This window comes from Acomys russatus, chromosome 16 (genome assembly GCF_903995435.1).
Source record: "Acomys russatus chromosome 16, mAcoRus1.1, whole genome shotgun sequence".
Lineage (NCBI taxonomy): Eukaryota > Metazoa > Chordata > Mammalia > Rodentia > Muridae > Acomys > Acomys russatus.
Window position 1 is genome coordinate 29041401 of NC_067152.1, and position 65037 is coordinate 29106437.

The 65037-nt window shown below is 51.8% G+C and overlaps 1 protein-coding gene across 1 annotated transcript; it reads left to right on the plus strand.

Annotated features, from left to right (window-relative positions):
- The first annotated feature begins 36379 nt into the window (after positions 1 to 36379).
- Positions 36380 to 52836, plus strand: Adam11 (ADAM metallopeptidase domain 11). The gene is made up of 26 exons (XM_051158805.1): positions 36380 to 36501; positions 36973 to 37157; positions 44506 to 44582; positions 44748 to 44814; positions 45986 to 46071; positions 46157 to 46232; positions 46639 to 46705; positions 46773 to 46840; positions 47193 to 47267; positions 47354 to 47425; positions 47646 to 47812; positions 48151 to 48235; positions 48341 to 48431; positions 48556 to 48607; positions 49006 to 49105; positions 49182 to 49253; positions 49354 to 49446; positions 49758 to 49838; positions 50547 to 50597; positions 50679 to 50742; positions 50974 to 51073; positions 51214 to 51333; positions 51427 to 51595; positions 51699 to 51813; positions 51899 to 51989; positions 52516 to 52836. The coding sequence occupies exons 1-26, from the start codon at positions 36438 to 36440 to the stop codon at positions 52562 to 52564; spliced, it is 2337 nt and encodes a 778-aa protein (XP_051014762.1). The 5' UTR covers positions 36380 to 36437; the 3' UTR covers positions 52565 to 52836.
- Positions 52837 to 65037: the final 12201 nt, after the last annotated feature.

Here is a 65037-nt window from a genome sequence, read left to right on the forward strand (position 1 = left end):
TTCCCTGTGGAGCCCGGCCGGAAAGCTTGAAGCTTTAAGTCTGGCCTATCTAGATGGCCAATTGAGCTCGGTCTATTATGTTGGACTCCCTGTCTCAGCAGGATTCTCTCTTCAGCTGATCTCGGAACCCAGATCTTGTAAGGGGAGTTACATGGACCTCAGAGAAGATTACAGCCCGGACCCTTTCTGTCTTTCTTTCTTTCTTTTTTTTTGGTTTTTCAAGACAGGGTTTCTCTGTGTAGCCTTGGCCGTCCTGGACTCACTTTGTAGCCAGGCTGGCCTTGAACTCACAGCGATCCGCCTGCCTCTGCCTCCCGAGTGCTGGGATTAAAGGCGTGCGCCACCACGCCCGGACCCTTTCTTGATGGAACATGTTCAGCAAACACCTGGGAAGTCCTGTAAATACCCACCCGGCACGCCCAGCACACCTAGGTCTCCACATGTGCCCTGGCACCTGGAATTCCACTCCGTGAAAATAGAGCATTGAGCTAGGTGTGGTGGCGTACACCTGTAATCCCAGCACTCGGGAGGCAGAGGCAGGCGGATCTCTGTGAGTTCGAGGCCAGCCTGGTCTACAAAGTTAGTCCAAGACGGCCCAGGCTACACAGAGAGACCCTGTCTCAAAAAAAAAAAAAAAAAAAACCCAAAAATAAATAAATAAAATAAAATAATAGGGCATCACCAGCCCCAACCAATGATATGTGCCCACCCTGGAATCCCTTTCCATTCCCCAAGGTTTAATACCCTTTATCTGTGGGAACCCATGCCAAATTCTGCCATGTCAGAAATCCTGTGCTTAGGCTGTATGCTGTGACCTTCGAGTTGCTGACATTTACCTCACGAGGTCTTGTGTTCTAGGCTATCCTTGGACTATTTACCTTTGAAAGAAGTAGGGAAGTTCCAACTTGGAACCACCCAGAGGATCAAGGAAGTTCTTACAAGGAACTACTCAGAGACCTAGGAAGTTCTACAGGGAGCGATTCAGGCTATTGTAGTCTTGCCTGGGGGCTAGGGTGAGTGGGATTAGAACAGATCCTATTGGCCTTGCTCTCTATATATTCTTACTAGTCGGGCATTACAGTGAGTCTTGATCAGAAATGTCCTGACTTGATTCGTTATTCCTCGCGTCTCTGTATCCGACCTTCAATCTCCACTCCCTCTTTCAGGTGAACCCTGATTCGATTTTTTCCCGCGGGCTGGGACCAGACACTTTATCCACTCCGAATAAACAGGCACAGCTGTTTTCACTGACTATTGTCTGAGAGTTGCTGAATCTGAGCTAAAAGGCCGTAATACCTTGGACTCGCTCTCCTGGCTAGGCTTCCTCCAGCGCCTGGACACTCACTCGGTGCCTGGATGTTCTGGTGCTTGGATTCTCCAAAGGAGGACGCAAACAGGCCTACTATCACCCATTAGAGCTGTAACACTGAAAACTTCCGGAAAGGACTACTTCCTCCCCTCTGGGGAGAGCTGTAACACTGAAAACCTTGGAGCAGGGCTTCTCCCCCTCCAGAAGTCATCCTTCAGACTTGCTTGGTCCGGCTCTGCCTTATCTTTCCCAGCCAAGAGGAGTGGAGTGTGGAACCACAGGGCTTCTCTGTGTTGCCCTGGCTGTCCTAAGCTTGCTTTGTAGACCAGGATGACCTCGAACTCACAGAGATCTGCCTGCCTTTGTCTCCCTGAGTGCTGGCATTAAAGGTGTGCACCACCGCGCCCGGCTACAAATGTAATTCTTCTGAACATTTCATGTTAATGCAATCATGTGATACAGAGACTTTTGTATATGAATTTCCATGTTTTGTGTATCACTGTTCATTTACAAGTTGTGTGTGTGTGTGTTTAACATTTGTTATTACATTTATTTAGTGTGTTTGTCCATTTGCCTTGGTGCACATGTGGCGGTCAGAGCACATCTTGCAGAAGTTGGTTGTCACTTTATACCATGTAGGTCCCAGGGCTTGAACTCAGGGTTCAGGTTTGTCCAGTCATTTACCTCTAAGCCATCTCACTTGTATGTCCTCACACCTTGAATATTTTTATAAACATTTAAAATTTTTTACTTATTTATGAATGAGTGCTCTGTCTATATACCTGCAGGCCAAAAGAAGGCATTGATTCCATTATAGACAGTTGTGAGCTGCCATGTGGTTATTGGGAATTGAACTCAGGTCCTCTGGAAGAGCAGCTAGTGCTTTTTAATTTTTTTTTATTTTATTTTGTTTGTTTGTTTGTTTTTCGAGACAGGGTTTCTCTGTGTAGCCTTGGCCATCCTGGACTCACTTTGTAGACCAGGCTGGCCTTGAACTCACAGCGATCTGCCTGCCTCTGCCTCTCGAGTGCTGGGATTAAAGGCGTGCGCCACCACGCCTGGTTAATTTTTTTTTTTTTTTAAGATTTATTGATGGGCGTGGTGGTGCACAACTTTAATCCCAGCACTCGAGAGGCAGAGGCAGGCAGATCGCTGTGAGTTCGAGGCCAGCCTGGTCTACAAACCAAGTCCAGGACAGCCAAGGCTAACACAGAGAGACCCTGTCTCAAAACACACACACACACACACACACACACACACACACACACACACATGATTTATTTATTACTATGTATACATGCTATGCCTGCATGAACACCTGCAGGCCAGAAGAGAGCATCAGTTCACATTATAGATGGTTGTGAGCCACTATGTGGTTGCTGGGAATTGAACTCAGGACCTCTGGAAGAGCAGTCAGTGCCGTTAAGCTCTGAGTCATCTCTCCAGCCCCCTAAATTTTTAATCTTTATCTTTAAACTACACACTATGCATGATTTAGAAAGGAGACTGTACCAACAATGATCAGAGAAGAATCATCCATTGTATGCCTTTTTTCCCTGGTCACTCAGAAATTGTTGTTGCTTTATTACCTCCCATTGTTTTTACACATGTATTTACCGTAGTCAACTTTTCCTTCCCCATACATACGAGCCCCCACTTCCACATACTGATCGGCCTCATCTCTGAGGCCTGGCCGGAACACTGATATTCTGTGCCACATTGTCTTTTGACTGATGTCACCCATTTGGTATTCTTCCCTGTTCCCAGTTGACACATCTTATTTGTTGTTGGAGAAAATATCATGACTGGGTTTTCCTTCCGTCTGTCTCGTGACAGAGTCCTGACCCATTTGCCCAAGTAACTGAACACAATTAGTTCAGAGCTCATTCTAGAACCAAAGTGGCTGGGCCTGGTCATGCTCCCCTTTAATCCCAGCACTGAGGAGGCAGAGGCAGGCAGATCTCTGGGAGTTTGAGGCCAGCCTGGTCTACAAAGTGAGTCCAGGACAGTCAAGGCTACACAGAGAAACCCTGTCTCGAAAAACAAAAACAACAACAAGAAACAATAAACTGATGATTTTTGAATTCCTATAACATAGGTCTCCGAAGCACGGCTTCGTTTTTTCTTACCATCTAGTCTTTAGGCTTTCCTGACCTGAGACAACTCTTGAGTTTTTGTTTTTTGTTTTATTATGTATACAGTGCTCTGCCTGCACGTATGAACACGTGCAGGCCAGAAGAGGGCATTGGATGGTATTATAGATGGTTGTGAGCCACCATGTGGTTGCTGGGAATTGAATTCAGGACCTTTGGAAGAGCAGCCAGTGCTCTTAACCTCTAAGCCATCTCTCCAGTCCTGACAACTTGAGTTTTTGAGACAGGGTCTCATGTAGCATAGATTGGTCTCAAACTTGCCATGTAGCTGAGGGTAGTCTTGAACTTCTGATCCTCCTGCCTCTGCATCTCGAGCAGTGGGGAAAAGTGTGATTACCTCAGTTTCATTTTTTTTTAAAAGATGTATTTATGTATTAAGTATACAGTGTTTTGCCTGCACACCAGAAGAGGGCACCAAATCTCATACTAGATGGTTGTGAGCCACCACGTGGTTGCTGGGAATTGAACTCAGGACCTTGGGAAGAGCAGGCAGTGCTCTTAACCTCTGAGCCATCTCTCCATCCCTCAGTTTCATTTTTTTTTTAATATTTTTTTAGATTTATTTATTATGTATACAGTATGCATCAGATCACATTATAGATGGTTGTGAGCCACCATGTGGTTGCTGGGAATTGAGCACAGTCAGTGCTCTTAACCGCTGAGCCATCTCTCCAGCCCCAGTTTCATTTCTTAAGTGTGTACCTACAACTGCCGAGTCTTAGGATAGCTCTGTGTTTCGCATGTACAGTCACCGGCTGGTCCTCACCATGGCTGCTCCATTTCCCATTCCGTCCAGGAGTGCCTGAGTTCTCAAGACCTCCACACGCCCATCAGTTCCCTTTAGCACCAAGTGTTTGTTTTTTCTTTTTCCTTCTTTCTTTTCTTTTTTTTTTCAAGACAGGCTTTCTCTGTGTAGCCTTGCCCATCCTGGACTCACTTTGTAGACCAGGCTGGCCTCGAACTCACAAATATACACCTGCCTCTGCCTCCCGAGTGCTGGGATGAAGGATGTGTGCTGCTTTGCCCTGCTATTATTCATTATTATTTGTGTGTGAGAGAGAATATGTGTATGTGTGTGAGTGCAGGTATGCCTGTATACTCAGAGGACAACTTTTAGAGTCAGTTCTCTCCTTCCAGTGTGAGGATCCTATGGTCAAACTGGGGCTTCTTCAACAAGCACTTTTACCCAGGGAGCCATCTGGTGGACTAGTATTAATTATCTGGATGGTAACCATCCTATGAAGTGATTATCTCTTATGTCCCCTGGCCCCAGAAATAAAACAACTTTATTTCACTGTCATCTTTAAAACAAAGATAACCGGGGGCTGGAAAGATAGTTGAGAAATTTAAAGCACTCGTTGCTCTTGCTGAGGCCCTGGGTTCAAGTCCCAGTGCCCACATGATGGCTCACAACCATCTGTAACCATGCTCTCATCTGTTACTCCTGTAACACCCTGTTCTAATCTCAGTGCACCAGGCACGCACATGGTACACATATATGTGTGTGGGCAAAGCACTCATACACATAAAAAAATTTAATGTGGTGGTATATACCTGTGAGTTCAAGGCCAGCCTAGACTACATAACAAGATTATAGCAATCAATTAATAAATAAACAAACCAACTGGGGAGATGGCTCAGTGTATCTAGCACTTGTCACACAAGCAAGAAGACATGAGCTCAGATGCCCAAGACCCGTGTAAAGCTGGACACAACAGTACATGCCTATGACCCTATGCTTCTGCGCACCTGTGAGGAGACAGGAGGCGGAGGCTGGAGAGTCCGGAGAAGCTCTCAGGCTGGCTAATCTTGGCGGTGAACAACGCCCTGAAACAAGATGGAAAGCAGGGAGCAACACCTGGCATTGTCCTCTGGCCTTCCTGCACACACACACACACAAACACACACACACATACCTGCATACACACATACACACCACATACACATATACACACACATACACACATATACACACATACACACATATACACACATACACACACATATACACACATACACACATACACACACATATACACACATACATACACATACACACACATACACACATGCATACACACACACACATGCATACACACACACATGCATACACACACACACACACACACACACACACAACTTTTGACAAAAAGATGGTGGGTGGTAGTGGCACACACCTTTAATCCCAGCACTTGAGAGGTAGAGGCAGGCAAATCCCCATGAGTTCAACGACAGCCTGGTCTACAGAGGGAGTTCCAGAGCCTACATAGAGAAACCCTGTCTTGAAAACCAAAAGAGCAAACAAACACACAAAAAAAAGCACTAAAAGTAGGATGCGCCCCTCCCTGTGTAGTACTGAGGCCTCGTAGGTTAGAAAAGGAGGACAGTGAGCTTTCATGCGTTACAAGCACGTAATTGTGCTAGCAAGAGAAAAATAGGCTCGGGACAAGTTAACGATCACAGGAAACAGCATTCACTCTAGGTTGGTTCCTGGATCTCGTGATCTTGGGCTGTGGTGACAGGTTTTGGTGAGCACTATGAAAAGGCAGGGTTTTGAACAAACAGTAAATGATTCTATTATAATACTATGAGAATAGAGAACAGAGCTGGGTGGTGGTGGCGCACGCCTTTAATCCCAGCACTCAGGAGGCAGAGGCAGGTGGATCGTTGTAAGATCGAGACCAGCCTGGTCTACAAAGCGAGTCCAGGATAGCCAAGCCTACACAGAGAAACCCTGTGTGGGAGGGGGAAGGCTAAGAGAAAAAATAAAATTGTCAGAGCTTTGCTTCGTTCACCAAGTGTGTGTGTGTGTGTGTGCGCGCGCTTCCCCCACTTTCACTGACCCCAGAGAATTAAGCTTTGCTCCCTCAGAGAAAAGTCTGCCGAGTGATTAACCGCCAACTCCACACACACCCTCCTCAGCTCCCCTGACCTGTTGACTCCGGTTGAAAATGAGCTCCAGTGAACGTAATGTCAGTTGAAACAGCAGATGGGCAGGCAGGTTTGGAAAACGTGCAGGCTCACATCAGCCTAACCAGCAGGAGCCCCCACACCATATGGTCTCTGGCCATACTTTTGTGTTGGTGCCTGGGTCTCGCTTCCAATTCGAGATCCGAGCAAAACGTGATATAGGAAGTGGTCTGTCAAGCGTGGATCTGAAATCCAAACACTTACGGGTGTGTAAGATTACATAACAGTCTAGTGTCAACAGTAAGGCTTACAGTTGAGACACCAATATGCTTGTCAACATGGGGATTTATTTTTTTTTTCCTGCGGAACTGCAAGCTCTGGCTGCCTTCTCCAGTGAAAAATGATGGCATGGGTTTTGTTTTGTTTTTTTTTTCCCTTTGGGTTTTTGTTTTTGTTTCTTTTCCCCTGCATGGGGTTTTGGTTTCAGGTCGACTGTGGCTAAACCTTGCTCTACAGTAGTGTCCACTGCATATTGAGTTTGGTAAGTTACATGCACATGAGGCACTCTAAACTTTTTTTTTTTTAATTAATTTACGTGCGTTGGTGCGAGGGTGTCAGATCTTGGAGTTACAGACAGTTGTGAGCTGCCACGTGGGTGCTGGGAATTGAACCCAGGTCCTTTCAAAGAGCAGGCAATGCTCTTAACCACTGAGCCATCTCTCTGGGCCCCAAGAGACACTCTAATAGTGCTGTTTCCTGATGCTTTGGGTAGTTGTGAGGATGTCTCCTCCATCAAATCCCTCCTTCCCTGGAAGAAGAAATTACCGAACTTTTGCTATGTAATCACAGCAATATTTCGCAGTCTCGCCCTCAGCGTGTGAGAACGCCAGTTCCTCTCCAGTCAAGCTTTGTAAAGGTTAAAGCCTGAGCTTCACGGTTGCTCTGAGTGCCAGGGCCTAGCACGGAAGGGTTGCCTGGCTCCCGGGAGCACTCTCCTCACGCGGCTTTTCTTTCCTTTTCTTTCCAATTTCCAGAAGACCTCACCAAGTGCTGGGAGAGAGCCCTTGTCTTGAAAAGCCTCTTATCCAGGCCTGCCTGCTCGTGAGAATCTGTAGGACTTTTGTTTGTTTTTGTTTTTCGAGACAGGGTTTCTCTGGGTAGCTTTGCCTGTCCTGGACTCACTTTGTAGACCAGGCTGGCCTCGAACTCACAGGGATCCATCTGCCTCTGCCTCCCTGAGTTTTTAACAGGGGCCATCCAACACCTAGGTGGGGCATATAGGCTGGCTGCTTCTTCCTGCAATTGCACACACCTCTGAAGATTGTCAAGCAGGACTGAGAGGGTTAGACCAGGGTTTCCAGATATTTCCAGTGAGATATAAGATTATTTCCTATTTAGGAAAATAATTAGCTTATTCTAAGAATTTAAAGAGTACAGAGATGAGCCGGGGGTGGTGGCACATGCCTTTAATCCCAGCACTTGGGAGGCAGAGGCAGGCAGATCACTGTGAGTTCGAGGCCAGCCTGGTCTACAAAGTGAGTCAAAGACAGCCAAGGCTACACAGAGAAACCTTGTCTCGAAAAGCAAAAATAAATAAATAAATAAATAAAGTAGTGCAGAGCTACTCCAAATGACCACTTGCCTTTTAAGCAGTTTTTCTTCCTTTCTCTCTTTCCTCTTCTAATGGCATTATCAAAATATAAGTCACAGGCCATACAATTCTTAAAATGCTATACACAGTGTTAATATATAAGCCAGCAAGTTTACTTGTGGGCATCTATTCAGGAGAAATGGAACCAGATTCACACAAAAACATGTTCACAGATGTTCATAGCAGTGTTACTCATAACAGTGAGAAAAAACAACTTAAATATAAGCAGATAAACAGAATTTGGTATGTACGTACAGTAGGGTGCTGTTTGACAACACAAGGGATGAAGTACTAGGCACGTGACTAGGCCGCATGCACATACTCTGTGAGGAAAGACAGACACCAAACACCACAGAGTCTCATGGCTCTAGTGTGAAGTGTTCAGAAAAGGCACTATCTAGAGACAGGAAGTGGATTAGAGGCTGATCACGGGTAGGGGGTAGGATCATGCAGTGGCTGCAGATGGCATGAGGTTCTTTCTAGTAAAATAATCTAAAATTACATTCTAGTTCCACGGCTCTGTAAAGGAACTAAGAAGCCACAGAGAGTGGCCCCTTCACATGCACGATCTTACACATGTGTGTGTTCCTTATATGTTGCCATGTGACTCCCTGAGTCATCTTAATGGCCCTGCCAGGAAAAAGGCTGTCATCGCATGTCGCTCCTTGACTTTGGACCAAAGCCATGAGGCAAAATGAGGTGGGTTTTTTTTTGTGTGGTTCTGAAGATTGAACCCAGGGCTATTGCATGCCTAGCGAGTGTTCTACAGACTGAGCCATGTCCCCAGACATCTTCAAAACTTAGAGAGGGGGAGAGAGACAGACAGACAGACAGACAGACAGACAGACAGAGACAGAGTGTGTGTGAGAGAAAGAGAGAGAGAGAGAGAGAGAGAGAGAGAGAGAGGAAGAGGAAGGAAGGAAGAAGCTATACACTTAAATGAAGTCAGTAGACTGTGCCATCTTGTTAGGAACTGAAAGCCGAAAGGGCTAGTCCTGGGAGAGCCTTTCTGGAGCAGTTACTCTGCGGAAAGGAGCCAAGTGGCTCTAACCAGCCAGGTCTGGTGCAGCACACCTTCAGCCCCAGCACTCTGGAGGCAGAGGCAACGAATCTCTATGAGTTCACGGTCAGCCTGGTTTACATAGTGAGTTGCAGACCATTTATAGTGAGACCCTGTCCCAAAAAAACAAAGGAAAAAAACAAAACAAAACAAACAAACAAAAAACAGAAACAAAAGAAGGAAAAGGAAACAAAGCTATAACTGTATATAAAAGCTATATACAGGGCCAGCGTTCAATCTGCTCGGGTCGTCACCATAACAGGTGCTTTAAAAAATTTTTTTTCATTACATTTATTTTATTTTATTTTATTTATTTCTTTATTTTTGGTTTTTCGAGACAGGGTTTCTCTGTGTAGCCTTGGCCATCCTGGACTCACTTTGTAGACCAGGCTGGCCTCGAACTCACAGCAATCTGCCTGCCTCTGCCTCCCGAGTGCTGGGATTAAAGGCGTGCACCACCACGCCCGGCCTCATTACATTTATGTTACCTGTGTGTATGCATCACAGAGTGTGGTTTTTTGTGGGGTTTTTTGTTTGTTTGTTTGTTTGTTTGTTTGTTTCGTGGTTTTGGTTTTTGGTTTGTTTTTTTTTTTTTTTTCTAGCGTTGGCTGTCCTGGACTCACTTTGTATATTAGGCTGGCCTCAAACTCACAGTGATCCACCTGCTTCTGCCTCCTGAGTGCTGGGTTTAAAGGCCTGCCCAACATTCCCCAGCCAAGCTGACTTTATCCCTGACTTACAGAGAGGCTTATGGGACCAGAAGGCAAGTAACTTACTGATCAGGAGCCAGCCACGGGTAGGAGAGCGAGGGCTGTTTTGAGTATTAATGGGAATAACGTAAATCTGATAATGTGTAACTTTCTGTACGTTAAATGAGAAACTTGTAACATATATGTTACAGTGTGTCTGCGGTAAGCCAGACCAGCTGATTATGCAGCAGTCAAAGGCATCCTTCTCAAAAAGGAAGGCTGGAGGCCTGGGCTCTAGAGTAAACACACAGCTTCCTCCCAGGGTGCTCTGTTGATGGAAGCATGTTACATTTAAGAAATTGGGGGGCAGGGAGTGGGGTTGGAGAGATGGATCAGAGGTTAAGAGCACTGGCTGCTCTTCCAGAGGTCCTGAGTTCAATTCCCAGCAACCACATGGTGGCTCACAACCATCTACAATGGGATCTGATGTCCTCTTCTGGAGTGCAGGTGTACATGCAGGCTGAACACTGTATATGTGATAAATAAATAAATCTTTTTTAAATAAAGAAATAAATGGGAATGCGGGCCTTGTCTCCTGACAGAGGAATAGCAGCGGGCATAGATGGAGACGCAGTGGGTACACTGGTATAGGAGGGTTGTGTGGCCATTAACCAATCTGCCACATTCATGTAAGATGATTGTTGCCCCGTTTCTGCCTTCTAGCTCTTATTTTTGAAGAAGGTAGATTTTCCCTGTGAGCTATAATTTCAGGGAGATGGCTCAGTGGCTAAGAACATGTACTGTTCTTGCATAGAACCCAGGCTCAGTTTCCAGAGCCTGTGTTAAGTGGCTCATAGCTCTAGTTTGGGAGGATTTGGCATCCTTTTCTGGCCTCTACTGGTACCTGTGCTTATATCACATACACACACACACATATGTATGAAACTCACAGAGATCCACCTGCCTCTGCCTCCCAAGTGGCTGGGATTAAAGGCATGCGCCACCACGCCCAGCTATAAATAAAAATTTAAAGAAAATAAATAAATCTTAAGTTATGACATTGACGGTTTTATGTTTTTATTTATTTTTAGAGACGGGGTGCAGGGGAGGGAACGAGAGAATAAGCACGCACATTTAGAGGTCAGAGGGCAATCTTGGGTGTCCCTGCCTTTACCTTGTTTGAGGCAGGACCTTTTTTGGTCTCTGCCATGTTTTGTCACACCAGCTGACCCACAGGCTTCCAAGGACTCTCCTAACTCCACCTCCCTCTCCTGCAGGAGCACTGGTTTACAGGTGCTGCCTCTGTGGGTTTGAGGACTCTGAACCCAGGCCCTCCAGTCTGTGGTGCAAGCACTTTCCCTGCTGAGCCATCCCCATATCTCCTAAAGAGTCTTGAAATGTAACAAGCATACCAATTTAGCCCTTTTTGTTGTTGTTTGTTGGTTTTTGAGACAGGGTTTCCGGCCGGGCGTGGTGTCACACGCCTTTAATCCCAGAATTTGGGAGGCAGAGGGCAGGCGGATCGTTGTGAGTTTGAGGCCAGCCTGGTCTACAAAATGAGTTCAGGACAGCCAAGGATACACAGAGAAACCCTGTCTTGAAAAATAAATAAATAAATAAATGAGAGAGAGAGAGAGAGAGAGAGAGAGAGAGAGAGAGTGTGTGTTTCTTTGTGTAGCCCTGTCCTGTCCTGGAACTCAGGACCAGCCTGTAGACCAGGCTGTAGACCAGGATGGCTCCAACTCACAGAGATCTGACTGCCTTTGCCTCCCAAATGCTGGGATTAATCCTGTGTGCCACCACTACCTGGCCAAGATTTACTTTTTAATTATGTGTACGCATCTGCACGTGGGCACACGCATCGTAGGTGCCAGAGGCTTCAGACCCCCTGGTACTGAGACCCAAGCTCAGGGCTGCTACAAGGGCAAGAGCTGCTCTTGACCACAGAGGCACCTCTCACCTCTTATGGTACGTTTTGTTTATTCAGTCATCTGCTTGGGGTTTTTTCTACCTTTTGGCTGCTGGGCACATGCTACAGAGAACACGGCGTGAGTACCGGCCTGTGTTCAGTTCTCTAGTAACAGTGGCATTCTCAGCCTTGTGACTCTGGTTAGCTGGTGACCCAAGTGCCAGGTCGCCCATCAAGTCACACTTTTGGGGCATTCCCATCTTGTGTTTTCAGTGGTGAGCTAGGACTGATGGGGATGGCTGGTGACAGCCCTTAGCATTTCTTTTTCATGATGTCGGTAGCTTCAAACCTGCACAGAACATCTTGCTCCCCAGAACGGAAGCAATGTGTAAAGGACGCCACTTGGTACTCACCCGCCTTCGCCTTGTTTGTGTCCATCTTTTCTTGCAGCAAAAGTGAATTAAGTGCCTTTATGCCTCAGATATTGTGCCAGGCAGAGACAGAATTGGGGGAGAAGGGACAGAGAGTGGGGAGTCTATATCCTAGCTGGCATATAACTCACTATACAGACAAGGGGTCAAAGGCATGTATCACCACACCTAGCTCATAGTATGACACAGAAAAATAGTGGCCCAGCCAAACCACTCTTTTCTCCCCCTTTTCTTTCTTTTTCTTTTCTTTTCTTTTCTTTTTTTTTTTGTTTTTGTTTTTTGTTTTTTTTTTTTTTTTTGTTTTTTTTTTTTTTTTTTTTTGTTTTTTGAGACAGGGTTTCTCTTTTCTATTTTTTTTAAAAATTTATTTATTATTATTTTTTATTTGTTTTTGAGACCGGATTTCTCTGTGTAGCCTTGAACTCTCAGAGATCTGCCTGCCTCTGCCTCCCAAGCACTGACATTAAAGGCGTGCGCCACCACGCCCAGTTTCCAAACTTCTCTTAATGTCTTTTCTGCACCCTGTCTCAGACTGTCAAAGGACTCAAAAAGTATATGGCCTTCTGCTGCAGGGTCAGGAACAGTTCCTGGAGGCACATCTTGGGCTGTATGCATCAGCCTTAGCCCATTTCAGGATGACGTCTTCTCGAGGGTTTCAGTTCAGAACTGCATTTAGTCTATTTAAAGGCAGATTGATCCTGGGACTTCTGGCAGCCGAGATTTCCTTCCCCAGCCTCCAGATATTGACAACTTTACGTCTGCTTTTTGGTTTTCAGCCATCTCTGTGATCTGGTTTCAGGTAATTGAGGGGTTTCTAAGGGAAGAAGTAAGATACATTGTGCCCAGCCACAGAGCAGCAAAGACAGAGGGTGGTGGGACAAGCTGAGACTGCCCCAGCCCCAGAGAGGCCAGAACTGCCCTAGCCAGTCCCACAGAGGTGCGTCAGGACTTCACAGAACTCGGGTTTCTTTACTTTCACTTGCACTCAGGGGTTGAGACTGTTGTATCACAGCCTTGGATCTGAGTGGCTCTGCATCCTGTTGTCCTCGCTCTGTGTCTTCTATAGTGTGTCACATTTTTGTTTTGTTTGTTTTTTTGTTTTGTTTTGTTTTTTGTTTTTGCAGGTTTTTTGTTGGTTTGGCTTTTGTTTTCAAGACAAAGTCTACCTATATAGTTCCTAGGGGTTGAGTTGGAGTTTCTAGACACTATGGCCTCTCCTGTGCCTCCCCAGGAAGTCCCCTCAGATGACCAAGGGCTCCTAAAGCAATGTGTATCTGTCCCCGTTATGCTCCAGCCTCAAGTCTCTGCTATGTCGTTTCAGGGAAACAGCACTGGAGGTGGCAGAGCAGGCAACCTGCTCCTGGGGAGTGAGGGTCCAGCACGCGGGTGGTACTACTAAGTCTCCCGGTACCTGTGGAGGGCAGTGTGGTGGCCTTGACTAGGACTGTCACCTTTTAGAGAAATGGAATTCCTGCAGGCTTCTGGTAGCTGGAAGACAGAAATGCTCAATTACTCTGTCAAGGATGGGAGGATGGGAAAGGCAGGGAGCAGACAGCCCAAGTGTTGGTTGTAGGTAGGGTCAGACAAGCACCTGCAACGTCTTAATTAATATAGAACAGCTGTCGGGACGGGAGAGATGGCGCAGAGGTTAAGAACAGCTGTCCTCCAGTTAATGTCAAATTACGATGGTCCCATCTTAAAAGTAAGGAAGCGGCGCTGGAGAGATGGCTCAGAGGTTAAGAGCACTGGTTACTCTTCCAGAGGTCCTGAGTTCAATTCCCAGCAACCACATGGTGGCTCACAGCCATCTATAATGAGATCTGGTGCCCTCTTCTGGAGTACAGGCCTACATGCAGGCAGAACACTGTATTCATAATAAATAAATCAATCTTTAAAAAAAAAAAGGTAAGGAAGGGGAGCCAGGTGTGGTGGTGCACGCCTGTAATCCCAGCACTGGGAGGAGGGGGCAGAGGCAGGGGATCCCTGTGAGTTTGAGGCCAGCTTGGTCTACAAAGCAAGCCCACAACAGCCAAGGCCACACAGAGAAACCCTGTCTCAAAAAACAAAACAAAACAAAAAGCAAACAAACAAAAAGTAAGTAAGGGATCCTGAAACTGGAGGCCACTCTTCAAGGGGTTATTCTGTGCTAGGACTCACCTACCTGACCCCCACATGGCTCAGCTCTGCTGGGAAAATGAAAGTCAGGTAAACTGTCCACAGTCTTCTGAGAGATCAAGGCCCATAGTCCAGCCCAGTCTGGCTTCACCATCAGTCAGTTCTGTGTCCTCACACTTTAAAAGATTTGCTTGCTGTTGGGATACGTTTACCCTAGAATAATTGTCTAGAATCAGGTGGCAGGGAGAATGATCCTCTCTGAGTTGGGTCCCCCCTGATTTTAGGGGCTCGGTCCAGATGGAATAGCCCTGAATGTGTCAAGATCTCCCAAGGATTCACGGGGTCATAGAGGAACTTCCTGGTCTGGCACGAGGAGCCTTCATCTCACTGGTAGGTCCAGCCCTCTCTGGTTTGACATGAGGGCCCGCTGGGTTGTCACCTGAGGGCTCACCTGTGTGAATCAGGCCTCTTCCACAGGCACCAGCCTACTTGTCACTTACAGTCCTTGCTGAAGCTCCCCACCATGGCACACCAAAATGGAATCGCAGTCAACCGCTACCCAAGAGTGGTTGGCCGGCTTTCCACGGGCTAGAGAACCTAAGTCCTCACCTGTTGTCACTAAACGCAGAGGTGACACCTAGCCACAAGATGGCAGACAAGGCTGGTATGATCCGCAGGCCAGGTTAGGTGCCTCATCTCTAGCCAGGAAAGGTTCTGTCCTGGCAAGATGGTGGAAGCCTTGCGCACAGCCCGTGACGATGCATGCGCAGCAGCCATGTAAAAAGAAACACGACCAAAGGCCACGCGTGGGTCTTTCTGCTCCCTGTGTAGCCGATGACAACTTTGATCGTTCTGCAAGCCACCCGAGTTGCTGTTTCCTGTCCTTTCTGTGGCTCTCCAGTTACACGAACACTCAGTGTCCACAGTGCTGTGCCACCTGTCTCCCTTCAGTGGCTCCCTTACGGTGCTGAAGCATCCGCTGTGGCCTGGGCCAGGGGCTGCCTGCGGGTTGTCCTGGCCCAGAGAGAACATGCAAATACTCTGACTTGCTGGCCAGGATCGGCTCTTGGCCTGGAATGAATCTACAGATTGCATGGGCGGGGGAGGGGTGCTGTAGCTACACTGCCACCTTCCAAAGGTTTCCTTGGCTTTTCCTGGCTTAGAAAGAGCCCAGGTTTTGGCTGGGCATGTGGCTCAGTGGTTAGAGTGCCTGCCTAGCAAGCCCAAGGACCCAGGTTCAATGTTCAGTAGCACACACACACACACACACACACACACACACACACACACACACACACACACAAATCAAATGGCTAATTCAATAAAAATAAAAAGAGATGGGGCTGGAGAGATGGCTCAGAGGTTAAGAGCACTGACTATTCTGCTGTTCTTCCAAAGGTCCTGAGTTCAATTCCCAGAAACCACATGGTGGCTCACAACCATCTATAATGTGATCTAATGCCCTCTTCTGGCCTGCGAGCTATGTATATATAATAAATAAAATCTTTAAAAAAAAAAAAAAAAAAGAGAGCCCAGGCTCATTTAAGGCCACTGTGTCTTTATCAAGCCTGACTGTGAAGAAGAAATCAACCTTCAGATCTGGGCCAACAATCCCAAACCATGTCCAGATGGACTGCAGGGCTCACCTGACCCTGCTCTTTCCGTAGCCCTGGTCTAGGAGTTTCAGGGTGTGGAGGAGTGGGGGACGTGTTTCTGCCTAAAAGATCTACATTCAAAATTTGAAAAGACAGGCAGTAGAAAGTGTCCCCCGCCCCCCCGGGTTCTGTTCCCCCCCCCCCAGACAGGGTCTCTCTGTGTTAGCCTTGACTGTCCTGGACTCACTTTGCAGACCAGCGATCTGCCAGCCCCCAAGTGCTGGGATTAAAGGCGTGCACCACCACTACCGGCCAGTTTCTGTTCCTTAGGCACTGGGCTCTCCCTGTCTCCCTGATGTAAGCAGGGTGAGCAGCAGCTCATTGAATGTTCTATTATAATAGAACTTTATGCACAAACAACAAATATGTCAGAGATCTTCCCTGCCTGGGCTACGGTTTGGGCTCAGATAGAGTGTGCGCCTAAAACACACCGAACCCTGAGTTTGAACCCAGAAACAAAAGGGAAAAAAATCCTTTTATGAAAACACACGGAAGCCAGGCAGTGGTGGCGCATGCCTTTAATCCCAGCACTCGGAGGCAGAATTCGAGGCCAGCCTGGTCTACAAAGCGAGTCCAGCACAGCCAAGGCTACACAGAGAAACCTTGTCTCGGGGGAAAAAAAAAAAGAAAGAAAGAAAGAAAACACATGGTTTATTTTTTTTTTTTTTACTTTAACATAATCATCTTTGAGTCTTTTGGAATGCGTTTTGAATATTATCTGTACTCTACTCCCCAGATCTTTGGCTTTCCCCCACCCCCATTATATTTTAAAATTTATTTATTTATTATGTATACAATGTTGTGTTTGCATGCACACCTGCCCGCCAGATGAGGGCACCAGATCTCCTTATAGATGGTTGTGAGCTACCATGTAGTTGCTAGGAATTGAACTCAGGACCTCTGGAAGAGCGGCCAGTGCTCTTAACTTCTGAGCCATCTCTCCAGCCATCCTTCATCTATTTTTTTTTTTTTAACCATGTGTCTGCAGATATGTCCGCATGAGTAATCTGGGCGCCACAGGACACAGAGCCCCTTGGAGCTGGAGTTAGAGGAGTTGTGAATTGCCCTCTGCAAGAGCAGTGAGCAGTTCTCATTAACAGCCCAGCTATCTCTCCGCCCTGCCCCGGCCCCTGCCTCATATTCTCATACTTAGTTTTGAACACTTTCACACGCCCCCCCCCTTTTTTTTTTTTTTTGAGACAGAGTCTCTCTGAGTAGTCTTGACTATCCTGGACTCGCTTATGTAGACCAGGCTGGCCTCGAACTCACAGCAGTCCACCTGCCTCTGCCTCCCGAGTGCTGGGATTAAAGGCGTGCGCCACCACTGCGCGGCTGACCTTGGTTTTAATACTGGTTTTTGACTTACAAAATAGGCACTGGGAATCAAACATTCAGTGTCTTCACCCTGGTCCAAGAGAATGGTCCAGCAACGTCTAGAAAAGAAAAGTTGTCGGTTTTTCTTTCATTGGTGTCACTCTTCTCATAGCAGCACAGTTCCAGTTCCCACCTGGGCCTCAGCCAGGACAGCCAAGGTTACACAGAGAAACCCTGTCTCAAAAAAAAAAAAAAAAAAAAAAAAAAAGCTCTTGTTTTTCTCCACTCTGCCCATCTTCTCCAGAGTGACAGAGGCCCCACACTGATCATAGCATGGCCCTGGGAGGCCCTCACCAGGTCTGAGGCAGCACTCAGCCTCAAAGTCAGCTTCTGAAGCTCTCCCAACCGCAGGAGGCAAAGGGAGGCAGACTTGCAGCAGCTCATCTTGCCAAGCCCAATTCCTCAGGCCCCCCTAGTTCCCTCACATCCTTAACCTATTTTTCCCTTCCCTTTAGGGGAGCAGGTCCAGGAACAGAGTCAAGAACACAGAAAGGTCAGATTCGTTGCTTTCCCTCTTCTCTAATTGCGATCCCTCCCTCTGTAAACACTTCCCTGCGGCTCCCTCTGAGGCAGCATCTGCTCACTTCTCTGTGACAGGAAACAGGTCCAGCTTGTGTTGTCCCCCTCATGTTTCCAGGGCTCAGGCCTTGGGTGTCTGGGGGAGACAGAAGTGCATCCAAGTGCAAGTGCAAAGCTGCCGTGCCTCGGCTTCTCCTCCAGAGCCAGGACCCCATGCAGGCGGGAGCTGCATCCTCTGGCAGGTTCCACACTGAAGTTCAGCATCCTTTTCCTTCTAATTCAGTTAGCAGTTTCGGGTGGGCAGTTTGACAGCTGCCTACTGTGGTGGTTTTTTTCCCCCCAGAAATGCCAAACTCTCTGAAACTGACAAACAGGCAGATTGACGGACTCAGGCTCCTGGCTCCTCTTGGACAGCGGGACCAACTCTCCACCCCCCTCCCCAACCCCCCTCCATGCTTCTGCAGCTGCTCTTTCGGTGGCATTTATCTGTGCACAAGCAGGAGCTAAGAAAAGTTGCTTGGCACTCACTGCCTGAGCCTCTGCATTCAAGGAATTCTACAGGGGACTTGATTTCAATCACTGTCTTAGTTAATTAGAGAGACAAGAAATTATCCCCCACCCCCACCCCTGCCCCAAAGTAATTAACGGAACCGTTAACCAAGGAGAAAAGGCTGAGGCGTTTTGCTTGGGTGCTAGGATGGACTCCAGTGGGGCTGGGACTGTGTGTCACCAGCAGCAGCTTCTTCGGGGAGTATGTGGCTGTTCGGTCTGGATGCCAGCCTGCCTATTTCCCTCTTCAGCAGCCCTGGTTACTGAGTAGACAGAGCAGACCTAAATGCCTATGAGCTTTTGTAAACGGCCCTGCCTGTAGGAGTGTGTCTCATCTCATGATTTACTGGTCCCCAGTTTGTCTCTTTGGCACCCCTTTGATTTTGCCCTGCATTATCAGGTACCAGAGACAACCTGTGGTGGTTCTCTGTCACCCACTCTACTACTAAAGTCACAAATACTGTCCCCCACCCCAGTGTCCTTTGCCATGTAGACTCTCAGTGTGCTGGCCTGCCTGGCTTCAGACATGTAGTGCTTTTCCTGCCTTGCTGCCTAAAAGTGCTGGGATTTCAGTTGGGACGCCATACCTAACGCCACACTTTCTTCATCCCTCATCTTCTCTGTTCTTTCTCCACAAAACAACAACAACAACAACAATGACAAAAGCCAGTCTTCGTGGAGACTGCTACCTGGACAGTGCTCTCAGGATCCAAGGTCTAGGAAGGACCTAGCACACTGAAGACATTCGACCTTCTTTTCCGCCAGAGACTGCCAGGACCTGGTGACTCCCACCAGCCAACTTTCTTTCTTTTTTAATTTGGGTTTTCGGGGCAGGGTTTCTCTATGTAGTATTGGCCGTCCTGGACTCACTTTGTAGACCAGGCTGGCCTCGAACTCACAGCGATCCGCCTGCCTCTGCCTCCCGAGTGCTGGGATTAAAGGCCTGTGCCACCACTGCCGGGCTTTCAAATGGAGATGGCCTCCCCAGGGATTGGTAGCAGCCTGAGAACCCAACACAAGTCCTGAGTCCTACTGTCCGGAGGGAGGTCATGTCTAGGGCTGCGGGGGTGGGGGGTGGGAGGGGGTGGGGGAGTTAACCCTGTGACCTGCCCCTCAGTAATGTGACTCTCTCCCTGGGCTAGAAGGGGGAGGAGGGGGGGGAGTGCTTAACTTCTGCCAAATGGAACAGCACGGGCTCTTAAGCTTTGGCAGAGCCTGGCCTCTCAGAGCTTCCTGTGTCTATGGCGCAGCGTGCTCTGGGACAGACAGAGAGCTAATGTATGCGGTCTTCCCCTTCCAGTGTACAGACTGAAGGCACCATTCCTCAAAGTCAAAGATGTGAGGCGCTGAGGGAGACCTCCCTGCTCTCTGCTTACTCCCCCAGGAAGGAGGAGAAGGGATTCCCGGGACCCCAGCTGACACAGACCATGTACCTGCACCTCTGATGTTCCTTGGAAGACATTCTCCCACTGCTGGAAGAGTCACACAGGGGAGAGGAGAGGCTCTGGGGATGGCATCTGATAGTCCTCCTTGGGAGGAGTCAGAGGTTAGTGATGCTGTGTGAATTGCCTCCACCTCATACTCTGTTTTTATGAGCCTGTGATGTCCCGTGCAGGCTCATGGTGGATATGCTGGCACTTAATGTCAAATTGTTACTAGCATGCTATACCCTCCTGGCTGAAGGGGTGGGGAATAGCCCTGGGGGTGCACTTTATACTCCATGAAGCCTTTCTGGGTGAAAACATGAGAGTCTATTTTTGCCCTTATAAGGACAACTGAAGTCAGAAAAAGCAAGGGATCTAGCCGGGCGTGGTGGCATACACCTGTAATCCCAGCACACTGGGAGGCAGAGGCAGGCTGTGAGTTCAAGGCCAGCCTGGTCTACAAAGTGAGTCCAGGACAGCCAAGGCTACACAGAGAAACCCTGTCTCGAAAAGTAAAAACAAAGAAAGAAAGAAAGAAAGAAAGAAAAAGCAAGGGATACATGTGCTGCCACTTTCCTAGCCAGTTGTAGTGCAAGGGTCGAGGTCAGGGTCCCGAACTGTCCTGCCCAGTGTCCTCTCCACTTCATCCTCCCTGTCGTCCATCATGGCCCCTTCATACCAAGAACAGGATGGCTACACTGATTGAGGATATTAACCCAACGAGTTCCTAGTAGCCATATTGCTTATTGAGTCTTCCGGAAGTACTAGATGAAATGTAAATGCAAATATATATATATATATTAATTTACTGAAGGTAAAGGCGGTGAAGGAAGGGCGGTGGTGGCGCACACCTTTAACTCCAGCACTTGGGAGACAGAGGCAGGCAGCTCTCTGTGAGTCCAGGACAGCCAAGGCTACACAGAGAACCCTGTCTTGAAAAAAAAACAAAAAAAAAATTTTTTTTTTTCTGAAGGAACCATGCCCATGCTTACCCTCGACAAGGGTTCTCTGTGCCCTTCAGCCTCAGAGAGGGCAGCTCCCCATGCCTGCCCCTCGTCTCCCCCAAAGGACCTCGCTTCCTTTCTCAGAGTCTAAAGTCCATACGAAGTGACTCTCTGCCTTAAAGTATATGGAAAGGACATAGATAGGAGAGGGTGTTCGGACATCCCCTATCTGATGACATGCAGCCGGCATCCTTCCACCCCCATCTCCTTCAAAATCACGACGGAGACGGAGAACCGGTACTCGGCCGGGTACAAGTGCTGTAGCCTCACTGTCTACCGTGTATGGCAGGCACCGGTAGCATTGCGGACAAGCGAGGCACAGCTCGTATGCCCTGGATCTTAGGCCAGAGAGGAGACTGAGTGGAGCTCGGTTTTCTTTTGATTCTTTCCATGTGCTATTCTGAAGCGCGTACTCGTCAAAACTCCTTAGCCTGACCAACTTCAAGTCTGCAGCCTCCGCGGCAGAGGCAAAATGTCACTCAGAAAGAAGACAGGGGGCGCTAGAGCTGTGGGTACTCTTCTTAGAGGCTTAAGGAGGCTCATTTTGTAATTCCTCGCTGAGGCCATAGCCTTTCCTCTTCCCCACAGGGGCCCATGGGACTGCACTCTGTCCCTCCAGAGCACAGGCTGGTATAACCAAATGGTGTGCCTGGCAGTGACCTCAGTCAGCAGCATTTGCCAAATACATACAAATCATTTCTGACCCTGGAAGTCTCTTAAATGCTTGCAACTTGAGGCAAACTGCCAGAACTACGCGGTGCAGGTCTAGCCATCTAAAACCTTCACCGGGCCTCTCCTCTCTCTTCAGAGCTCCAGCCCCTAACTGGCTATGGTAGCTACATACATTTATGACCTCTGTCCTTGAGAGGTGGGGGCAGGAGGATCAAATATTTGAGACCAGTCTAAGACACATAGTGAATTCAAGGCCAACCCGGGCTACGTAATGAAACCCTGTAAAACAACAACAACAACAACAACAACAACAACAACAAAAAGCTGGGCAAATTCAGCAAGTGCAAAACATTCCCTTTTAAGGACTTTTTAGTACAACACAAACTGTAAGAAACACACAGAAGCTGGGCATGGTGGTGCACGCCTTTAATCCCAGCACTCGGGAGGCAGAGGCAGGCGGATCACTGTGAGTTTGAGGCCAGCCTGGTCTACAAAGTGAGTCCAGGACAGCCAAGGCTACACAGAGAAACTCTGTCTCAAAACAAAACAAAAACCAACCTAACAAACATTTTTTAGAAGCTGCCTACTTTTAAATGATATCAAGGCCGGGCGTGGTGGTGCACGCCTTTAATCCCAGCACTCTGGAGGCAGAGGCAGGCGGATCGCTGTGAGTTCGAGGCCAGCCTGGTCTACAAAGGGAGTCCAGGACAGCCAAGGCTACACAGAGAAACCCTGTCTCAAAAAAAAAAAAAAAAATATATATATATATATATAAAGCACCAAGTAGCTTAAGTAAATAAATAAACAGGGCAGGCAAATTACTATTCTAATTAACACCTTCTGTTTGCCTTTCGCCAGACTAGAATCTTCAGAGGTCAGCATAGGGTTAAGGGACAAAGTGGGAGGGGCTAACGCAGGAGTCTGTTGGTCTAACCTTGTTTTCCTCTCCAAACTGTAAGCTGTCAAACAAGCCCAGAGGCTTCTGGTCCCATAAGTAGGATGCCTCCACATATTCTACCCAGCCCAAGGGGTTCCCATAGCATTTGCATGTGGCAGTATAAACACATCTGAAGATGAGGCAGGTTAGATATAGACAGTCAGACACTGTCTATAGCATATATATATATATATATATATATATATATATATATATATATATATATATATATATATATATATATATAGTGGGGCAGGCCTGGCATGGGCAGGAAGTGGTGAGAGTGCTCTTCCTTAGTCCTTTTCCTTCCTCACTGTAGTCAAAATGGAAGGTTTTTGTGTTCCAGGAAGTTTCACCCTTGCCACCATCTGTTTAAATCCTTGCCTGAAGTTTCTTTTCTGGAACCCAGAAACTCAAGTTCCTTTGAAGCTCCAGCACCCCCAGACAGTTCACCCCCTCCCTGGCAGGTCCTTCTTATTCTTTGAGAACCATGAGGGTTACAGGCCAAAGTCCACCCTCGGGGGCCTGCTGGTCAGATTTGGCACTGGCCTTCTGTTGGCTCCATTGGCAAAGTCTCTTGTGGAACACAGCCCAGAAAGGAGCCACACTGGAGTCCTCGTTCAGAGAGCAATAGGCTGTTTGCTGAAATTCGGATTTATTTAAAAAAAAACAAAAACAAAAACAAAACCCACCATCATCAAGGTGTCCTGGGTCCCCCTGAAAATGTAGGTGTCAGGGACAGAGGACATAGCTCACTAAGTAAGAACACTTTCTGGGCAAGTGTGAGGACCTGAGTTCGAATACCGAGCACCCATGAGAGTAGCCTGGCATGGCTGGTGCACGCATGTAACCCCAGCACTGTGGGGCACAGGAGGGTCACTGGGGTCTTCCGATAGTAGCTTAGCTCCGGGTTCAGTACAGACCCCGTCTCGAGGGAATGAAGCAGAGGGTAAAAGTGCAGGATGACCAGTGTCGTCCTCTGGTACCCTTGTGCTTATGTGCACATACACCCACAGACATGTGCACGGGCACCACACATAAACACAAAACAGGTCTCAATTTTTTTTTTTTTTTTAGTTTTTTGAGACAGGGTTTCTCTGTGTTATCTTGGCTGTCCTGGATTTGTTTGGTAGACCAGGCTGGCCATGAAATCACTGTGATCCACCTGCCTCTGCCTCCCAGGTACTGGGATTAAAGATGTGAGACCCCCCCCCCTCCCCACCTGGCTAGGTCCCCAATTTTTTAAAAAGATAAATGCAGGCTTCTGGACTCACCCATACATGCAGAACCAGAGCTCTGATGACAAACACGATGGCACACTGCCTAAATGTCAGCAAAAGCTAGAGAGTCATGAATTCAGGGCCAACCTGAGCTACACAACAGGACTTGGTCTCAAAAACCCCAAGGACTGAGGACAGGGCTGTACCTTGGTAGCAGGACATCTTCCGATTCCGTGAAAAGCCTTGGCCTTGATTCCCAGCATCATGGACATTCACACGGCAAAGAATCTCGGTGTTAGCACCCCAAAGACACTGGTCTTAACCTCCCACAGGTGACTTCTGTTCACACTAAAGCTTGAGACTTGTTGGGCTAAGAAGTAAGGACTGACTAAGAGTTTGAGGGGGGCCAGGGCACTTGCTCTACTGGATGGCCATGTGACATACAGGTTTGTCAGTGCTCCGGCTCTGCACAACCATGCTGAGAATTTGAACTTGCATTGACCAAAGAAGAGAAGGAATTCCGCTCAGGTGATGCATCAGACGTCCTCTCGGATCCCTTGTCTCTGTGTGCGTCTCTGTCTCTCTGTTGCTGTTTGCCTGTCTCTGTCTGTCTGTCCGTCCGTCCGTCCATCTGTCCATCCGTCTGTCTCTCTCTCTCTCTCTGAGTCTGTCTCTCTCTGTGTCTCTCTCTGTCTCTCCATCTCTCCTCCTCCCCCACTGCCCTAATGTCTCATCTTCCCGAGTGCTGTGAGTACAGGGCGCGCCTGGCCTGTTGTCAGATCCTTTCTAACTTCTGAGTCACGACCTTAGTCCATGGAGCACAATAAAACAAGGGAGACTCAGCCGAGGAGCTTGTAAAGCCACCAGGACCAACGTCTGTCCGTCTGTCCGTCAGCAGACAAACAGTGGGGGGGGGGGGTCAGGAAACAGTGTGACGAGTGGGCAGAGAAAGACGCAGGGCAGTAGATGAAGGGTGCCTCGGGGAGTCTACGGCTAAAATGCGGAAGGCCTTCAGCCCTTTCCTAGAAGGTACAAGAGATGCCAGCCTCCGGGTGGCCTCGGTGGGTGTGGCAGTAGGGCTGGGCCTGGGATGGCCTTGGGTTTACCGTGGGGCTGAGCACGCTGGAAGAGGGAGGTGGGGAAATGAAGCAGTACAATTTTGGTGTTGGGCTCTGAGGAGCCTAACAGGAGAGTGGCCCAAATCAGGGTTCTCTGGGTATGTAGAGCCCCACAATGTGTGCGTATAAGAATTATTGAAAGAAAAATAATTAGGCTGGGCATGGTACACGCTTGTAACCTTAGCAGTCCTGAAGTAGGCCGCGTACGCTATTTAGTGGGACTTTCTCTCCTTCCATAGATAGATATATATGCATACAGATGGTGCTATATAGTATACACACATATATAGCTTGCATATGTATCGTATACACATATAATATGTACTCAAAATTCAAGAATTATGAAAAGCATTACAAAAGGCTTAAGGTGAAAGTGTAGCCCGCATCCTTCCTGGGGTTCCACACCAGTGCACGCACCTCTGCCCATCTTCCTGCCACCCTGGGGCAAGTGGTGCCACGTGTTCGGCTCCTTGCTTCCCCCAGTATATGTTGAATAATTTATAGCTGCTACTAAAAAGCGTCTTTATCCCAGCCGCCTCCCCTTTCTTTCACTGCAGAATATATCACTGCCTGAATCTGCTGCGCTTTGTTTAACCAGGTTCTTGCTGATGGACACAGACTAGCTGCGCTGAGCAAGCGTTTACGGTAAACGTGTGGTTGTCTAATAAAGTCCTGAGCTGGTGATGCTGCATCAGAGAGCACCTGCACTTATAATTTTCATCAGTGTGGTCAAGTGGCTTTACACTCTCTCTCTCTCTCTCTCTCTCTCTCTCTCTCTCTCTCTCTCTCTCTCTCTCTCTCGTTTCCACACCCCCTTGCTGAATGCCGTATATCACCTGTCCCACTGGCCTCTAACAATCTGAGAGGTTGGGCCGTGTATGGGTGTAGTTCTAATCTTCAGTTTTTCTTACCCTGAATGGTGTTAGACGGGTTCTCCTGTTTGATCGTTTGGGTTTTCTGTGTGAGGCCTCCACATACCCTCTGCGCATTTTCCTGGGTTATTGATCTCTTTCTTGGTGGTTTGGAAGGAGCCTGACATGCATTAGGGCAGTGAGCCTTTTTCTTTTTCTTTTCTTTTCTTTTCTTTCTTTTTTTTTTTATTAACTCATAGCTAGGCTTGTGATCACTGGCATCTCTTTTAACTGTGCTTATGACTTCTGCCGTGCATGCATCTGTATACAGTCGAATTTATCAGCTTTTCTGTGTTTTTTTTTTTTTTTTTTTTTAGTTTTTCGAGACAGGATCTCTCTGTGTTAGCCTTGGCTGTCCTGGACTCATTTTGTAGACCAGGCTGGCCTCAAACTCACAGCAATTGGCCTGCCTCTGCCTCCCAAGTGCTGGGATTAAAGGCGTGTACCATCACGCCCAGCTTCTGTGTGTTTCTTACAATTTGTGTTGTACTAAAAAGTCCTTAAAAGGGAATGTTTTTTAAAAATAAAGAAAAAAAAGGGGGGGGGGATGTTTTGCACTTGCCGAATTTGCTAGGACAACCAAACACCCTTTAGGCTATTTGCAATATTGTCAAAGAGATGTGTCTTACTTATTCCGTTTGAGACAGTGTCTCTCCTCTTACAACAGACGAGCCTTGAACTTTTTTTGTTTTGTTTTGTTTTTGTTTTTGTTTTTTTGAGACAGGGTTTGAGCCTTGAACTCTTGATCTTCCTGCACTGCCTCCCTAGTGCTGGAATTACAGATGGAACCACCATGCTGGGCTTTAAGGAAGAGCTCTGAAAGACCTGAGTAAAAAGTGGCAGCTGTGTGAGGACCAAGCCAGCATGAGGGAGGGGACATTTAAATGGAAGAAGCTGAGGATAGAACAGACCCCTTCCTGCTCTTGAGAGCTTTCTCCTTCATCTCACAGGTCAGATGAACGTAGATATGGGAGGAATTTCTTACATAGGGGCCTAGGCACAGCCACCACCCCTCACTGTCACCGTGTGTCAGATGCGTGAACGAAGAAAGCACACGTGCGCACGCGCGAGAGAGAGAGCCCAAGGGGAGGCCTCTTTTCTGTTGTTTCTCGTGCCACCTGGGATATGTGCTATCAGATGTAGGGCAGGCCTGCCCACTGTGCCATCCCTAGTCTGAGCTCCAGGTCCTGAGCAGCAGCCTTCGCTGAGGGCCCCAGCAGTGACCACTCACTTGTCCCCTCCCCAGAGATCTCAAAGGTGCAGAGCCAAACCTGCAGACAGAGGCATGGTCAGCCATGTGCACCATGCCCAGGAGGAAGAAGGGGGGGTCTGTGAATGCTGCCAAGAGGCCTCTGCAGGGCTCCATGTGGTGAGCCTCTATTCAACCAGGCCACCAGTCCCCATGCTGTGTTGAGGGAGCGCAGTTATGACAAGGACGATCTTTGCTTGCCCAGTCTCCTCTTTGCTATGTCCAGTGCCAGAAGCGCTGGGATCTCGGCTTGCCCTACCCTAATGCCCTGTGCCTCCTCCTGGGCAGCATCTTCAGAGTGCCCAGCACCAGGGCTTTTCTTGAGAAGACCATAGACTTAGACATGGACAGACGTATACACATACACAAATCATCACCCACCTCAGCCACCCCACCTCAGCCACAGCTTTGTGGATATGCCTTCTCGGGGCCAGCCTCCCCAGGTGAGTACAACCTGCCACCCGTCCAGGTGGGACGAAGCCTAACAGTATCAGGAACCAGGTTATACTGGTCTCTCTCTCTCCCCCTCCCCTTTCCTTCCCGCTCTCTTCTGTCCAGTTTGTATTAGGAGTGGCCATCGGCATGATGGACATTGAATAGCTCTGGCTAGCTAGAACTGGCTGTAGAGAGCTCCTAGGTCCCTTTGAGATGGGTGACAAGCAAGGCCCTCCTCACTTTCTAGAAGTGATCCACTCCCAGAAAGGACTGCGTAGTGGGGACCTCAGGGCCTTTGGAACCCAGCTTTCCCCTGCTGCTCACCAAGGACAAACACTCTCCCATCCGGGGCTGGGCCTTACCACTGCTGCCTGTCTGGGTTCAGCTTGGCCAGCAGGCTCTGCCCTGCTTTGTGCAGCAACCAAGTGCAACAGCCCCTGAGCCATCCTAGGGCCAATTCCAACCACAGACCTTAGAGCCAAAAGACACAAACACAGCTCCGACTGTCCCCGTGGTGGCAAACTTGCACAGACACTCCACCTTCTATTCCCCCCGCCGGCCCCCCTGGAGACAGGGTCTCTCTGTGTCTCCTTGGCTATCCTGGACTCACTTTGTAGACCAGGCTGGCCTCGAACTCACAGTGATCTGCCTGCCTCTGCCTCCCAAGTGCTCCACCTTCTATTTGCCAGACCCCTTGGGGTAGACCCACAGGCCACTTCTTTGTCCTGGCCCCAGGACAGCAGGTTCCATTATTAGGGGCACCTCAGATGAACCTGAATCTTACAAGCTGTGTTTCCATCCCCACAGGGTATCTGTAGGGTTCCCTGGCTTCTGATTGTGGCCCACTCTGTCTTGAGACTCCACCTTCTAACCTGCTGCCCACCCCCAGCTCCCCCACCCCCATCCCATCTTCAAGAGCAGCATCTCCTGAGACTAAGACGAGAGGTGGCAGCCAGACTCCCAGGGTACCCCAGAGCACAATAGGACAGTGGACACCAGAAAGGCACCAGCTGAACCCGCAGAAGCTAGTGAAGCACCTGGACCAGAAGCAAGCGTTAGGGATCCAGGAGGGTCAGGGGAACAGTTCACGTGTTTGTGCCCCCTCACCAGGTACCTTCTGACCTACTCTGCTCTTAGGGACCTCTGGTCTGACCCAGACCTGGCACTTACTGGCCACACAAGCACAAGATTCAGTCCCCTAGTGGGGATGCTGGGAAGAAACCAGGGGCTTTCTGGCCACACACAGCTCAGTTTTTTTTGTTTTTTGTTTTTTGGGTTTTTTTTGGTGTGTGTGTGTGTGTGTGTGTGTGTCCCAAGAGCTTCTAGTCTCTGCGGTGCCAAGACAAACGGTAGTAGACCTGGTTTCCCCTTTCGTCTTCCATGCCCTGAGTCAAGACCCCTAGACTCCTGCCTGCAATTGGCCCACCCACAGGACTACCTCTCCCTTCCAGACCCCTGCAGATTAGCAGTTTGGACCATCCGGTCCCCCAGGGCTAGGGGAAGATGGCCTCTAGAATCTGTGGACTGACTGTGCAGCCCCTGGCTCTGCTCCCCACAGGCTAACCAGCTCCCCAGCTAGTCTTGGCACTCCAACAGCAGAGCACTTTCCTCTCTGCTTCCCCACTCTCCGCCAGCTGGTATGTTATAGGATCCCATTGCTTTGGGACCCCCCCAGCCTCTCCAAGTGTCCTGTCTCCCTGCTCCCAGGCCTAGCCCCTGCTCAGTGCTGACAGAATGCTACTCCTATGAATCCCAGAGACAGCTTCTAACTGTGGGGAGGGAGGCGGCAGACGCAGGGTATACCTCTGTTTGTATTGCCCACTGACCAAGGCTGGCTGGGACAACAGGAAGACCAAAGTCTAAGACCACCCCAAAAGAACTAGGAGTCTGGCCAGGTGTGGTGGCGCACACCTTTAATCCCAGCACTTGGGAGGCAGAGGCAGCTGGATCACTGTGAGTTCCAGGCCAGCCTGGTCTACAAAGTGAGTCCAGGACAGCTAAGCATACACACAGAGAAACCCTGTCTCAAAAAACAAACAAAAGGAAAAAAAGGATCCTGGACTGGGGATGCTCTCTACCTCAGCTCACACTTGAGACCAGAGACAACTCTGCAGTAGGCTGGCCCAGCACAACCAGCTGCCCACAGACACAAGGTTGGCATGTGGGGTGGGGGGTGGGGGTGGGGGGGTTGGGTGGGAGGGGGCAAATCACAGAAAAGCTGGAGCAGTGGCCCAGCCTCCTGCTGCTACCACCACTCCACCCCACCCCCACCCAAGCACTTGCCTCCTTTCAGAGCCAAGGGTTACTTGGTGTTGCCCACCCCCACAGCAGCCTCCTTCCCCACAAGCATGTGGTCTCTCCTGCTTTCTGAAATGGCTGTTTATGTCCCCTCCCCCTGCTCCCACCCCCACGCTCACGCAGATCCTCTGGGAACATATGAAGCAGAGGAGGGGCTTGGGCTACCTCACACCCAGCGCTCCCTCCCCCATGCACTTAGCTGGAACCCAGCCTCGACCTTTCCCCTGAGTGCAGGATGAGGCTGGAGGCCTCTGGGGAACCCTCTCTGCCCTTCTCCTTCACCCCAGTTAGTTAGAGCCTCCCACCCAACCAAAGCACTGCTGTCCCAGGGCGGGTGTCTCACCTGCCAACTGTGCATCACCCTCCTCCCTCCCTCCCCCAGGACCTCCTCCTTCCCTCCCATTTCTTACAGCCAAGCCATTAATCTGGAGACAGAAATGGGCTTGCTATTGATTCTTGGCCACTTTTTTTTTTTTTATTACAATTTGTACTGTGGTCCTACTCACCCTCTCTGCCTGTGTATTTGTCTCTTTAAATGCTGAAGCTGCCAGAAGTCTGGTGCTATTCTGTCTCCTTTCAGAGGAAGAAAGGGGGAGCCTATTGTGGGTGAGGACCTGAGTTGTCAGTTTGGAAATAAGAGCAACAGTGTGCCAAGCTCCTCCGAGGCCCTGTTTGGCCTTTTTATGCCATTTCCTTTAAGTTCTACAATGATTCAGGAGATGTCAATACATTTGTTAATAACTTATAGCGGAGAGACCAGGCTAGAGTGCAGTGCTTTGGTCTTCAGTCTGCCCTTTAGTAACCCCAGACACAGGTCAGGGCCCAGCCAACTGGGCATAGCTGTAGGCCACCTCAGAAGGAGGCTGGGTGAGTGCTACTGCCTCCTTCAGGCTCTCCTGGGGCCAAGAGCCGGCAGGGGACCTGTCCCTACCTTGTTTCCTCTCCTTGTCCTGTCTGGCACTTTTAGCTCCTCTGTCCACTGAGTAGTCACTTGTAGAGAGAAAGAAGCTTGTCACCTGCTACCAAAATAACTACCGTCAAGCCAGGCATGGTAGTGCACGCCTTTAATCCCAGCACTCCGGAGGCAGATGCAGGTGGATCACTGTGAGTTCGAGAGAGGCCAGCCTGGTCTACAAAGCAAGTCCAGGACAACCAAGGCTAACACAGAGAGACCCTGTCTCAAAAAACAAAAAACAAAAACAAAACAAACAAACAAAACCAAAAACTCCTGTCCACTATAGGTGACAGGAGCTCCACAAGAAGACCAACAGAGCCAACTAACCAGAGCCCAGAGGGGCCTGTGGAGTCTGAAGCACCAAGCAAGGACCATGCGTGGACTGGACCTAGGTCCCTACACTGATGTAGGCTTCATGTGGATCCCCTAGTAAGGGGAGGGGGGGCTGTCCCTGACAGGACTCTGTTGCCTGTTTTTCGATCACTTCCTGTTGGCAGCACTGCCTTACCAGGCCAAAGGGGAAGAGGATGAACTCAGACCTGAGGGGACTTGATGAGCTGGGGTGGGTGGGTGGGTAGGGGGCTCTCCTTTTCTGAGGAATAAGGGAGGGGTGGGGAGAGAGGGGGGACTTGGAGGAGAGGAGGGAAGGGGCTATGACCAGGATGTAAAGTTAATAATAATAATAATAATATATATATATATATATATATATATATATATATATATATATGAAAAAAATCCTATCTAGTAAGCATTCTTGCCTATGAGGCTCTGATGCCCTCACCACCACCATGCCAAGATGCATGCCCACCTCATACTTGGTCCATCCCAAGTGTCACCTTGAACATCTGCTAGGCAAAATCTTAGTCACTTATCTGCTCTTATTTCCAACTGTAGCCTTAAGTTAGAGAGAAACCCTGTACACCAAGACCTGACCCAGGCAGATGGCAGCAGGCATTCAGGCCCCTCTGTGGCTCCTCAACCAAGCAGTCAAGTCCACCTTTCACAGCCCAGCCCTCCCCAGAAGATGGCCTTCACTTAGAACCACATGCCACCATATCTGGCCACCATCCACTTTCATCACATGGCACTTCGTATCTCGCTCAGAAGAGCTGTGGCTCTCTCCGAGTCTTGCCAGCACTGCGCCCTCCGGCCTAACTAGCACCTTTGTCAGTTTCTTTCTCAAACCCGCCACCTCTCCTGTGTTGCCATACTTGAGTCTCTTCCATCCTGGAAGTGGGTTCAACAAGCTTGAACAAGGCGGCATCCCCCGGCCTTTGGTGACTCCCCTGTACCCTCCTACCTCCCTGTTCTGAACTTCAGGTGGCTCTGCCTGCAGCACTGCACTGGAATTGTCTAGCCTGAGAGCCTATGATGGCAAAGTCAGGTCCCCTTTCTCCTCAAAACCTCAGTGCCAGAAACCCCACATTAGCCTTCTCCCCCTGTCCGCCCCCGCCTCTTCCTGACCACCGCCCTCTGACTAGCTCAGTCCAGGCCTTAGGTTCCTGCTCCATCAGCTCCCAGACCCACTCTCAGACCCTCCTTTGCACATCTTACTGGAACTTCATTCCTGCAGACATGAGCCTACCCAACCCATTTTTATGTGTACATGCATGCTCGCGTGTGGCTACACACGTGTGTGCAGGTGCACATGTGTGTACAGGCGGCAGACAGAGAACCTCAGATGTCACCCTCAGGGGCACCATCCCCCCCCCTGAGACTGGCTCTCACTGGTCAGAGATAGCTGATGAGGCCAGATAGGCTAGGGAGCCCCAGAGGTCCTTTCTCCTCCTCTGTACCCTGTCGGGGATTAGGGGCACATACATGCCACCAAGCACACATGGTATCTTTACATGAATTCTGGGGATCAAACTCAGGTCCTAATGCTTGCACAGCATGTACTTGACCTCCCACCAAGTTCTGTCCTGTCCGCGGACCTTCCCACGCCCTGCAGAACACTAACGTCAACGTCAGGAAGGCCTCTGCTGAGTGAGGGGGGATCTGGCTAGGACAAAGCTGCTTACTCCTTCACACCTTGAGGTGAAGGGTGTGGCCAGATATAGTGGTGCAGGCCTTTAATCGCAGCACTAGGGAAGCAGAGGCAGGCAGCTCTCCAAGGACAAGGCCAGCCTGGTCTACTTGGTGAGTTCCAGGCCAGCCAGAGCTACATAGTGAGACCCTGTCTCAAAATAAATAAATAATAGAAATAAAGAAAAATAAAAAAGAAAGAAATGAGTCAGGGAGCGTGGTTGCTCACACCTGTAATCCTAGCACTTGGGAGGCAGAGGCAGGTGGGTCTCTATGAGTTCAAGGCCAGCCTGATCTACAACAAAGTGAGTCCAGGACAGCCAAGGCTACACAAAGAAACCCTAAAACTAAAAAAAAAAAAAAAAAAAAAAAAGCTACATCTGGGGTACCAGAATCCCAGCACATCAGCCTTTGAGAGACTTATGGGGTATAAAAGTAGGTCTCAGTTGCTTCTGCCTCCTGAGTGGGCACCATTGTGTCCCCTAGACAGGCTCAACCTGTGGAATAGGCTTCAGAGTAGGGACCAGGCCTCAGTGACTTCCACAACAGCCGTCCTTGTCACATGCCCAGAACACACCCTCTTTTTTTTTTTTTTTTTTTTTTTTTTTTTTTTGAGACAGGGTTTCTCTGTGTAGCCTTGGCCATCCTGGACTCACTTTGTAGACCAGGCTGGCCTCAAACTCACAGCGATCCGCCTGCCTCTGCCTCCCGAGTGCTGGGATTAAAGGCGTGCGCCATCACACCCGGCTCCAGAACACACCCTCTTACCTGGAGTTTCCAAAGCAAGATCTGGGTCCTTCACCCACCCAGTCTGGCCCTTTGGCAAGAAAAACTTGAGGAGAGAATTGGCCGGAAGACAGAAAGAACTACAAGAGAAGGGGCCTCAAACCCCCGGTAGTGGGGTTCCTGAGGGAGGGAAGGACTTCTCCTCTGATGAGGGAGGCCAAAGGGGACCCTAAGTGTGGCATACAGGCAGAAAAGGTACTGATCAGGGGGACTCCTTGGCTGGGCAGAGGCCAAAGGGACCAGCCATAGCTGTGGCATTGTAGTGGAGAATGCTATAGGCAACTCTTCTCTAAGAGGGGCATATGGGCAAAGCCCAATCCAAGGGGACAGCAGCTTCTGTCCAGAGCCTGCGTACTGAGGGGACAGTTCCTCTTCTTGTTTTTGTTTTTGTTTTTGTTTTTTTTCGAGACAGGGTTTCACTGTGTAGCCTTGGCTGTCCCAGACTTGCTTTGTAGACCAGGCTGGCCTCGAACTCACAGCGATCCGCCTGCCTCTGCCTCCCGAGCGCTGGGATTAAAGGGTCCCAACAGGAGGGCCACCAGCTTGAAGACAGACCCACGGGAGGGGAGGTGGGGCAGGAGAGTGAAACCCAGCTGGCCAGGCACCTTGTAGCCAAGCTGAAAGGACTCAAGATGGGTGGTGAAGTGAGCCACAGTCATAGGTCAGTCAAGTCAAAACATCCAGCTGGGTCTGCACAGAGCCAAGAACCCAAAAGATAAGTGAATATTGGGGGTGGGGGGGGAAAGCGGACAAGGAGTCATATAATTGAACCCAAACTGGCTTAGGGTGCCACTGTTTAAAAAAAAAAAAGTCACAGCCGGGCACGGTGGCACATGCCTTTAATCCCAGCACTCGGGAGGCAGAGGCAGGTGGATCGCTATGAGTTCAAGGCCAGCCTGGTCTACAAAGCAAGTCCAAGACAGCCAAGGCTACACAGAGACCTTGTCTCAAAAAAAAAAAAAAAAAAAAAAAAAAAAAAGTAAAATAAATAAATAAATAAAATAAAGTCACTTAAGGCCAGGAATGTAGAAGCAAAGGTATCAGTCACAGAGACTGCAATCCCTCAGGTCCTGAATTTTAGATTCAGACTTACTGTGGCCCTAGATGTATGGCAAGACCCAGATTCTAGCCCCAGGGCCCTCTGTGCAAAGGTCCTTCCTAGCCTGGCTGAAGGCGTTACCTGGTCAGGGCTTGCCAATGTGCCTTGGTACCTGATGCAGCATGGTGGGGGTGCACAGTCACTCTGAGGTCTGAAATGCCAAGTGCCTTAGAAGTTCAGGGACTGGATGTACCAGTCCCCTCCGGCCATACAGAAAGGCAGAGGTGGGGCCAAGTCTGACCATGAGGAAGGGGGCCTCATTGGGGTACCTAGAGTTTTGTAAAATAGGAAGCACAAGTCTTGCCCCCCTGGGAAACTAAGTTTCAAGGGACTACCACACAATGGGGCCCTCATCCCAGAAGCCCCTTCACCCAAGCAGCCTGGGAGGAGGTTCTCAAGATGCTTCCTGAGTGAAAGAAGACTTTTCTCAGTTTTGCTGAGCATCTGGGGCTGGCTGGAGTGGCAGGTGGTTGGGAAGGGGGGAAGTCACCTCGTTCCCCGTTCCCAGCATTGATGTCAGTGCCGCCTGGGAAATCGCCTTCTCACCTCTCCTGGGCCTAAAATAGAGCTGGGGTGGGGGTGGGGGTGCTGTCACAAGCTAGAGGCAGGTCCCCAGTCCCCAGCAGAGGCCCTGAGGGAGCAGAGGACCCAGGAAGGGGTTCCCTGCCTCCACTCTCCTCTCACTCTGTTTCTCTGTGACTTGTGGTTCCTAAGGATTGGTATAAAAATCCTGTGGTCTTGCGAGGTCAGGATGGGGCCTCTCTGTAGCCACATGGTTCATACCCGGTGCCCAGAGTGAGCATCACTAACCAGACCCAGGGACCTGTGTCTTGACCCAACATACACCTGGACATCTCAGTCAGGCATTGGGGTCTTAGGACCTCTGAGAAGTCAAAGATCTCAGACCCGCACCCTGGATCTATCTTCCTCAAGAAGCCCAAGGAACTGGGTTGAAGGGACAAGTAGGGGAAACTAGGGTACTGTCACTATTTTACAGAGACGCATCTGGGGGGGGGGGGGCTGTATGTAACTTCTGCTCTCTAAACAAGACACAGACATGGGGGAGAAAAATGGAGCGTGATGGCTGTTCTTATATAAATAAGCAAGCTGGGTGGTTTGGGTTTGGTTTAGGGGGAATGACTGGAAGGCCCCACCTGAGGCACTCAGGAGCGCCAAAAGGGAGGCAGGGACCTCTTTGTCAAGAGAAGGCAGATTAGGAAACAGGGTTCAGATGCTGGTGTGTGGGGGCTGCAATGGCCACCTCTGCTATGGATGATCTAGGGACCATGGAAGAGGTGCTGAGGGGTGTGTGTGTGTGAGTGTGTGTGTCTGTGTGTGTCTCTCTCTGTGTGTGTGTCTCTCTGGGGGGGTGGGGGGTGTTCAACAGGCCCTCTGTCCCTCATACCACCCGTGCCTTAACCTTCCCAAGTGCCCCAACCTTCTGCTAGCAGATGAGCTGGGGCTGGAGTACCCCATTCAAGAGTACTAAGTCCCCAATTCCCCAGAGGGGACATCACCGAGTCAGAGTTCCGGGACCCTCTTCACCTTGCCACCCTCTCCACCTGCCGAGGATGCAGCTCTTTATGCAAAGCAAAGAGATAGTTGGGGAAGGGTCTCAGGATGGGTGCACCTGCCACGGGAGTGCGGGGGAGACGGGGGCGAGGGTCTCCCGGCGGTGCCCCTTTTGTCCTATCGCAGCGGTGGCCCCGGCCCCCGACTAGGGGGCGGGGGGCGGGCCCAATGCTCACGTGCTTGCCGCTTGCCTCTTAACCCGGCCCCGCCGCCCCGCCGGGATGGCCGCCGCCGGAGCGCGCTGAGCCCCGCGCCACCTACCCGCGACCCCCGCCGGGCCCGCACGCCCGCCCCGCTCGCCGCCGGCGTCGCCCGCCCCCGCCCTCCTCCCTCTCTCCTTCCCTCCCTCCCTCCCCGCGCCGCTCGCAGCCGCAGCCCCCGGACCCGGAGGATTATGAGCGAACCATGAGGCGGCTGCGGCGCTGGGCGATCGCGGCTCTGCTGCTGCTGCCGCTGCTCCCCCCGCCCGGTGAGTGACCCCGACCGCCTTGGCTCCTGTCCCCGCGCCCCTGGCCAGTCTGCCCCGGGCTTTTGCGGCGGTTTCAGCTGCAGCCACATTTTTCTGCAATGCTCCGGGAGACAGCCGGTCCCGACCGCGGGAGGGTAGGGGAGCGGGAGAGAAGGGCAGGTGCTTCCACCCACCTGTCCGGATCCGATCGGCCCTACAGCGGCCATCCCCTGCAGCTGGCCGGCGGACTCTGCAGGTCTCTGCGGGCTTGGGGGAGGGGGGGCAGTCGTGACTGTTGGGCAGAATGAAGCTCTCGGGGCCCCCTCCCTGTGGGGCTCTTTCTTCAGCAAGACAGCCAGATCCTCCCACCCGTATGCCCACTGGGCTCCAAGGGCCACGACCGAGTGGGGGCCGGGGCGTGCCCCCGCCCCCATCCTAAGTCTCCTGCCCCATGGAGGGCATCTGCCTGCAGCTATGGCCTTGTCTCCTCAGGTCTTGGGGCCCTGGGTCCTAGTGGAGCTCTGTACTGGAGGAGCTCAGCCCAGGTGAGGAGCCCAGAGAACCCAGAGGGCCCTGAGGTCACGGAGCCCAGCCGGCTGGTAAGGGAGAGCTCCGGGGGAGAGGTCCGAAGGCAGCAGCTGGACACCAGGGTTCGCCAGGATCCGCCCAGGGGGACGGTGAGTGGGGCTGGGTGGTGAGGCCAGGGGGCTGGAGGAGGTCTCGCAGCCCACAGCAGTCCACCAAGTAGCTAGGGTACGGTGCCCCCTGCTGAGGTTGCCATCAGGTGGGGCCCGGAACCCAACACTGGGGACACTGGGACTCTCCAGCTCCGGGCCTCTCGTCACTGTGGAAACGCCCTGCACATCAGTGGACACAGGCATGCTCAACTCTTCAGTTTGCCTGGGGTCAACCTTCAACCAGCCCCCCACTGCCTACCAGAAACAGTGGTTCTGTCTAAACCAGGTCTTGGCGGCAGGGCAGCAGCAGCATACAGCTAAGCATCCAGTCAGGGTGCACGCTCTGAAGTCGCACCAAAACCACCCTCAGTGGACTTTCTTGGAACAGTGTGATGCTTACTCGTGCCTCAGTGTCCCTCTGTGCATACAGAGGTTTATTCTTGTCCTAGCTGAAGGTGTGTGGGGGGGGGGGCTTCCTTGGGAAACCATCTGAGGCCCAGAATTCGTGCACCAATGCCAGCTCTACCTGTGCCCTGTCCCCTTTCAAAGCTGCTGGGCCCCTGCCTCCCAGAGGAAGGTTAGGAATGAAGGAGATTAAGTGCAATTAATAATTAATTAATATCATGTGAATAATAATCACTCAGATGGAATATTCATTCAGCATGCCTTCGATCTCCAGGAGCTCGAAGCTGAAAGTTAGCCAGGCCAACAGGGGCGGCAGAGGGCTGTACAGTGGAGGAAGCCTGGCAGAACTGGGAGGTGTAGAGAGATTCAAAGGAGAGACAAACCCAAGTCTGAGAAGTTTGGGCAGCTGGGAGTGGTGGGAGGCAAATTGGGCTGGGCAGAGGGAGGAGGGGAACGGAGGAGACTGGCGTCTGGCCCTGCCTAATGTACTTGGTTAAAAGCCCTTAAGGGGGAGAAGAGGGGGGGAGAAGTGGGGTGGTGCAGGCCAGGGAATAGATGAGAGATGGAGTGGAGCAGGAAGGAACATGCATAATGAATGGACCATCACTCAGAGCTGTGTCGAGGAGGCCAGGGGAGGGGGCTAATGGTCCTGAGTTGGCAGCTGCTTCAGGGGTAGGGGATGAGGGTAGAGGCCAACTTCAGTGCCCACTCAGGCATCCAGGGAAGCAGCTGAATGAGCCTTGGGGGTGTCCCAGGCCCAGGGTGTGTGTGTGTGTGTGTGTGTGTGTGTGTGTGTGTGTGTGTGTGTGTGTAGTATCCTGGTTGCTGTTTGGTCTCTAGTGTAGCTTTCTACAAACTGAGCAGTCCACAGTGGATCTGACCCCAACTGACCACTGGGATTCTGGCTTGGGCTTACGGATGTATAAACTGCGGGGTCAAGAAATAGTTGAGAAACATGAAAAGAGGGGGCCCTAGCTGGGTAGGCTATGTGGTTGTCTTCCGGTAGTTCTTCCTTAGGACAGAGCAGCTGGGCTGTGGGGAGAGATGGAGAAGCACAGTGGGGCTGGGCTGGGCTCTTTGGATGTTGTCCTTCCGGCCGAGTGGGTTGGCATGCATATGAAGCCAGGTATACGCAAGTAACTGAATCCGACACGTAAGATGTGGCCAAGGTGTGGGAGTGGATCTGGGCCAGTGGTTGTCTCAGGTGGAGGTTTCTCTGGATCTGAGACCCCTTCAGGACCTCATGCACCCTTCCCAGGAGAATCACTTGGCACCCTGTGTCTCCAGCCCTCAGTTTCCAAAAGTAGGGAGGCACCTGTTCAGGTGGTAAAGGGGAGGGCTGCCAAGGCCACGGGCTACTTTGGGCCAGGCTCTGAGTGCTGTGTGCATAGTATATCACTTAATTTTCCACAAGGCCATAGGCGGATACTTCCGTCTGCCCCTCTCTGCAGAGGGACCAGCTCAGACTCAGTGGGCCTAAACCGCTTGCCCAAAGTCGATAGACCTTAAACCGGTAATAGCAGCGGCGATCCCCAAGCCCAGGACACTTTCCACCGAACTATTTTGCCCTGAGAGATTACCAAAGTTGGGTCTGAGGGGGCAACATCTCCAGTTCTCCCCAAGCCAGCAGGATGGAAGAACAGGGGAGGCACAAGCATGTCTAAGAAGTCCCCTAACTGATTGGGGGGACCCTGGGGTACCTCCTGTCCCCCAGCGCACACACCTGATTTCCATGGTCACAAGTTCAGGACTGACGGGGAGAGTGTAGGTGGAGCCAGGACTCAACAGGAAGTGGCTCTGCCTCTGCCCAGATCCTCTGCCAGGAGGTTGCTTGCCCTGCAGGCTGGGCCCCTGGCGATGCAGGCTAGAGGCCCTGTGCTGGCCACAGGGGACCTGCCATGGCTGGAGCCAGGAATTAGACAGCAATGTCGCCATAACCCCTTGCTGGGGCAGACCTCTTTAGCTGTTGAGTGTCTGGGTTGCTTATAGTATTCGTCGGAACTCCACAAGCCAGAGTTCCTGTTCTCATTTCTCAGATGCAGCCCTCTTGACCATGGCTCTCAATACCTCATTTCTCTTATTTGGAAGAAGATTGGTTGGGCCTGTGGCCTGGAAAAGTGAGAGAACTCCCAAGAACCCAGAAAGTCATTCTCTCAGGGAGCCTGCAGCTGAGGGAAAAGAGAAGAAGACACGAGGATCGTGGTGTAGAGTTAGGTTGGCGGTCACTGCAGACGCGTGTCTAGGCAAAGAGTAAGCCAGCTGACTGAGTCCATGGGCCCATGAAACTGTTGGGTGGATTTTTTTTTTTAAAGATTTATTTACAGTGCTCTGCCTGCATGTACACCTGCAGGGCATCAGATCACATTATAGATGGTTGTGAACCACCATGTGGTTGCTAGGAATTGAACTCAGGGCCCCTAGAAGAGTAGCCAGTGCTCTTAACCTCTGAGCCATCTCTCCAGTGTTGGGTGGATCTTACCTGGCCCTAGGGAACCCAGATTCTTTGCGGGGAACCAAAGGGAAGTTAGGCTGTGGGCAAGCGAGCAAGGTCAGGACTCTCAAGGGTCGAAGGCCTGCAGACAGGAGTCACCTGAGCCAGGCTGTCCCTTGGGGGTACAGGGAGGCGGGGCTCACTCAAGAACTACCAGAGCAATAACTGCTGTGGGGTGTATGCTGCAGTGGAGTTGGGGCAAGTGAGTGAATCTCCAACCCACTTGAGACGGACACAGGGGACAGCAAGGTCAGGGACCTGGGCCCCCAGAGACAAGGCCGTGCTGTGATTTGCTACTATGGCAGAGCAGCAACACAGCTCCGTCTGGGGCTTGGGGAGGAGTGGCTCTCTGAAGAGAGTGAGTGGCTGGAAGCCAAGGACAGGGCATTTAGGGGTTACCTGTCCAGCCCCACCGCACAGTGACATCTGCAGTCCTCCCACGGGGACTCTTGCCTGTGGGCCTGGCCTTACCCAAGCACCCTCCTGGCTGCCTCAAGGAGCCCAGCTGTCCAGGGTCTGTCCCCAGAGGGACTGATGACCCTGTAAGGAGGTGACTCTGTCCTCAAAGTTTTAGGTCAAATCCAATCATCAGAAATGCGTGCACCTGCTCTCCATGTCTGTGGCCCACTGCCCTGGTGGTGAATAGAGCCTTTTCACCTTGCTGGTGGCTGCTGAAGGGGGATCGGGTGCTACTAGATGAGGGGGCTCCAGGGCAAGGCCCCTGGCTCTTTGGCGTCTTCCTCATTTGCTGTCACCAAGCCCCAAGAGTGTCTCCAAGTACAGAGAGTAGGGTACGACCCTCATAGGTAAATCACGCCAGCCAGAGCCGGAAGCACAAAGCCGCCATTCATGTCCCCTCACAGGAGGTAAACCAACAAGGAAGTGTTTTGCCCTCAAAGCCCCGTTCAGCTGTGCTGAGTTGAGCTTCACATCACGCTAATGACACCCCGTTTTGGTAGTAGATGGGGGTGAATGGGTTCTCGGGTCTTATACCGCCCACCCACCCTGGATGAGTGTTGAGCATTCGGATGGGGAGAAAGGTGACAGTAGCTCTTGCTACAGAGGATTAAAGGTCCTTAAAAGGTGAATTAGGGATTATGAGTGTCTGTGCCTGTTTGTGTGTGTATGCATATGTGTGTGAGTGTATGTATGCATACATTTGTACACGGTGTGTGATTATGTGTCTGTATTCGTGCTTGTATGTGTATGCATATGTCTGTATATGGTGTGTGATTGTGCATGTTTTTATGTGTATCCATATGCATGTGGATGTATGTGTGTATATGTTTGTATTGAGGGGGGTGAAAACTGGACACTTAGAGGTTGAGAGCAGTCAGTGGGCTGAGCTTTGGGGTCTGGCAGGTATTGGCCCTGCAGATGAGGGCTAGAGGAGGTGGGGTTCAGAGTACTTGAGAGGCAGTGCCTGGAGGTTGTGGGGAGCAGGGCTCTTTAGCTCAGGTTTTCTGGGGCACCCTAGAATTCTGGTGATCTTCTGCACCCCTCCCACCTCTGAGACTCTAGGTCTGAGGGAGGCAGCTGTCTTTCTCTGTGCCCTATAGTCTAGCTGGGCCCAACACAGGGCATAGAGAGAGTGAGAAAGTAAGGCATGGGGCAGCCAGACGCAGGTGCCTGGGAGGCAGGGAGGGCCTGCCACAGGAAAGAGTCAGGTGGAGGGGCGGTCACCTGCCAGGCACCACAGCTGACATCCAGATGCAACCTCCAGCCCAGGAGGGAGACCTGGCCTGGCACTTGCCCAGCATGACCCTGGGCCTGTCACCACCTGGTGTTGCTCCCTGAGGACCTGCCAGCCCCGGGCAGGTTGAGATCAAATGAACAGAGCACAGAAGAGCCGAGGTGGCTGAGAAGTCAGAGGCAAGCGCAGGCCATGGGGTCATGTCCAGCCGTCCTGAGCAGTGCTCAGCTGGGAAGAGAGGCTGAGGTGACCCATTGCTGTGACCTCAGGTCTTAGAGGGCCCTAGGGACTGAGGGTAACGGGAGGAGATAGGGCTGGGACTGGTGCAGGGACAGTGACCAGGCCTGGCAAAGAGAGCTATTGACTTCAGTGGAGCCCTGGCCAAACGCTTGCCTAGGACTTGCAGGTCCTGGAGCCAGCAGCCTGGTACATGGACTACAGCTGGGCTTGCTTGATCTGGCTCTCCTCTCTGAGAGTGGACAAAGCTGGGTCAGGCCACCGATGCCTTAGTGCCTGAATTTTCAACTATCTCCCACCACCTTGTACAGAGTCCCACGTCCCCTCCCCGGCCTCTCAGGCCTGCCTGGTCTTCTCTGGGCTGAGCTCCAGGTCTATTGGAGACGGGTGCTACGTAGGTCCCACCTGAGCCTTACTGGCTTCAGAGAGTTGGAGAAAGACAAGCACGTTTGGCGTCACTGCTTTCCCCAGAATGGGATCAGCCTGGCCTTTGTAGAAGCCAGCCTTCCAGTATTGAAGCGCCCTCACCTTACCTTCGTCAGAAGGAAAAGCTGGGGGCGAAGAGCGGGGGGCTCAGGGAGGCTTCTGGGTCATCCCCAAGGTTACACAACTTAGAACAGGATCAAAGGAACAGACCCAGGAAGCTACATCTCTGGGTGGCCAGGACAGGGACAGACAGATAAACAGGAGCAGTCCTGAGGTGGGAAGAGCAGAGATGCCCAGGCAGAGCTGGAGGAGAGAGGACCAGAGCCAGGCCAGGCCCAGGGGGGGTGGAGAGCAGCAGACTTGGCCAGGTTGAGGACTGGGGGGTTGGGGAGGGAGAGCAGTTGGAGCAGAGGAGCAGTGGGGGGGGGGGGAGCAGCAGCGACTGGTTTCCCTTGGCTTCCTATTTTGAGCTCTGGGGGCTTAGGGTGGAGCTTGGAACCTCAGATGGCCTAGGATAGGGTGAGCCATGTCCTTGGGGCTCATAGGTCTGTCTTCACAGGCCCTGGTCTTTGATTCCACCTTGCAGCCTGCATTCCCAGTGTTGCTCATGGCCCTGGGCCAACTTCCAGTCTTGTCACCTTTCCACCTTTCTGGAGGAAAGGGCTTGGAAGTATATTCCATGGGTTGAGTATCAGCGGCCCCCTCCCTCCCTCCCCCCTCCCTTTCTCCCTCTCTCCCCTTCTCCTGTTTGGGGGACAAGGTCTCAATATGCAGCCAAGGCGGTATGCAACCATGGAGCCAAGGCTAGCCCCAAATTCAGGATCTTCCTGTCTCATCCTCCAAGTTCTGGGATTGTCACTCGCATCACCACACAAGGCCTTGCTTGACCTCTGACCTGTGTGGCCTTGTGCACACTAGTTAACCCTCTCTGTGCTTTGGTTACATCTGTCAGGAGGGACAGGAGCAACTGTCCCAAGAAGTGGTTGGAGAAAAATCAAATGTGGCAGTGCTCCTAAAAGAGTTCAGACCAACGGATGAGCCCTAAGCAGCGCTCAGGAAGAATTAGTTATGCTTAGATGGTAGAGGGCCCAACTAGGCATGGGCTGTGTGTGAGGCCTGACCTGGTGACCTCAGGGTCAGGGCTACCTTCCTGCCAGATCTTCCTGCCAGAGCGTAATTCTCTCCAAACTCGAATGGCAGAGCAGGGGTGGCGAGTGAGGCCCTTGCCTGGCATCTGGAGGTCGTCCTCCTAAATAGATGGGACAGGACCCCCCAAGCTCTACTGCTCTCCTCTGGGGGGGGCATGAAGAAGGTTTCCCTCCAGCTTCTGATGTCTCTCTTCCCCCACTCCACCTGCCAGGCAGCTTGGGCAGCCAGGCAGAGAGGGCAGCCATCTTGCTCAGGCCTAGTCCGTTGCCATGGCAACCCGGAGCCTCCCAGCCCCACTGCATATGCCCCTTTGAAAAATTTATCAGGAAAACTTCCGTGTTTAAAAATTAAGCGTTGGATTGAAATATTAAAAGTGAGCTGCTTTGGGCAGCCAGAAGACGATAGACTTGGGGTGTGGGAACCCTACCCTCCTGTCAAGGTGGCACCTACCCTTGCCAAGCATTAGGGACCAGTGGTCAATTCCCACCTGCTCATCTGTTTGGAAGCCCAAGTACTCCTGTGTAGATTGAGGTTGGGGGTAGCAAGGGGCCTGCTTCCCTTGCCCTGTCCATCTGTGAGCGGGGACCCTTCTATCTTTCTATGGTATGGTTTCTTTTTGTCCCTCTGAAGCTGGGGTGGTCCTGCCAATAGCCCCGAGAACCTGGCATGAGACATCAGGCTTAGCTGACCCCCTGTGTCCCTGATTCTCAAGAAGACCGACCCAGAAGGCAGCCAGGACACAAAGCGGGTGCCCAGGACCTGGGTGGAGAGTGGGCTATGGCCAAGGTTAACCAGCTGTTCCCAAGGAAAGGGGTGTCAGAGGACAAGGACCTCAGAGAGGGGTCTCCTTAGCGGGTGGAGCTTCGCTGCCCCCCTCCCCAAGGCTCCTCTGGGGTTCCCCACCCCCCCTCCTCAGCCTGACACCTCTCTGCCCTTCCCCATGCCAGCCTGTGCACCTGGCCCAGGTGAGTTTTGTTATCCCAGCCTTCGATTCAGACTTCACCTTGGACCTGCAGCTAAACCAGTAAGTGTGGCCTAGAGCCAGAGGATGGGAGGTGGGCAGTGGGGCTTGGCTGGCTGGGGGGGGGGGTGGTCCTAGGGGACTTGGATCCTTAGCTGGGGTGGGACCTAAGTGGCATCTGGCCTCACTAAAGGGACCCTCCTTTCTCCCGCTACTTTGCTGTTTCAGTCACCTCCTGTCGTCGCAATATGTGGAACGCCACTTCAGCAGGGAGGGGACAACTCAGCACAGCACTGTGAGTGCCTGTGGAAGGGATCCAGTTTGATACAAGTGTTGCTCAGTGGTTACAGATGAGAGGGCGGGGCAGTAGGTGGGACTCCGTGGTAGAGAGCTGGCCTGGCGTGTGTGAGCCTCTGGCCCCCAGAAGACCAGCACAGAGAAACACTGAGAACAGGGAGGTGGATGGTGGAGGCATGCCAAGGACACATTCAGCATGGCCTGGTGACTGGAGAGCTCCCATCCCCTGACACACACACCGCCCCCCCATTAGAGGCTCTGCAGACCAGTAGTTAGGAAGGGCAGCCCTCATTCAGACTTGAGGTCTGACTTGCCCCCTTGCGCGGAGCTATAATAGGGTCCTCATTATGTCCTGTGAGCTGTATCCCCAGAATCTTCTGGATGCTTTGGAAGGGATGACAACCCCTCCCTTGTTTGGGGACCAGACTCTGGGCCTCATACATCCTAGACGAGGGATCCACCCCTAAGCAGCACCTCCAGACCAAAATGCCTCCTCTTGCCTTGCGAGTCCCAGATGCCTGCCACACTAGGGTCCCAGCCCTGGAGGCCCTGGAGCCTGAACAAAGATGAATGAGTGTCTATAAATAGCTCGTTCTCCCCCCCAACACCCCCCCCCCAAGCCTGCTCTGTAACTGGAGCACAAGTAATTCTACAGGAAGCAGAGTCGGGAGAGGCGGGTGCTGCTGGTTGCCTCTGACCTATGAGCAGGTCAGGAGGACCCACGCTGTCACAGTTGCTCAGCTGAAGACCACATGTGTCTGTGAGCTTGCTCACAAGGGTCGGGGTGGGGGTTGGGGGGGACCTTCATCTACGGCAGATTCCGGTTAAGTAAGACGCTGTGTGTGGCATGCTCAGAACAGGGCCTGGGGTACGGCAGGAACTATGCGAAAGCCAGCTGTTGGCCTCAAAGGAGTCTGAGATTCCCTTAACCAGCCCCAACAAATAGTCAGGAGGCACCGCCGCTATGGCCCAATGTCCTTCTTTTTTCTGGGGTAGATAAAGCTGGTCCAGGAAGTGTTAGGAGCTTGCTCACGGTGACAGAAGCCTCATCAGCTTAGAACCTCTGCTGTACCCCGAGACTGCAATCCCTGCACATCTATGCCCCCCCCACTCCTCCTCGCCTTCATGCTGGGGCAGGGAGTCCAACTCACAGCTCTGCTGCTCCACAGGGGGCTGGAGACCACTGCTACTACCACGGGAAACTCCGGGGTAACCCACACTCCTTTGCTGCACTCTCCACCTGCCAGGGCCTGCAGTGAGTATGGGGGGGGTGCACTAGGCAGCAGGGGGAACCTCTGCCCGCCCCCCAGGGTGATGGGGAACTGTGCCTTTCTCCACAGTGGGGTCTTCTCTGATGGGAACGTGACTTACACTGTAGAACCCAAGGAGATGGCTGGACCTTGGGGACCCCCACAGGTAAGCATGGCCAGCACAGGCCTTCCTGCCCTCCTTCTGATGGCCATGCTGTGACTGCCCCCCCCCCAACAACTGTGGCACCTCCTCCTCTGCAGTAACCTCAGCCTCACTGCCCTGGATGACCCCAGCTCTGGTTCCTGCCTTCTGTGCCCCCATCTCCAATGTCCCCTCTGTCCCCCAAGTGACCTCTCACTGGGCTCCAGTGTCCTTTGCCCCTGTCTCTCAGGGCGCCCCCCCCCCCCCGCCCAGGTCTTGACCCTGGAATCTGAGCATCTGGGAGATCAGATCTGACATGGGAGCTCTGGCCAGTTCTGGGTCACCCCAGGGGGAAGGTCTGCAGCTGTCCTCAATCTGGGCCCAGAGAAGATCTGGTTGGCTCCCCAAGAACTAATTCCCCTCATTGCAGGGACCCCTTCCTCACCTCATTTACCGGACCCCTCTCCTCCCAGCCCCTCTTGGGTGCAGGGAACCAGGTAAGAGAGGGGAAGGGGGAATTGGGGCTGGACAGCTGGACCCCTCTTTACCTACTGCTCCCCACAGGCTGCCTGTTTACTGTCCCTGCCCAGTCTGCTCTTCCCAACTGGCCCAGGCTGAGAAGGAAAAGGCAGGTACGGGGCCCGCACAACCTCGGGCTACAGAGACCTTAGACTGTGGTCCAGATCAGGTCATCCCCACCTGGCAAAAGAGAGCTCAGAATAATGAGATCTGGAGGTTGGGGGGGCGGGGAACTCCTTCCAAGAAGGGCCCCTTCAACTCCCTCCTGGCACTGGTGTCTACACAGGTCCCCATTTTGGGGGCCCTTGGACACTGTATGTCCTCTGCTCTCATTTCCAGTGGGAGGGGGCTAGCACCATCCCTGACTAGGGGCCTGAATGCCCCCTTCCCTACAAGTCTGCCCATGGTTTGCCCATGAGCCCAGACATGGAGGGGACTGATTCCAAGTGCCCACCCACCCTCCAGGTCCGCAGGGGCCACCCCACAGTGCACAGTGAGACCAAGTATGTAGAGTTGATTGTGATCAACGACCACCAGCTGGTAAGCTCCTGCATTGAGGGGGGACCCTGGGAGGAGAGGCCCAGGGGAGCCTCACCTTCTTCCCCCCTCCCCACTTCTCTCGGCAGTTCGAGCAGATGCGGCAGTCGGTGGTCCTCACCAGCAACTTTGCAAAGTCTGTTGTGAACCTGGCAGATGTGGTAGGCAGCACCCCTACTCCTGTCTCCCCCTTCAGTTTCCCCAACCCGCACATCCAGGTATTCAGGGGTCAAGTACCAGTCACTGACCCCTTCTTGGAAATATAGATTGCACCCTCCCTCCAGCACAGTGCATGCACACGCGCGCGCACACACACACACACACACACACACACACACACACACACACACACACACACACCTATCTTCTCTCTGGGCCCAGATATACAAGGAACAGCTCAACACAAGAATTGTACTGGTTGCCATGGAAACATGGGCCGATGGGGACAAGATCCAGGTGCAGGATGACCTATTGGAGACCCTGGCCCGGCTTATGGTCTACCGGCGGGAGGGTCTGCCTGAGCCCAGTGATGCCACCCACCTCTTCTCGTGAGTCCCCCACACAGCACCTGCCAGCTAGTTCCTTCTGCCTGTGCCAGGTGCTCTTTTGGGAGTTGGGCGTCTGCAGGTGGGGCCCACCTCGCACCTGCCACCTGCTTCCCACCTCATGTACCAGCTGGGTATCCTCTGCACCTCTGCACCTGGGGCTGCGTGGGCTCTTTGCCTTTCCTTGTCAGACTGCCCATCACCCCTTCCTCAGTGACGCAGTACCCTGGTGATGGAGAAAACCTCTGGTTTGGCCTATCCGTGAATGAACCCAACCAGGGGAGGCGCCGGAATCCACGGTTCCTTCTGTAAAGTCACCCCGACAACTCTCTACCTTCTAGGGGTAGAACCTTCCAGAGCACCAGCAGTGGGGCAGCCTACGTCGGGGGCATCTGCTCACTGTCTCGGGGTGGAGGTGTGAACGAGGTGAGCCCAGAGGGTCATGGCTGGGAGGCTGAGAGCAAGGCTTGATGAGACACAGTGGCTATTGGGAAGATGCAGACACCTGTGCTCTATCTTCCCCGCCCCTAGTATGGCAACATGGGTGCCATGGCTGTGACCCTGGCCCAGACGCTAGGGCAGAACCTGGGCATGATGTGGAATAAACACCGGAGCTCAGCAGGTACCAAACCCTGAAACCCCTAGCCCTCCCAGCACCTCAAGAATTCAAGAGGGGGGGGGTCAGTGTGTGTGTGTGGGGGGGTGCTTCTCCAACCTATTTCATGTGTTCCTAAATCGCCTCTTAGGGGACTGCAAGTGTCCGGATATCTGGCTGGGTTGCATCATGGAGGACACTGGGTGAGTTCTTGGGGAAGAGTTTGGCGGGTAAGAAGAGTCCTTCAGGGAGCATTCGCAGTCTAGAATACAGGTTAATCGCAAACAGCTCCGGGAGGCTAAGATACCCAAACTGGCCAGACTGTGGCGCGCTCTCTGGCCACTGGGGGGCGCCCGGGCCTCGTACGAGGCGCCGTCCCTCTGGAGCGTTCCAACACTGGGCTCTTTGTCCCGAGGTTCAGTGGAGCGAACCCAAGCGATGTCCTCCACCCTTTCCTACATGGGCACGTGGGAACTGACTGTCGTGCAATCTCGGGGCAGTTCCTCGGCCTCCTTGTAGTGACAACCAAGTCCCCGGAGGGAGGGAGGAGTGCTGCCCCCAGCAGCACAATCCCCCCCCCCCCCCCGTCCCGCCTGCCCAGGTTCTATTTGCCCCGCAAGTTCTCGCGCTGCAGCATCGACGAATACAACCAGTTTTTGCAGGAGGGAGGCGGGAGCTGCCTGTTCAACAAGCCCCTCAAGGTATCAGCCCGGAGAACCGGGAAGCGGGGGGTGGGCAGGGTCCCCGCCAGGCGCCTAACATCCCCTCGTCCTCCAGCTCCTGGACCCTCCGGAGTGCGGGAATGGCTTCGTGGAGGCGGGGGAGGAGTGCGACTGCGGCTCGGTGCAGGTGAGTGGTCCAGGTGGGCTCCAGGAAGGGAGATTACTGAGTGGGTAGGATCGAGGATAAGGGCCCGCCCGCCTCTCCGCTTCTCCCCCGCGACTCTCAGGAGTGTAGCCGGGCTGGTGGCAACTGCTGCAAGAAATGCACCCTGACTCACGACGCCATGTGCAGCGATGGGCTCTGTTGTCGCCGCTGCAAGGTGAGGAGGACCAAGCGAGCGTGGGGGCGGGGGCCAGGGGGAGGGGTGTCGGGGCGGAGTCGAGCCAGGAGCAAAGAAAAGACAGGATGCCCTCCACAAGGGGCGGGAATGAGTATGTGTGTGGGCGGGGCCTGCCCCGAAGGAAGCGCCACTGGGGGATGGGGTAGGGTTGGGTCACCGTTAGATGTTGAGGGCGGAGAAGGACAGGAAATGAGACACAGACCTTGGGATCCAAGTTCCATGGCAGTAACCCTAGACGGGCAGCGGCGAGATATTTATCCTTCCCAGAAACACTTGCATGCTTTTCCTAGTACGAGCCACGAGGTGTCTCCTGCCGAGAAGCGGTGAATGAATGCGACATCGCTGAGACTTGCACCGGCGACTCAAGCCAGGTCTGTCAAACCGGCTGCCCTGCCGATGCTCGAGCAAGATAGCCCCATCCCCTATACGTTTGGCTCTGAAAAGCTGACTACTCTCGGCTGCTGCCACGCCGCCGCTAACCAGCCTCAGCTTTTTTTTCCTCCAAGAAAGGGGTCCTTCGAGAACCCCTAGCTCTGTTCCTTCAGTCACTTAGCAAGCATTTGTAGTCAGACTGGCGATCCCACCGCCTGGCACTAGTGTCACCGGCTAAGTGTATGCTAGGGATCAAGTGGATAGTAACCTCGACTAACTAGATCTGGGGCCTCCAAGGCAAAGGATGTAAGAAACTGAGGAAGCCTGGAAACGCGTAGGAAACTTACCAGTCAGATCCACAGAGCCTGGCCTGGTGGCGCACCTCTTTAATCCCACCACTTGGTAGGCAGAGGCTGGCGGATCGCTGTGAGTTCGAGGCCAGCCTGGTCTACAAAGCGAGTCCAGGACAGCCAAGGCTACACAGAGAAACCCTGTCTCGAAAAACAAAAAACAAACAAACAAACAACAACCAAAAAAAAAAAAAAAAAACACAAATCCACAGAGCCAAACAGGCCCCTGTCCTTCGTGTGGAAAAAACACATGACAAATGAGGCCCCTCTGGGGAGCTTTCAGCACCCTGCATTCTTCCCCTTGCTACCTCAGCTCAGGCCTGGGCTACCCTGCTTAGCCAGCCCCTCTCTCCACAGTGTCCCCCTAACCTTCACAAGCTGGATGGTTACTACTGTGATCACGAGCAGGTATGAGGGCTGGGGAGGAGGGGTCTCCACTCTGATGCCCCCAGTGTCTTCACGCCTTATCTCCCCTGGGGGGCGCCATAGGGCCGTTGCTATGGAGGCCGCTGTAAAACCCGGGACCGGCAGTGCCAAGCCCTGTGGGGCCATGGTGAGTCCAACTGGGTATCAGGAACAGGTACTGGGGGGCAGGGAACCCAAAATTGAGGGCTAGGTTGGGGCAGCTTGTGGTTGAACATGCCCTGTACCGACCTGTGTGGCTTCTAGGGACTTTGGGCATGAAGCCCAAGGATTTGGACGTGCAGGTCTGAGATCTTGGAGGGGGCTCCGAGGTCTGGGGGTGATGCTTCCCCCACCCCCTCTCTCCTCTCTCTCTCTCTAGTGGCTGCTGATCGGTTCTGCTATGAAAAGCTGAATGTGGAGGGGACAGAGCGTGGGAACTGTGGGCGCAAAGGATCCGGCTGGGTCCAGTGCAATAAGCAGTGAGTGGCCAAGGCATCCATCTGTTGGGCATCCCAGTTCTAGGGTTGGGAAGAGCCTGTAGGCAGAGGGGAAATAACACAGGGTCAGTACTTGGGTCTGAGGTGAAATTTGGGCTCATTGTCCCCATGTACCCCAACAGGGATGTGCTCTGTGGCTTCCTCCTGTGCGTCAACATCTCTGGAGCTCCTCGGCTAGGGGACCTCGGGGGAGACATCAGCAGTGTCACCTTTTACCACCAGGGCAAGGAATTGGACTGCAGGTGTTGTCTGGGACCGTGGCTGGGGAAGATGAAGTGACAACTGAGCTGGGAACTAGAGGACAGGGATTGAGACTGGCTCTGCCACCTCTCCAGGGGAGGCCACGTGCAGCTAGCTGATGGCTCAGACCTGAGCTACGTGGAGGACGGCACGGCCTGCGGGCCCAACATGCTGTGCCTAGACCACCGCTGCCTACCAGCCTCTGCCTTCAACTTCAGCACCTGCCCAGGCAGCGGAGAGCACCGGATCTGCTCTCACCACGGGGTGGGTGTCTAGAGGCCAGGGTAGCATGCCGAGGAGGAGGCTCGCTTAGGGACATGGCCTCGCTGACCTATGCTGCCCACCCCCCCCCCCACCTCACCTGTAGGTTTGCAGCAACGAAGGGAAGTGCATCTGTCAGCCAGACTGGACGGGCAAAGACTGTAGTATTCACAACCCACTGCCCACGTCCCCTCCCACCGGGGAGACTGAGAGATACAAAGGTGAGGCCGAAGCTGGCCAGCGCAGTCTGTATTGCCCATTTTTCCATGCCTGTCCCTGCCAACCAAGCCCTCCTCTCCTCCCCAGGTCCCAGCGGTACCAACATCATCATTGGCTCCATCGCCGGGGCTGTCCTGGTTGCAGCCATCGTTCTGGGCGGCACGGGCTGGGGATTTAAGTAAGACACATGCTCCCTAGATCCCCCTCCAGGTGCTTGGGGGTTCCGCCACCCCGAGACTGTTGGAGCCTAATGGCCTTCCTGACAGGTTAGCTCACCCAGGACTCACACATTGCTCGCTCAAGCTGGCCCACAGGGTTGTGTTTGAACATTTTAAGAAAGAGCCTGCTCAGATTTGAACAGTAGGTTTTACAGTAGCTGCTCAGTTGGGCTCAGTGCAGCCCAGCAGCACTGCCAGGGACCTGTCTGGGGTTTCCCCAAGTCCCTGTCCACATTCAGTCCAAGAACTTAGGGATACTGCAGTTATGGTCTGGTCTAGACCCCACTGAGGCCCAAGGTCACAGGGCGATTTAGTGGCAGCACTAGGACTTGAACCCTCCACCAATCTGGGGTAGATCTCCATGGTCCATCTATGAGGCAGAAGGTCTTCCTGGGATGGAAGGCCATTTCTTCCAGAAGGTTCACACATCTCCTTTTCCTTCCTGTCTCTCTCTGTCTCTGCCTGTCCTCTCCTTGGCTCCTGAAGAAACATCCGTCGTGGAAGGTATGACCCGACCCAGCAGGGGGCAGTGTGATGCCGGCCACGTCATTCCTCCCGCTGTTCTTGTCTCCATTTCATCCGTCCTCTTGCATTCTGTTGACCTGGAGCTGGGACCGATCTGATTCCCACCCCCACCCCGCCCCCCTGCAAGCAACCCTGCAGGCAGCCTGGGAGTCTGCAACCTGCTCTGGCCCTTCCTCCTGCCCACCCGCCTGTTGGGCCCTGGTCCACCTTCAGCTGTCCTTTCTACAGCCAGGTCCCATGGCCGGGTGGGCGCGGGAACTGTGGCCTCCCTCTGCGTCCTGCGTCCTGTCCCATCTGTTTTGTCTACCATGCCACCGCTGTTTGACCTCTGCCTAGACCCCCCTCCTGGCCAGCCTGTGACTTGATGCCTCCAGGATCTCTGGGGGAGGTGGCGGGCAGCAGCTGGGCAAGGGGGGTTCACTCTCAGGGTCCAGTCTCATGTCTTCTCCTGATGCCCTCTCTCCGTTCCAGGTCCGGAGGGGCCTAAGTGCCACCTTGCTCCCTCCGAGCCTGGCACCTACCCACCATCTCGGCCCTGAACCTCGAGGCTGCCCCCACCCTGCCACAGAAGGAGGCACCATGCCAATGTCTTCCAGGTTCAAACCCTTCAACTCCTGGCTGCCCAGGGGTTGGGGGTTGGGACTATGGCCTTGTCTTTTAGACCACCTGGGTAGAGGGGGCCTGGAGGAGGGCACTTCCTGCCCAGCCTCCCCCTCCCACCTCATGCAGCTTTGGCCTTGCACACATTCTGGGGGCCCCCTCCCCCCTGTGAATATAGCTCCCATCCTCCCAGACTGCCACAGCTCAAGTTGGGGCCTGGAGTGGTGCCTGGTGGGGGCAGGTAGCCACCAGTGGACACAGCTGGGTGGCCCCTCTTCAAAACCAGGCAGCTGGAACCAGGGTGGTAGCTCTCTGGGACCTCACAGGAAGGGGCTCTATACTTTTTTCTCTTTCTTTCTTTCTTTTTTAACTCAATCTTAACAGGTGAATGTAACCTTTGGGTTGCTGGGGCCAGGGGGCAGTTGTAGGGATGTTTGACACAGGAGGGTCTGGGGAGGGCATCTGAGGCCTTGAGACCTCCCAGGTCCCTCCCTAGGGGTCCCTCACTGGAATCCTGGCAGGGAACCCAGCTGGGGGGGTTGTGGGTAGCAGCCTTGTTTGCCCCACCTCCACCCAGCTTAGACCAAAGCTGCCTGTCCCGTGCCCACTGCCTAGCTCAGGGGTGCCTTGGTGACCCTCTGTCCAGAACTGTCTTCAATTCAAAACCGACCGTCCTATTCCTGCCAGGATGCATGCATTTGGGGTATAGAAAATATAGTCCCTAAGATAAAAAATGGCACCTTTCCCCCTTTCAAGAAGGGTAATTGCCCAGGCTGTCTCGGGAGGTTCAGGTGCCTGGCTGTTCCCAAGCAGTCTGTCTTCCCAGGGAGGGCTCTAGGTAGGGAGAGGCAGGGGTAGCCCTGCGCCCCAAGGTCAGCACCTGTGACGTGTATGAGGAGATCAGGAGAGGACAGACCTCATGGATGATTATGGGCTACTAGGAAAACCCTCAAGCTCCCCTCACCCCACCCACACCCCGTCAAAACCTTTATTCTTTATTCATCTTCCCCCCCCCCCGCCCACGCTCCTCTGCCCCCCCCCAAGCCCCATCCAGGGCTGAGTAGCAAGTTTACAGATGTTCCTGAGTCTGCCCTCCTCTGGTCCCTGCTGGGCAGCTTGAGAGCTGGACCAAGGCTAGCAGAGCCTGCTCAGCACTCCCAGGCAGTCCGGCGCGGCCTGCCTTCAGGACCCTATGTGAGACAGATGAGCTCTGGCTCCTTGCCCTAAAAGCCAGCTGGCGGGACAAGATGGAGCATGCGCCCTTATGGATGAAAGCCACAAATAAAAGGAACCCCCTTCCTGGGGACACCCCACTCAGGCTAAGTAGTGGCTCTGGACACACAGAGTTCCCCTTTTTGTGTTCCTCCTATTTCTGAGGCCTCTGTGAGGAAGGCTCATGGGGGCTTCGTTGATTTACCCCAGCGGTACCCTGGAGCCTAGGACCTATTGGTAGCTTTTGGGATGGCCAGATGGTGTCAGCTACAGTGGGGTTCTCAGCACTGAGCCCCAGCTGGCACTGTCCTCATGACAACAGGACAGACTGAGGCCACCAGCCCCACCAGCTGAGGACAGGGGAAAGGCTGGATGTTGCACTGAGACCTCCATCAGGTGGCACATGCGCACACAGGTGACAGTGCACCTGGGCACAGACATGTGAACCCACACCTCTGCACCACTGTGAAGGCCTCTGCGTACCAGGGCATGGCTATATGTGTCCACGTGTCCTTGGTGAAAACATGAACATAAGACTTCCTGTGACCAGTCCACTCTAGTCCCCAACTTCCTGCACCCCCCCTGCCCCCACCCCAGCAACGCCCAACCTGGCAGTACCCAGGAAGGAAAGGGGGGAGGGAGGGGGGACTGCATTCACCTGACCTGGACCTGGGTCCCTATGCATCCTGTAAATATGTCATCTGGGCTGGGGTGGGAAGGCAGGGCCAGGGGCCCACATTAAAGATTAAAGATCACAATCTGGGCTTCCACGGAGCTCGCAACAACCTATGTCTCTCCTGTTTGAGTCGGTCAGTCCTCCCTGCCCAGACTCTGGGGTGTGACAGCTTGGCTGCAGAGAATATGACAAGAGCACCTAGGACAGTGAGGGAGCAGAAGGAAGGGGTGTGGTTTCCCTCAGTCGGTGAGGAAACAGGCGGTGGGTGGAGGCTAGATTCTCCCTTTCTCACTGTTGCAACAGTGACACTGTGCCCACCCTCTGGTTTCCAACAGGGGTGGGGTGGGGGCGACAGGAGGCTAAACCGTTGTCCCACTGAGACTGGCTGGGTGACACTGGACCCGAAATGGGACCATCACTGGCCAAAAGGCCAAGTACGAACCTGGATGGTTATGGGCTACTAGGAAAACCCTCAAGCTCCCCCTCGCCCCCACTGTCAAAACATTTCTTCATCGCCTACCTTCCAGGGTTGAGTGATAAGTTTACAGATGTGCCTCTGGCCCCCTCTGGTCCCTGCTGGCCAGCCTGAGAGCTGGACCAAGGCTGATGGAGCTGCTCAGCCCTCCCACGCAGTCCAGCATGGCTCGCCTTCACAAGCCTACTGCTTTATTCCTACTCTGGAAGCAGTTTGGGGGACAGGGCGTGGAGAACCACCACCAGAAGGAATCCACTGAGAGGAGAGACTAGAGGGAGTGGAGCGGGGCGGGGGGGGGGGGGGAGGACAGGAGAAATGAACCAGGTATGGGGTTGCAGGAACCGGCAACTGGTCCAGGATTGTAGCTACCTAGGTTTCTAAGTAGAAATAGGGCCACATCCAACCTAGACTCCAATCGACCTGTCCTCTGCACTCTGCCATCCCAGACCCCCCAGGATAGAGGACATGTAAGAAAGTATCTCCTGGGGCCCACAACACCTTCCCAGTCACTGCACAGAGGAGGCAGAGGCACCCTCAAAGCCGTCTGTCTCCAGGCTTGCCCCTCTTCCTTCCTCTGGGCTGCATCATCCTATTTTTAACTTTTCTCTGTGGTGGCGGTGGCGCCTGGCTCAGGTCATCCATCTCCCTGCTTAACCCCTTCTCAGTTCTCAGCTTCTGTCTGGTGGCCCCAACACAGGGCCCCAAAGGTAGTCAGGAGCGTGGCAGAGGGCACTGTGGAAGAGTAGCAGGGTCACCACCTGGTCTACACAGTTCCAGGTCGGCCAGGGCTACGTGGGGAGACCCCTTCCTCTAAGAACTGAAACTAAGAAGTCCTTTGTTTGGACCACCTCCCACACGGCATCTCCATCTCCTTCTCTTCCCATCCAGTACTCCCCATTCAGGACTTCTGGGTGAGGCACGGGCGTGGCATTCACCTGTGCTTCCCAGTTACCTCGTCTCTGGCTAGCGGTGTCCCCACTGTCCTCTCTCACCTGTTGCAGGTAGCTAGGCTGGGGTCAGGTAGCCTTCTCTACACGGCACAGGTACTGGATTCCCTGCTGAGCTGAAGGAACCATACCAATCAGTCATAAGAGCGCACGCCAGTGTCTAGACCAGGACAGTGCCCATCCCGTCCAGATGGATAGGATTCGGGCCACACAGACAAGCTGCATACATATTTTAAGACGTTCTAACAGCCTATTTAAAAAAAAAAAAAAAAAACAGGAAAAGATTGACTATGTCATTCAATGCAGTCTACCCAAATTATCCTCACTTCAATACATAATCATCTCAACATATGACAGACAATCTAGGGCTCGCAGGCAGGTGCTCTACTCTCCGCCACACCCTGGCGCCAAGATAGTACATGCCTTTTCTTGAGCCTTTAAACAAAAGAAAAAGAAAAAGAAAAAGAAAGAAAGAAAGTCTTTGTCCAAGTTAGGGTTTCTATTGCTGTGATGAAAAAAAAAAAAACATGATAAAAAAGCAAGTTGGGGGGCTGGAGAGATGGCTCAGTGGTTAAGGGCACTGTCTGCTCTTCCAGAGGTCATGAGTTCAATTCCTAGACCCTGCCTGTGGAGTGCACTAAGACCACCTGGCCTTTCTAGGACTCCGGAAGACGGTGGTTTGGCTGAGGTTTGGTGCCAAGGGGACTCCTGACAACCTCTAACCAAACCCAGGAAGTTCTAACAGGCCTGGGCTCCTTAGGTGTTCGAGTGTTCAAAGTAAATTATGAGGGAAACACTTGGCATAGCCGGGCAGTGGTGGCACACGCCTTTTTTTTTTTTTTTAAAGATTTATTTATTTTATTTATTGCATATGAGTGCTTTATCTGCAGACGAGGGTATCAGATTACATTATAGATGGTTGTGAGCCACCATGTGGTTGCTGGGAATTAAACTCAGGACCTCTGGAAGAGCAGGTGGCGCTCTTAACCACTCAGCCATCTCTCTAGCCCACCGATGGCACACGCCTTTAATCCCATCACTTGGGAGGCAGAGGCAGCGGATCGCTGTGAGTTCGAGGCCAGCCTGGTCTACACAGCGAGTCCAGGACAGTTGGGGCTACACAGACAGACCTTGTCTCGGGGGGAAAAAAATGAAATAGAATAGAAACTCTTGGCAGTGCTGGGGTCTGAGCTATGGCTGTCTTGTCCTTACCCAAAGGCCATCTCCAGTGACATGCCCTGAATTGGACCCTTGTGGTCCTTGACATCAGGAGTTCCATTCCACTTGTCCATTTCCCCCTTCACCCACCTTCAGTGAGGCAATGGGCTTGCAAGCCACGGCTTCTATCTTCTATGCAGAGCGCAGGGGATGGCCTTCCAATCCGAGTCGGTGCTCAGGTGCCACCTGGGTAACTGGGACGCTGGAAGAGCATCTGCACGTGGGAGCTTTAGCTTCACGGGGGTCCCTAACACACCCTGGCTCTTCTCCACTCCTGAACAGAGTTATGTGTGTGTTCTGTCTGACAGCAGACAAAGTGGCACCCACTGGGGAGGGGACACAGGCAGTCCTCATAACCTGGGTCTGTGTTATCTCAAGAGGTCACTGTCCTCTGGCCAGCAGTGGCCAGTGCATGAACTGGGCTCCCACTCTTCCCATGCCCACACCCTCTGGCAGGGCCCTGTCTGCTGGGCAGCCTCCAGACTTCCGGACAAGTATCTGAGAGGCTGCCAATCTCCCTTCTCCCCAAGAGCTGCCTGCATGTCCACAGCTCCAGTGCCCACTTGGGTTTAAAATAAACTCGCTATCTCCCTTTCCTTCAGCCGACCCCTGCAGCTCTCCCCATCCTGATGGACTCTGGAAATAAGTTGACCAAGCTGTATCAGTCACCACTGAGCACAAGCCTACCCCCTGGGGCAGGACGGGGGTAGCAAAGCATGGGAGAGAGGTGCTGGGAGGCAGGTCTGTACCTCAGGCAGGGCTGTTTGTATCCTGGATCAGACCTAATGTCACAAAAGAAGTCTTGGGGGCTGGAGAGATGGCTCACAGGTTAAGAGCACTAACGGCTCTTCCAGAGGTCCTGAGTTCAATTCCCAGCAACCACCGGGCGACTCACAACCATCCATTTGTTTTTTTGGGGTTTTTTTTTTTTGGTTTTTGAGACAGGGTTTTTCTGTGTAGCCTTGGCTGTGTTGGACTCACTGTGTAGACCAGACTGGACTTGAACTCACAGCGATCCACCAGCCTCTGCCACCACGCCCGGCTCACAACCCATGTATAACGTGATCTGATGTCTTCTTCTGGCCTGCAGGTGTACATGCAGACAGAGCACTGTATACATAATAAATAAATAAATATTTAGAAAAAAACAAAAAACAAAAACAAAAGGAAAGCAGTCTTCTCCTCAGCTGGCCACAGCACTGAGTGTCTCTCCTTGTTCTAACCCTTTATTGTTTTCAGTACTCGGTGTCACTTCCTCCCATCCAGAAAACACTTTTCATTCTCTTCATAGCCCAAAAAACTCCCCACCTGCCTTCTACTATTTTATTATGTGGTGCTGAGGAGCTGGACCACTCCTCAGAGCCCCTCCCACCCACACAACAACCAGTGGCAAAGCTACCCTCCCTTTTCCATTTATCAATCCTTGCTCCAAAATCGATTCTAATTCTTTCCGTGAACCAAGGCCTTTTTTTTTTTTCTCCTGGTGTTTTTGTTTTTTGAGACAAGGTTTCTCTGTGTAGCCTTGGCTGTCCTAGACTTGCTCTGTAGACCAAGCTGGCCTCAAACTGGACAAATCAAGTCCTTTCTGTCCTTTATTTATTTATTTTGTTTTTTTGAGACAGGGTTTTTCTGTGCGGCCTTGTCTGTCCTGGACTCGCTTTGTAGAGCAGGCTGGCCTCGAACTCACATTGATCCGCCTGCCTCTGCCTCTTGAGTGCTGGGATTAAAGGCGTGTGCCACCACGCTGGGCTCTTTCTGTCCTTTAAAAAAAAAAAAAATCCATCATGTTGGGCAAAGTGGCACATCCACATCCCTGTAAATCCAGCACTTGGAGATGGAGGCAGGAGGATCAGAAGTTCAAAGTTATCCTCATCCTACACAGTGAGATTGGGGACCAGTCTGTCACAAAAAATAAATTAATTAATTAATAAAACAAAAAAACAAAAACAAAAAAAAGAAGCCAGTAGGGCAGTGGTGGTGCAGGCCTTTAGTAGCAGCACTCAAGAGGCAGAGGCAGGCAATCTACAGATTGAGTTCTAGGACATCCAGGGTGACACAGGGAAACCCTGTCTTGAAAAACAAAAAACAAAAAAGAGTTAATTAATTAATTAACTAATCAAATAATAGTCCCAAACCCTGCACCAGCACCAGATCCATCCTAGATCAGTGCCCTCAAAGCCCAGCCCTCCCCTCCCCCTCAGAACCCAGGATCCCACAGGTAGTTCCTTACCACACATGCAAACCTTCAGGCTGTCAGCTTGAAATCTACCTTCTCCCCTCCCACCATCGGCTTGGGGCACCAGGCAGCTCTGCTCTTTCTTCCACGCAGGCTCCCCCAGCACCTCTTGCGCATAGGATGGTGCAAGTCTCTTCCCAGCCTCCTGCTGCTATCCAGGCTCCTCCTTCCGTGCAGACTGCAGCCTGAGGCATTTCAGCTCTTGGAAGGTTCTCCTCCGTGGACTTTCCTCACATGTATAGGTTGACCTTCGTTTTGTCTGACTTGTATATCTCTTGGGATGCATTTCCTGACACTAGCTAGCTGCAGGGGTCTGGGCTTTGCGGTCCTGCAGCACTTTCTCTTTATTCGCTGCCAGTAAGAGCCCCCAATTCTCGGTTCCCTGCTGCACAACAGTTAGAGCAGACTGTGTGGTCATGGTTGTGTGTGTGTGTGTGTGTGTGTGTTAGAAACCAAGAGGAGACACACAATAGGAGATAGAGTCGGACTGCCTCATGGATGCTCTAACTGGGTTTTAATCTGGAACTTGAGCGATTTCTGGAGTGTGAAAGCAGTAACTTCAACACACGTCAATCCAAGCAAGTCATAGGCACCGTGGGGAGTTTTATTTCACAGCGTCTATGAATGCTGTCAAGAAAGCTGAGACTCGCCAGGCGTGGTGGCACATGCCTTTAATCCCAGCACTCAGGAGGCAGAGGCAGGCGGATCACTGTGAGTTCGAGGCCAGCCTGTTCTATAAAGCGAGTCCAAGACAGCCAAGGCTACACAGAGAAACCCACCAGAACACCTGCCCAGCATCTTCAGCCCCTCGAGGGAAAAGCACTTGCCTCAGAAGAGTGACTCTCAGAGTCTGAGAACATGGAAGAAGATAACCTGTCTATACATGCGCCATTGCCCACGACACATACATACATTTTTTTTTTTTTTTAAAGAAACTGAAGAAGGGAAAAAAAAAAAAAAAAAAAAAAAGGCTGGGCGGTGGTACCACACACCTTTAATCCCCAGCACTCAGGAGGCAGAGGCAGGTGGATCTCTGTGAGTTTGAGGACAGCCTGGTCTACAAAGCCAGTCCAGGACAGCCAAGGCTACATAGAAAAACACTGTCTTGAAAAACAAACAAACAAAACTGAAGAAAAAGTTGTAGTGATGAGCCGTTGAAAAGCAGACAGAGACTGAAGTCCAGCTTGGAGACGAGGACTGCGATGTCCACCTGGCCCCTCCCTCTGTCTTCTGGTTCCACTGGCCTTGGTGTAACCAAATCCTGCCAGCCCCGAACTTCTCCCCACTAGCGCCCTCCCCAGGACAATGGGATTCTCCCCCTGCCCCCCGCCATGCCATCCCACCCCGTGTCAGGGTCCAGCACTCAGGGAGCAGACAGAGGGAGAACATGTTGAGGTCCAGGCTGGCCTGATTTCCATAGTTTCAGGCCAGCTGAGAGAACAGAGTTAAGACCGGCTCAAAAACAAAATAAAATTTAAAACAAAAGGTTTTTTTTTGTTTGTTTTTTTGAGACACGGTTTCTCTGTGTAGCCTTGGCTGTCCTGGAATCGCTTTGTAGACCAGGCTGGCCTTGAACTCACATCGATCTGCCTGCCTCTGCCTCCTTGAGGGCTGGGATTAAAGGTGTGTGCAGCACCACTGTCGGGCTAAAACAAAGTTTTAAGGGGAAAAAATCCCCTTGTTTTTAAAAATTTGCACTGTGTGTGTGTGTGTGTGGTGTGTGTGTAGTGTGTATGTGTGTGTGATGTGTGGTGTATGTGTGTGTGTGGGGTGTGTGTGTGTGTGTGTGTGTGTGTGTGTTCCACAGTGTAAATGTGTCAGAAGACAACTTGCAGGGGTTGGTTCTCTCTTTTCTGATCATGTGGGTCCTAGACATCAAACTCTGGTCATCAGGCTTGGCGGCAGACATCTTTACTTGTCGGGCTATCTCACCAGCCCAAAACTTTACGCACTTTATAGTTTTGTTATTTTGCACTGAGGTCAAACCCAGGGTCTCATGCGTAGTAAGTATGTGCTGTAAGCTACATCCCCCAGCACTTTCTAAGTGGACAGGTCTGTAGTATTAACTATATCCACACACACTATAAACACACACACACACACACACACACACACACACTATATATACACATACACTATATATAACTGAACTCAATTTTCATGCAAAACTGAAACTCTATCCATCAAATCTGTTTCTGCTCCTAGCCCCTTGGCAACCATCATTTTATCTTGTTTCCATGGTTTTGACTATTTTAAACGTCTAAGTGGATTCACACAGCACTGGTCTTCTTGTGAGTGGCTTATTTCACTTAGCAGAAGGGACTCTAAACTCACCCATGTGCAGCACCAGAGGACTTCCTCTTTTAGAGCTGAATAAAATTCCACTGTATACATTCGCATTTTAAGTATGGGGGAGGGGGGTTCTTGTAAGTACACGTGGGTAGGGGGGCCAGAGTTCAATCTCAGGTGTGGGTTCCTCCTCGGGAGCCGTCTACCTTGGTTTGTGTTTTGAGACAGGGTCTCTCAGTGGCCTGGAGCTCATTAAGTACACAGGCAAGGCTTGCTGGCCAGAGTGTCTCCGGCATCTGTCTGTCCCAGAGCTAAATTTTGAAGTGAGCCATCATGCCATCTTTTCTATGTGGGGGCTCTGGATGGGAGCTTGGGCTCTCATGCTTGAGAGTCAGGAACTTTCCCAAGTGAGCCATCTCCCCAGACCCCACAATTTGTTTTCTTTCTTTCTTAACTTTTAATTATGTTTGTGTGTGAGTGTGCTTGTGCTTATGTATGAGCGTGTGCCAGACACTCCGGAGCTGGAGTTACAGGTGGTTGTGAGCAGCCCAACAGGGGTGCTGGGAATGCAACCGCAGCCTGTAGAAGAACAGAAAGTACCCCTAACAGCTGAGCCATCTCTCCAGCCCCACATTTTATTCAAAATCCATTCATTCCTCCCTGACATTTGGGGTGGTTGTACATCTTAGTTTGTGAGGAATGCTACATGTGGGTGTGCAAACGGTTTGTGGGGTCCTGTTTCAATTATCTCAGGTACATGCCAGAAGTGGGGCTGTTGAATTAAACAGCTATTTATTTTGTTAGTTGTTTTTTTGAGACAGGGTTTCTCTAGGTCGCCTTGGGTGTCCTGGAACTCACTCCGTGGCTGACTCAAACTCACAGAGATCTGCCTGCCTCTGCCTCCTGAGTCCTGGGATTACAGGTATGCGCCACCTGTTTTTTAAAGTAGGTTGTTGGTCTGAGTTTGAACTGACATGGTTTCAAATTGGCACTGATAAAACTACAGAGTCAAACATGCATCCTACTTCAAAGGAGAACTGGCAGGAACAGGAAAGACTCACACTCTTTCCTGTCAACAGAGTAAAGCAGTTCACACTCAGCAGACAGTTCACACCTAGAGCTGTTTTTTCTTTTTTCTTTCTTTCTTTTTTATTAATTTATTCAGGTTACATCTAAATTGTTATCCCCTTGCTTGTCTCCTCCTGTACCTCTCTCCCTCCCTCTTTCACCCTCTTCTGTTCCCCTAGGTCTGTGGCAGAAGGGGACCTCTTCCCACACCATATGGTCACAGCCTAGCAAGTCTCATCTCGGTAGCCATCCTATTCTTCCTCTGAGTGCCACCAGGCCTCCCCACCAAGGGGAAGTGGTCAAATAGGGGACACCGGAGTTCATGCTGGAGTCAGTCCCCGCTCTCCACACAGCTGTGGAGAATGTCCTGTCCCTTGGCTAGATCTGAGTAGGGGTTCAATATTTACTGCCTGTATTGTCCTCAGTTGGTGCAGTAGTTTGAACAGACACCCCTGGGTCCAGATCTGCCTGTCATGATGTTCTTCTTGTAGGTTTCTAGGACCCTCTGGGTCCTTCTATTTCCCCATTCACCCATACTTCTCTCACCTAGAGTCCCAGTAGGAGGTCCCCACATCTATCCCAATCTCCTTGTAAGTGCAGACTTTCATGGGACATCCCTTTTGGGCTAGTGTCCAATTATAAGTGAGTATATCCCATGTGAGTCTTTCTGAGTCTGGGTTAATTCACTCAGTATGATCATTTCTAGTTGCATCCATTTGCCCACAAATTTCAGGATTTCCTTGTTTTTAATAGCTGAGTAGTATTCCACAGGGTAAATGTACCACAGCTTCATATCCAGTCTTCAACTGAGGGACGTTTAGGTTGTTTCCAGGTTCTGGCTATTACGAATAAAGCTGCTATGAACATGGTTGAGCAAATGTCCCTGTTGTGTGGTAGAGCACTTTCTGGGTGTATTCCAAGGAGTGGACTACCTAGATCTTGAGGTAGCCCTTAGAACTGTTTTTTCTAATTCCTTTCCTGCCTTCTGGGCTGGATGCACACTTTCAGGATGCATATCAAAATCAAATTGAGATTTGCACACTTAGTGGCATGTACTTACAATCCCAACAATTACAAGACGGAGGCAGGAGGATTACTGCCAAATGGACAGCTTGATCTACAAAACGATGACAACATAAAAGTAGCTTAAAGCTGGGCGTGGTGGTGGCACATGCGTTTAATGACAGCACTCCGGAGGCAGAGGCTGGTGGATTGCTGTGAGTTCGAGGTCAGCCTGGTCTACAAAGTGAGTCCAGGACAGTCAAGGCTACACAAAGAAATCCTGTCTCGAAAAACAAAATAAAACAAACAAAACAACAACAACAAAAAAGCAGGGCTGGAGAGATGGCTCAGAGGTTAAGAGCATTGTCTGCTCTTCTAGAGGTCATGAGTTCAATTCCCAGCAACCACAAATGTTGGGCAGGCATACACGCAGTATACATAATAAATAAATCTTAAAAAAAAAAAAAAAAAAAAAAAACACCAAGCCGGGTGTGATGGCACTTGTGTTTAATCCCAGCACTCGGGAGGCAGAGGCAGGTGGATCTCTAGGAGTTCAAGGCCAGTCTGGTCTATAAAGTGAGTCCAGGACAGCCAAGACTACACAGAGAAACTCTATCTCGAAAAAACAAAAACAAAACAAACAAACAAAAAACCAAACCAGGCCTGTGAGCTGGCTCAGCAGGTAAAGGCACTTTCCCCCAGTATGATGAAGCGCTGTTCCCTGGTCCATGAAAGCATAAGGATGGAACGGAGGCTGACC

Bases quoted from the DNA above. Each gene is read 5' to 3' on its own strand.
- Adam11 (XM_051158805.1), top strand. From the start codon at position 36,438: ATGAGGCGGCTGCGGCGCTGGGCGATCGCGGCTCTGCTGCTGCTGCCG. The intron at 37,158-44,505 runs GTGAGTGGGGCT...TCCCCATGCCAG, and splicing joins AGGATCCGCCCAGGGGGACG to CCTGTGCACCTGGCCCAGGT. The intron at 46,072-46,156 runs GTGAGTATGGGG...CTTTCTCCACAG, and splicing joins TCCACCTGCCAGGGCCTGCA to TGGGGTCTTCTCTGATGGGA.